Source organism: Chiloscyllium punctatum, unplaced genomic scaffold (genome assembly GCF_047496795.1).
Source record: "Chiloscyllium punctatum isolate Juve2018m unplaced genomic scaffold, sChiPun1.3 scaffold_191, whole genome shotgun sequence".
NCBI lineage: Eukaryota > Metazoa > Chordata > Chondrichthyes > Orectolobiformes > Hemiscylliidae > Chiloscyllium > Chiloscyllium punctatum.
In genome coordinates this window covers 178,252-250,340 of record NW_027309925.1, presented here as the reverse complement: position 1 = coordinate 250,340, position 72,089 = coordinate 178,252, and the positions used below count along the sequence as shown (strand labels likewise).

At 43.2% G+C, this 72,089-nt stretch overlaps 1 long non-coding RNA gene across 3 annotated transcripts; it reads right to left on the bottom strand.

Moving 5' to 3' along the window:
- Positions 1-15,040: 15,040 nt before the first annotated feature.
- LOC140471889 (uncharacterized) lies at positions 15,041-48,094 on the bottom strand. Of its 3 annotated transcripts, XR_011957245.1 has the most exons (8): positions 48,065-48,094; positions 40,063-40,169; positions 37,254-37,336; positions 34,039-34,125; positions 30,287-30,391; positions 24,756-24,819; positions 17,735-17,853; positions 15,041-17,428 (listed from the first exon to the last, which is right to left on the bottom strand). It is a non-coding gene; the product is annotated as an uncharacterized lncRNA (long non-coding RNA). The 3 variants fall into 3 exon arrangements; XR_011957243.1 differs by lacking the exon at positions 24,756-24,819 and having other exon boundaries at positions 15,042-17,428; XR_011957244.1 differs by lacking the exons at positions 24,756-24,819; positions 48,065-48,094 and adding an exon at positions 47,905-47,921 and having other exon boundaries at positions 15,042-17,428.
- Between the last annotated feature and the right edge of the window lie 23,995 nt (positions 48,095-72,089).

The window sequence follows — 72,089 nt, the reverse complement described above, 5'->3', positions numbered from 1 at the left end:
CTGAAAGTTATGAGGATTTCTGCCTCTCCAAACTTTGCATGCACTGAGTTCCTTTCAACCACTCGCCGTTTCAAAACGTTTGTCTGCGCATTCACTCAAATCTTCCCTCCTCTATTCTTAAATCTATTACCCCGTGAGTGATCTCTCCATTATAAGGAAACCTTTATTTCAGTCCACGCCATCCGTATCCCTGATTATTTTTTATATCTCAATCATGTCTTCTCTCGATTTCTTCTGCTCTCAGTCTATCCAATCTCTCTTCATAACAGGAGCTCTTCTACCCAGACAACGTCCTGGCAAATCATCCCTGCATCATTTCCAGTGCTAATGTGATTGCAGAACTGCACGGAATAGTCTACATAGAGCCGATTGAGCAAGTGAAATAAATGATGTGGAAGTCTGCAGAAAAAGGTCTTTTTGGAAAAAAAGTTTCTTTTCCTCAGAGCTGCCCTGTGTTCTTTTCCTGAGCGTGAAGTTCCAATAATATCTGATCCATGTCATTAAAAACTTACTTGACCATTGATCTCAAAACCACAGTATCGAAATGGATTGACTGGTCTGAAGGTTGTACTGGTATGATTGTGGCACGTTCATCCAGCAACAGTGAGCGCAGCAGCACAGACTGAACAGGGTTCAATGTGAAAATGATTGTAAGGGAAATAGGAGGGGGAGCTTAAAGGAGGTCAGTTTTTGTGGGAGGGAGAGAAGTCTCCAAGAATGGGTGAGTCTGAATTCTGATATTTACCTCACAGAGATGTATGAGAGAAGAGATTGATGAAAAATCATTAATGTTAGAGAAAGTTTTCATGTAAAATCAATTAATTCATTTCTGTGTTTCGTTGGCATGTACCACAAGGAGTTAAAAAGGGGAGAAGGTTACATGCCGTAACTCGGATTCTAACGAGGTTACTGCGGCCACAACGCACAACACTGAACATTATACGATCACTGGGCCATGCAGAGATGCGTGTTTGAAAAGAGCAGTAACGACAGAAACATAGGACATGTTAGGAAGAATGGAGAGACACAACAGGACTATATGGCGAGCAATAATAGACATGTGGGAACTCAGAATTGGCTGTATATTCAAATTGGATGTTTCAAGAGGCTGAGGAAGATCCATCGAGTACTGCATATTGAAGACTGAGGTTGATGGATTTTTACAAAACATCAAATTCTCAAGGGATACTGCAGGATATTGTTGAAATGTATGTTTCATCAGCAATGTGGTTTCACATTTGTTGCCTCACGAGCTTCCCCACAGAAGGAAGTACCCATTTCTGCAGTGTATCACATAATCCCAGGTCCTCCACCCAGAATCAATGGGCTGCAAAGATCAAACTGGAAATTGGCATGGAAATGAACACGTGAAGCTACTCTATCACACCAGTAATGCGATCGGTGAGCACATTGTCCTTCTATGATGGTACAGAATGGCATGAAATTCCGAGACTGGGAGTTCTCCTGGTCAAAGTCGGGGAGGAAGGGCATATTTGTCTCCGGTTATTAGATTATTAAGATACAACAACAGCATTAACCCGCATTGCAGATTGGCTCAGCGGAAGCGTGCTACAGCCTTAAGCGAGAGGTCGATGTATTGCAAGCATTCAGTGCAATTTTCCTTAACAATGCACTGTTGTGTTATTTTGACAGTAAGAACAGTTTTTTTGATCACATCATCCTCTTGCTCCCAGCAAACACTCCAGTACAGCGTACATCAGTTTCATTCCGACACAGCCACATGACATATTCTCACTCCCTCTGAGATGATTGGAATTTCCAATGTCATTCTCTGAGATGGAGCAACGTAGCATTGAGATGGTAGTGTAGTGAACAAAGAAGAACAAAGAACACATAACATTTGTAGCCCAGGAACAGGCCCTTTGGACCTCCAAGCCTGAGCTGAACCAAATCAACTGTCTAAACCTATCACCCAATTCCTCAGCATCTGTTTCCGTCTGCTCCCCACTTACTCCCGCATCTCTCAAGGCGCACCATGAATGAAACGACCGTGCCTGCCTCTACTACCTCTGCTGGCAGGCACCTATCACCCTCTGTGCAAAATATTTTCTACACCTATCCTCCTTAAACGTTTCACCTCTCAACTTGAAGGCGTGACTTCTCATTATTGAATAACTCACCTGGGGAAAAAAAGCATATCTCTATTCACCCGGTCTGTACCCTGCAAGATTTTGTAGACCTCAATCAGGACCCCTCAATCTCGTTTTTTTCTACTGAAAACAATCATAAACTTCTTAATTTCTCTTCACAGCAAGCATCTTCCATACCAGCAACATCCTCGTTAACCTTCTCTGCACCCTCTCTGAAACGTCCACTTCCTTTTGGTAACTTTACCAGAACTGTGCGCTGTATTCTAAACGTGGCCGAACCAAAATCTTGTACAATTTTAGCATTACCTGCCAGCTCTTAGACTCAAAGCCCGGCCCTATGACGACAAGCATGCCATATGCTTTCCTGACCGCTCTATCCACCTGTGCCGCCATCGTCATGGTACAAAGGACCTGAACTCCCAGATCATCAAATTTCTCCAAGGCTGTCCCGTTTACAGTGTAGTTGGTTCTAGAATTAGGCTTCCCAAAATGCCTCACTTCACATTTGCCTCGATTGAACTCCATCTGCCACTTCTCCGCTCAACTCTCCTGTCTATCTATATTCTTCATTCTTTGACTGATCCCTATGCTTTCTGCTACTCACCAATCCTCGAGTCAAATGCAAATGTAGTGGCGATATCGTGGGCGAGCAACCCTTGGAGACTGGAACATGGCAGCTGCTGGTATTTACATCGATGAATAAAATCTGGAGTATTAACCCCGATCAGAGGAACAGAGGCAAAAAAAATTGATTTCCGAAAACTCATTCATTCTTGTCCCTTTGAAAGGTGAATTTGCCGTCCTTAACGAGACGTGCCAACATATGACTCCAGACTCACAAAAGTGCGGTTCACCCATAGATTCACTCTGACTCAGTTCAAGGTGAATTAAGAATGAACAACAAATAATGTTCAGATCATGATGGCCACACTCCGTGGGAGAATAAAGAAGAATTAAAAAATGGATGACGTGGAAAATTGGGAGTCATCTCTGTTTGGACTCAAATTCAACTGATTATCCAAGCTAAATAGACACATGGATACCCACACCGCCAAGAAGTCAGCTCCATAGGGCGACATCCGGGAAGGATTCAATTACCCGCTGAAGTTTCAACCTACGTGCCCAGGCACAATGTGGATAGGTCATTCACCACTCCCATATGTGAGAAGGGATCACTCAGGAGGCCAACTGGCAGAGTCACCATCAGGTTTACAAATGACATCAGGGGTCCGATTGTGCTGTTATTGCAGGTGTTCATCACATCCAGCAATGAACCATGTTTGGACGCCTGTTTCCAGGGGAGTTCCATTGTTTCCTGATGTAGATCAACGATTCAGACTTAGTTGTAGGAGTCATGATTTAGAAGTTTGCAAAGGATGCAACAATTGGTAGTGTATTTGACTATGATGAATAATGTCAGGGCCTGCAGAGATGTATCAATCAGGTGGAAAATAAAAGCGGCGAATGGAATTGAATCCAGACCAGTAAGTGTAATGAATTTGGGGAGTTGTAACAATAAGAGTGAGGATTCTGAATGGTGAACGGAACAAACAGGAACAAAGAGATCTTGGAGTGGATATTTACAGATCACTGAAGATTTTTGATCAGGGAGCTCAGTTGGTCGAGAGTATCTTTGGATATTTTTTGTTGTTGATCTCAGACGGTGGATGATATTCGATCTTTAGCAACCACCAGTTTAGGAAACAACTAAAAGAATGAGCACAAGTCTGGTCAATGCAATCATCAACATTTTAAAAGATGTAAGATAAATGATGGAGGGCTGAAGTATACAACTTTGGCCATCAAGACCGCTTCATCCCTCAATGAATTTACCACTGATACATCTCCAAGTCATGCCGTTATGTGCCTTGGAGGGTAACTTGCAAATAGTAGCGCTTCAAGACATCTTCAGCCTTGTCCTTATAGTCGGTACAGTTTTTGAGCTTTGAATGTTCTGGAAACACAGTCTGGATGACTTACTCCACCGCATCTTGTAGGTGGTGCACTCTACTGCAATTTTGCCTTAGCGGTGAGGGTAATAAACATTCAGGTATTGAACGTGGTACAGTTAAGTGACTGCGTTGTCGTGGAGGATGTCCAGTTCCTTCAGTAGTATTGAAGCTGCACACATCCAGGCAAATGGAGAGAGTTCTGTTATACATCTAATTTGTGCCTTAAAGATGATGCAGGCTTCACGGAGACATGAGTTGTGTTAATAATCAAACGAAGTCGACTGACGGACATTTTTTTGTCGTCAACTTCTTTATATGGGCGGTCAGGTTCCATTTCTCCTAAATATTAGCTCTGAGGGCGATTGCACGGAGGACGTCAGTTACAACGAAACCATTGAATGTCATTAGACTATAATTAGATTCTCATTTGTCAAAGTTATTATTATTGTATTTGTGTGGACTAATCCGATTCCAATCGCAATTTCATTTCAAGTTCCAGTTCCCGTGCTGTAAGGGACAGCAGAGATTTACGAGAATGTTGTCAACTTTGGATAAAATGGAGCTTCGGGGAATGATTGGTCAGGCTGGGATTATTCTCCTTGAAACAAAACCGTGGGATTTTGGGTAGATACAGGCAGGTGCCGTGCACCAGAGGACATAATCTCAGAATGCGATAGCGCTCATTTAATTGAGAAATGAAGAGTAATTTCCATGCTCAGAGAATATGTGGCTTTTTTTTTGGCAACCGAAGTAGAGGCTAAGTTGTTGGTTCTTTTCAAATTGTGTCAGGTACTTAATCAGAAAGATGATGAAGTTTGTCGAGGTAAGTGAGCAGAATGGAGTTGAAGATTATCAGATCAACCATGAGTTCGTTGTATGGTGGGACAGACTCGATGGGATGAATGGCATACGTCCACTTTGTTTAACATTTGGTCTAACGCCAAATTTTATTCATAAATTGAGAATTGTGAGTGGATGCGATGAAATGATAGAAAAGGTTTATCAAACAGATCAGGAACGAAGCTCATAAGGTCATGAAGCAGAAAGGTGCAGTGACCTGGGAACAACAAATGACACTCTGCACAGCACAGGTGGCGGTTTACAGACGCTATGATTGCTGAAGAAAATTGGTCGGCCTTGTACAGTTAGCGAGTCAGTCATCACGCTGCATGTGAAAGAATGAAAGGTTCGTTTCATTGGAGCAGTTTGCTGCGGTTCCAATTCCGAGTGTCTGTTTGAAATACTGATCAAATCATTGTGTGGACTGTTAGTTTAAAATAATCATGAATAATCCCATTGGATAAACTTGTGCTCCCGATCACTTGTTAGTTATTTCTCTATCAGTCATTTAAATTAATGGAAGGACAAGATGGAATGAGGGACATAAAGAAAAAAATGTGTACCTTCTCATTACACCAATTTAATTTACAACTGATTAGAACATCTGCTCTCATTCTTTATTTCAATTTTAATGTGGTGATTATCATTCGTGAATTTTCCGTGCAGTGAAGGGCAAGAACAAAATTCTCGATCCAGTGAAAACCAGAGGTGTGAGATGCAAAATAAAAATGCAGTAGTGTTATGTGGAAAGAGCAACCAAAATGTGACTCAACCCGTGAATGTGGAGCACCGTAGTATAATAACCCATAATCTCCCGGTCTCCTCAGCACGTTTTGGAAAGGGGTGACATGTGACCTCATCAAGGTTACATGTGGTGAAATCCGTGGATGAGAAATGTCTAGAGCTAAATTGATTCCACATCATACTGTTTCTGCTTTCACCAGAATTACAATAACAGCAAAATTCAAGAAATAGCCATGCTCGTCGGAATGAACATCTGTCATTGATTCATTCTGAATCAGAACTGTGTCAGAATGAAACAGCAAACAAGAATTTCCCGTCATATTCACACCCACATTTTGCCTTGACTCATAATTTCTTCAGTGACGTTCTCTCTCACGTGAAGAAGTAGCCATGGAGAGGGATATAAAGACGAGGTTGCGGTTCAATAGCCATTCTCATATGGATTAACTGAATTGGGTTAAATCGCAAGAAACGCTGTTTTGATCGTTTCATTTTATTAATTAAACTGAAAGTCACACTGTTCATTGTAATAATTGGAAGTGAATAAGATTTATCTCATTGGAACGATTAATGATATATGCAAATTTGTTCTGATTTATTTCAGCTGAAAGAAAATACTGCTTAGAAAAAGAGACGATTAAAGTCCAAAAGAAAAACCAACAGTTCTGTTGCTCGTGCTTTAGCAGAGTTCAATGATCATTAAATGGACCAAACATCATGGTGTTCACATCTTTTAGCCACGTGATTAAAGCAGGAAGTCTATCTCCAAGTAACGGTTCACTTACCGCTCATTATGTAATATCTTTCCTTTACAATAAAAAAATCCACTGAGTTCCATTTGCAATGCTTCAGATGGCATAGTATGCCAAATCTTTCCAAATCCAGGGTATTTGAAACAAAATCTTATTCAGCTGTGCATGTTCACGTAATTTCTAGACTTTTAAAGTCAACCAACTGAGACATTGTTTCCCCGCGGCTTCCAACCGACTACACCCCACCCCTACAACTTTACCTCGCCACAGGCTATTTCTATACTTGTGAAATTTATTCCTTGTATGTCACCAAATGGGCCTTTCCAAATATTTTGAACAACAGATTCTTGGAGTGTCAGCGATTCTGCTCTCATCATTTCTTTGTCCCTCAAAGGTTTGGAAGGTTTGACATTTAAATATTTACTCACTTGAACACAAAAAACACGAGTCACAAAAATACCAGTCACAACTAAAAACAGTCACAAAAAGCATTGGCTCGTTACAATAAGACCCTTATGAAAAATGTTCTACTCAACAGTAATTCGACGACTGTGAACATCTTCATATCGTCCTTGCAAAGAACACTCTTATTATTCCTAAACTTTTATTATCCTAATTTATTTCGACATTTGTATCAGAACTAGGAAGAAAACGAGAAGCAATTCACGAGTATTTGCAGGAGTGAAAGTCAAAATAAATTAATTTTACAGTGTCACCATTCAGTATTTTCTCTGACTAAGCAGATAAAGATGTTTAAAGTGCGAGGTCAAAATGTTTTCACCTACAGTTGTACTAAGTCAAAATTAAGTTACTTTATTGTGCGACACTCCAACTGGAACCCTGATTGGAAAGCGGCTCCGTATGTTGATGTTCGAATCCTCGGTCATTTGTAATAAAGCATGGTTATTGGTTTTAGTGAAATATTTCCTGTGCAATTACTGAAGTCAGATGTAAGAAATCAAGTGCATGTATTGGGTGGAATTGTTCACCAAATATTTACTGTGGTTCTTGTTCTCAGGAACAATAAGATACTTCCTCAGGTTTTTCTCCTGAGCAGTAATTAGATGACCAGGAAGACTTTGTGTGACTGTATGCGCCGTGTCTGTGAGCATTTTTTAAAAATTACATTGAGATATTTTACTAATAACGGAAGGGATTAATAATCGTGTGTTAAAAGTCTTAACTAATGTCATATTTTCTTTATAAAATTACAAGGATTCCTTTGTGCAACAATGATTTGGAGATGCCGGAGTTGGACCGGGGTGGACAAAGTTCAAAATCACACGACACCAGGTTATAGTCCAACAGGTTTGTTTGGAATCACTAGTTTTCAAGGTGCTGCCTCTGTATCGGGTGATCTGATGCACAGACAGCGCCAGGTAAACCAATGCTTCCAAATAAACCTGCTGGACTATAACCAGGTGTTGTGTGATTTTTTTAACTTCGTGAAACAAACTGAAAAACCACATGTGATAAGTGAGATATATGCAAAATCGATTTTCAAAGCATTTCATCTTTACAATCAATTTGACTCGGCCATTGGAAAAATAAGGTAAAAACAATGACTGCAGATGCTGAAAATCAAATACTGGATTAGTGGTGCTGGAAGAGCACAGCAGTTCAGGCAGCATCCAACGAGCAGCGAAATCGACGTTTCGGGAATAAAGGCAGTGAGCCTGAAGCATGGAGAGATAAGCTAGAGGAGGGTGGGGGTGGGGAGAAAGTAGCATAGAGTACAATGGGTGAGTGGGGGAGGAGATGAAGGTGATAGGTCAAAGAGAAGAGGGTGGAGTGGATAGGTGGAAAAGAAGATAGGCAGGTCGGACAAGTCAAGGAGACAGTAAGTGAGCTGGAAATTTGAAACTAGAATGAGGTGGGGGAAGGGGAAATGAGGAAGCTGTTGAAGTCCACATTGATGCCCTGGGGCTGAAGTGTTCCGAGGCGGAAGATGAGGCGTTCCTCCTCCAGGCGTCTGGTGGTGAGGGAGCGGCGGTGAAGGAGGCCCATGACCTCCATGTCCTCGGCAGAGTGGGTGGGGGAGTTGAAATGTTGGGCCACGGGGCGGTTTGGTTGATTGGTGCGGGTGTCTCGGAGATGTTCCCTAAAGCACTCTGCTCGGAGGAAAAATAAACCGAACTCTCAGGCAGTTCATCAATTGAACATTAAGTAGAAATTAAACTTAATAAAAGACATAGCAATAATGAGATGAATTACAACATTGTATTGTATAATAAAGGTAATCTGAAGAACTGAAGGGTAATAGCAAGTGGCATTTGCTTCATTTTACTGAAGAAAAATCGAACTTTTTTTTCATCTTGCTTGGACTAGAAAATAAGGATAAGTACATGTGAGGTGTTCAAATGTACAATACTGATGTGCTAAATGCTTATTGAATCTCTTCTGCAGAATTAAGTTCACAGAATAAACAATGTTTGGGCATTCATGATCTGATTGGCATTAAAATCCTGTTGTCCACCATATGCATAATAATTGGATGTAGCAAGGTATTTTGATTTTAAAATCAAATGAATTTCATTTCTTAGATATATTAAATTTTGAAAACTACTAAGTCCTCAAACTTAAAATTTAGAGACAATGCAATATGATACATCCTTTTATTAATAACCTGCAGATAAAAGATTGCAGATTGTGAGATTATTAGAATGAATCACAGACAGAAGCAGATCCAAAACTGGATTTAAAAACAATGCAAACTCCGCTTAGTTATATTCTAATCACCATTCTAAGCTGCTCTGATGCATCTCTGTTCAAGATGAACTCACACCTCCAACAGTAATTATTGGTGAAATGGCATTAGATATCTCATAATTTATCAGGTTGTGATTACTTTGATTCTCCTAGGAGAGAGACACTAGTAGAGCTCCACAAGTTCCTTTCGTTATCTTCCCACCAAGGAAGGGTGGGATTATAATCGATTGGGATTACTCAAATGCAAACGAACCAGTGTTCATTCCGATAACTGGGCTGGTAATTAATTAGACTGTTTCTGTGTAATCGACTGAGAATGAAATGGCAATTCACAATAATGATGGAACTAATCACATATGCTCTTACTTAAAAATTAAGATTATGATAATTGAGAGAAAGATAAATAGACACATCATGCACTTATTGTAAATTCATAAAAAAATACAACTGCTGTATATGTTTAAAGTGTTTTTTTTCTTATAATAGAAAGATCATTAGAACATTTAGCAGTAGGACACAATCTGAAGAAAATGTTAATCACAGTGACTATTCAGCTGCAGAGAACTTCCCCTCCTTCCACAAACGTATAACTTCCAACAATTCCATATTCACTCTGATTGATAAAGGAAAGAGCAAACAGCTGTAAAATCCTTTTTTCTTGTTTACACAAAATGTCACAAATTTGAAATTTATTTTAGCTTTAAAATATTTAAATCTTACTGTGAACAGAAATACAATAAATCTTGGCGTTGAAGAACAATATAATCAAACCAAATTAAAATACACATTGATATTCACAATAATTGGGGGAGTGAACACTGCAATTTATTTCCACCAGTTGATGTACTGAGCCATAATACCAACTTCATACTCCATTTGGATAGGCAATGGTTAGATATTAGCAATAACAAAATTATTATTATACTGTCAGTGAACTGAATATTAATGAGAAATCTCACATTGCTATTTGAATGAGCAATGTGTCGAAATAAACAGTAATTATTGGTGAAATGCCATTAGATATCTCATAATTGATCAGGTTGTGATTACGTTTCTTGTAGAAATGAGTAGCATTCAAATATTTCCAATGAGCATTGGGTGGAAAAGCAATGCTTTTTGGTGTAGACCTGAACGGTTTTTTTTAATTGCAGTATCGGCACTAAGAAATAATGGATTAAACTGATGTGCGAATCTCACCTTACTGAATATTTCCAAGCTTTCTAACATGTTTCTAGTTCAATCTTCAGTATAAAAAGGGTAATTTTGGCTCAGCACATCTGTAACTGTAAACATTTCAATACATCACCAAAGTTATTAATCTGACAATTCAGAACAAATATAAAAAAAATACCTCTGTAAATGTCATTGACTATATCTTTTGATTATAGTTAAGTTCATTCTCTACTTACTTTATTCGTATTTCTGACACCAGTGATTAATATTGATTAGATTAAATGTCATATGAGTGAGACATTAGTTTTCTCTCAATGATCTGTGCAGCACAGGAATAGGTCATTTGGCCCATAACGTTGTGCTGAACATAATGCAAAAGACACTCACCGCTTCGGCCTACCCTTGGTCCATATCCTTCCAAATTATCTAAATGAACAGTAAAGAGCCTTAACGCATCTGCCTCTCCCACCATCGCTGGAAGTTCATTCCAGACACCTACCCCCACTCCCGTGTAAAAAAACAAATTGCCCCTTGAACTGTCTCCCCTAACCTTAAACGCAAGTCACATAGTTTTGACGTTTCAACTCTGGGAAAAACATTCAGAGTGTCAAACCTATCTATGTATCTCATGATTGCATAGACTTACATAAAGTCTTCCCCCAGCCTCTGCCACTCCACAAAAAGGTAGAATGAGTTTTTCTCGCCTCTCCAAATCCAGACAGCATCCGGGTAACTGCTCTCTGTACCTTCTCCAAAGCCTCCATACCCGTCTTGTAATGTGGCAAACAGATATGAATACAATCGTTTAAGTATGCCTTAACCAAAGTCTTATAACATGACTTTGGTTACAACATGACTTCCTGACTCTTGTAACCAGTTCCGTGACCAATAAAGACAAGCATGCCATTTGCCTTCCTTACCACCCTATCTACTTGCACGGTCATTTTCAGGGAGCCATGGTCTTGAACGCCAAGATCACTTTGAACAACAAAGCTGTTCAGGGTCCTGCCATTATGTACTTTTCCTTAGTATTAGATCTACCAAAGTGAAACACCTCACACTTATATGGATTAAACTTCACCTTTAATTTCTCTGCCCATATCTGCAATTTATCTTTTATCCTGCAGTATTCCTTGACAACCTTCTACATTATCCACAACTCCACTGAACTTTGTAATGCCTGCAAACCTATTAACTCACTCAATTCGATTTTAATCCATGTCACTTATATCCATTTTTATCACAAACAGAAAAGTTTCAGTTCAGATCCCTTTGGAAAAAAAGACAGAAAATGAAAGAAATGCAGAATTCTTGAATAAATGCGGTTTTTCAATGACAGAACAATGCTGATGAATAATCTCTGAAGGTCTATTTTTGTTTTTAAATTAACCCAATATTTTAATTCTCAGTTTTCTGATCTTAATGAATACCGAGTAAAAAAAAAAGCTTTGAAAATATTGAATCATTTTAAGTGTTGAGTTCTAACATTAATTGTTAGTTTATTGTCATTTCAATTACCACACCATAATGTATTTTAATCTTAGTAATGAGCATCAGGCGATTCACATTTCAGTTTAATCCATTATTTCTGATTGCAAGTATCATAATGAAATATTAACTTTCTTTTCAGGTCAACAGACCTGCAATCCACCAATGGTTTCTCATCCAAAATTCATAATAACTATCTCGTTTTCTTTCATTTGAATTCTCATATTAATGGAAGGAATATTAATCAGCCTTATCAATTAAGAAGTGGCTAACTATTTTTCACATAAATATTTCAGTTCTTTCCAACATATTGCACAATTACATTGCAATAAGGGTTTTCTCATCATTCTTAAATTTGCTATCAGCCATTTTAAAACTAATTATTGCAATTAACAATCCGGTAATCATTGTTGAAATCTAATATCTCCAACTTTAGATGAGGAATTACGGCTCAGTACATCAACTGATGCAAAACGTATTGCACTCTACAATCTCTTAATCTTACCAAAAATAGTTTGAAGTGTGGAAGCTTAGTTGGATTGAACTGACTGTGAGCAAAAATGCATTCTGAAGATGGGTCACTGGACCCAAAGCATTAACTCTGATTTCTCTTCACAAATGCTGCCAGATCTGCTGAACTATTTTCCAGCAATTTCTGATTTTGTTTCTGATTTCCAGTAGCCACCGTTTTTTGCATTCTTGTCCTGATTGTTTTTCATTTCAATGCCAACATTTCTGTTTTCTGATTATTACAATAAGAACTAACTGTTTTCATGCTAAATATCATTTCAATTTCATGTATTTCTTCCGTACGCAAAACAGAATTAACAAATGTTTGTTCTCGCAAGGTTTGTGACGGTTTATACCTCAGGTTGAGGTTTAGGGTGTAGGTTTGCTCGCTGAGCTGTAGGTTTGATATCCAGACGTTTCATTACCTGCCTAGGTAACATCATCAGTGGCAACCTCCAAGTGAAGCGAAGCTGTTGTCTCCTGCTTTCTATTTATATCTTTCTCCTTGGTGGGATTGCTGGGTTTTGTGGTGATGTCATTTCGTGTTCGTTTTCTGCGGGGTTGACAGATGGCATCTAGATCTCTGTGCTTGTTTATGGCGTTGTGGTTGGTGTGTCAGGCCTCTAGGAATTCTCTGGCATGTCTTTGTTTAGCCTATCCCAGGATAGATGTGTTGTCCCAGTTGAAATGTGTTTTTTTTACACGGATGAAAAAAAAACACCATTTCGACTGGATCAACACATCTATCCTGGGATAGGCTAAGCAAAGACATGCCAGAGATTTCCTAGAGGCCTGGCACTCCAACCACAACGCCATAAGCACACACATGGATCTAGATGCCATCGATCAACCACGCAGAAAACGAACAGGAAATGAAATCACCACAAACCCCAGGAACCCCATCCAGGAGAAAGATATAAATAGAAAGCAGGAGACAACAGCTTCGCTTCACTTGGAGGTCGCCACTGATGATGTTACCTAGCCAGGTAATGAAACGTCTGGATATCAAACCTAAAAATCAGCGAGCAAACCTACACCCGAAATGTTTGTTCTATTACAGTAAAACTTGAATTCTTAGAAATCACAATTTTGTGAAAATGAGGGAAGTTGTCTTTCGCTGAGTAGTCACATTGAATGACTAATTCTTTATTTCCAATTCATATGCATTACAAAGCAGTTTAATTTTAATTTCTGTATATGAATAATTGTTTCAAACATATCGAATTATTTGACTATCGTGACATTTTTATTTCATTGAGATCAATGTCGCTTCGGTCCATCAGTATTAGAAATTACTAATTATTTTAATTGGTCCATTACACACTGAACTGTCTAATACAATCCTAGTCCAATTATCACAATAAATATCTGAGCAGTTTCCCATTGAGTAACCATAGTAAGTATATGATTATAGTCCTGCCCATCCTGCATGGGAACATTATTGAGCGCTCTGGTAATGTCTGTACTAATACACCAGGAGGCATGGGTTGAATTCCCACCTTCAACAGAGATGTGTCAAAGCACCTCTGTGAGTTGGTTAGAACATATCTAGGTGTCTATTGAATTGTTTTTCAATCCAACATTTCCTCAACTTGTATCTGTTGTTCATTGCTATGACCACAATATCTGCACTTTATTGGCTTTAGGTCACTGATTAAAATATAAAGGGGATTATGCTGCTTCTAAATACCTATCAACTTTGCAGTATTAAAGATTCTACAGTGTAAATAATATTTAAATTGAGAGGGGAAAGATCGAAGAGGGATCTGACGGGCAATTTTATTCGTACAATATGTTTGGCACATATGGGATGAGCTGTGAGAGGAAGAGGCAGCGGCTGGTACAATTACAACATGTAAACGACTTTTGGACAGTTACATGGATAGAAAACATCCAGAGGGGTATGGAACAAACACAGGAAAATGGGACGAGTTTAGTTTAGGAAACCTGGCCAGCATGCCAAGTTGGGCTGAATGGGCTGTTTCTGTGCTGTGCCAATCTACCATTCTACAATTCAAAGTTGACTGTGATTGTTTTGTGTCCAGAAATAAAGTGGAATGAATTTTAATTTTGTCATGTAAAATAGTTCACTCTTATTGTGATTAAAAACACAATGAATATGAACATTGAAGTGAAATATTATTAAATCAATTCAACTATGTTTCCATGGTTAAAGCAGAAATTGATCTTTACAATGATTGTGAGATTGTACACTGCAATATCTTCACAACAGTTCTTGTACTGAGCCATTATTGCACATTTATACCCCTTACTGAACTGAACAATTATTAGAAATTAGAATTTTGAAAATCTATCTACGCACTTAGAAGAAGGAGCAATTTAATTTTGCAATGTGACTGTGCAATGTGTAGACATGAACAAGAATTATTGCAGTGAAATGTAATTGCAGTTCCCTGAATTTCTACGGCTGAGATTAATGCGATCATTCAAATCAGTAAAAGTCAGATAGTTTCAAAATATGTTGGATGCAAAATCACTGGTTCCATTGTGGGATAGTTGACCTGAAAACAACAATATTGTTACAGTGGATTAAATTAAACAATACATTAAATTAAAATGTGGATCACGTTAGAAACACAAACAAATTATTCTGCAATTATTATAAGGCTAATGAATTCAAAATAAATGCTGTAATCCGAACAAATAAATCAATTCAATATTTTAAAAACACTTTGCTCTGATGTTGATCAGACGTTCATTATGCTCAGTAAACTGAAAACTGAAATATAGTCGCGAGATTGATGGACTGGGAACAATAAATGAGCCATTCAGTTATTATTGAAAATAATTTATTTTTGATGAAAAATGCAGACAATACAATTCAAAAGTTATTGTGTTTGTTGAACTAAACAAGTGATGTAGGTAACTTCATTTCTCGCAAAAAATACAGTAATGCATTTCATTCAATTCAATTAATTGTAGAAACATGTATTTTTAATTTATGTGATTTTATCCTGATCAATGTTGAAACATTAGTACCTGAATTTGGAAGAAAATTATTGGTAAAGAAAGTGAATATCTGAGTGACCACAAGATACAGTCAATGACATTTGATAGAAAATCAATTTGCATGATTTTGTGATTATTGAACATTAATAAGTAATGTTGTAATAAACATTAAAACAAAATCAACAGTTCCAAAGCAGCTGTTTGTTGTAACAAATTGAACATAAAAACACTTCTGCAGGGCACATGATCTGAAAAAGCAAAAAATCTCTTGACGTGATATTTCAGCTAAAAGATACTTTCCTTTTTTTAAAAAAAAAGGGGTACAACTTTCAAGAATTCAAAAGTTATTGTGTTTGTTGACCTGAACAAGAGATGTAGGTAACTTCATTTCTCACAAAAGAAAGTGGAATGGGAACTTTAAAAATTTTTTTAGCAAGAAACACAATGTAGCTTTTAGTGTAATCATTTAAATTAAAATGCATGTTCGTATGGAATTGAAATATAATCAAAGCAAATGAAACAGGATTAAAATAAACATCAACACGAATTCCATTATTGAACTAAAAATCAACTAGCATTGCACTATTACAATAAAAATCAGCATTTGCTATGATTGCAAAACTGTACAGTGCAATGTGTTTACACAAGTCAATGTATGGAAACATGATACTACACTTTGGGATGAATGTACTGGATTGAACTATTATTAAATATTGGATATAAGCAACAATTAGTCTGAAAAACAGTTAATGTCAAACATTAAATTGGTGAGAAATCTGATTTTACTGTGCAACTGTGTAAAGTGTAGACATGAACAGTAATTATTAGGGTAGAATAGCAATCTGACATGACTTAAGGTTTCATATTAATTCCATGATTACTTTGTGTTTTCACATCAAGAAGAGATAACATATTTACTATGAATGCTTGGTTGTTTCATTGGTTGGTTTGTGGATGTTTTAACCTGGATAGAATGACTACATTTTTCATTGTAAGAAATAACATATTAAACTAAAATGGGAATCTCACGATGCTTGTCACAAAGATTTAACTGAATTACCGTCTGGTTAATGGAGTGACAATGAATTTACAATTAATTTTAGTACTCTGGCAAATTAAATGATTCGATATTTTAAAATTATTTTGCTCTAATGTTGATTAGACTTTTTATTGAGATCAGAGACTTGAAGATTAAATTGCTTTTTTGGTAGATTGACAAAAAACATATTAGACATTCAGTGATTATTAATTATCATTGTTTTGTCATTCATAATTCTCAGTTATTCAAGAATTTCTTGCTTTACATTTCTTCCCAAAAAGAATAATTTCATGGAATTTTTCATATCATCAATATTTACAAATTTGAGTCAGAGTTGGGAAGAGAATAAATAGATAAGGAATGTGGGTATCACAGCAAAAAATAGGCAACAGTATTTGTCGCACAATTATTTTCAAAATTTCTCTGAAAAAATGTATAATCGGTTATGCGCAAATGCTTGCAGCTACAAATACAGTGAGCCATAATTACACTTTTGCTGTGATGAATAGTCGAGAAACCTATCACAAACATTAGTAATATTCAGGAATTTCTTCATCTCAATAAATGTCAGTATTAGCTTGCTCATCTATTAATGATGAAGGGTGATTATTGGTCAGAGAAAGATGTGTGTAAATTATAAGAAGGTGCCTATTGCATATCTTTGGATGGGGTGTTATGGTGATGTTTGTTGTGGTTATTCATCCTGGGAAAAATAAGATTATTACAAAGAGATATTCAGTGAATAGTGATTAGGTGACCTTGAAGACCATCGTTTGGTTTTATGTGCAGTGATTAAGAGTAATTTGATTTCAGTAGCATTGGGCTATTTTGCATGATTTGGCAAATGATTAATAATCTTGTGACAAAATTTTGAGGATGATCATGAGCTGTATTCGATCCATCCAGTGGGTTGGTACAAACATCCTTCACTGTTTTCCTTCCCATGAGAGGCGTGCTATGCTCAGGAACTGGCTGGAAGCCAAGATGCCAGAAAATCTGGTTCAACCTCTCGAATACACAACTCTCAGGCTGGTTGTCACTGGATCCCCGGAACTTTTGTGACCTCTTTTCTGGAGCTGAATGATGCTGGCTCTGTTTGATTTCATTTGAGCAGGTTTCTTTTCGATCAGATTTCTGTGGCTGTCGGTGAATTTCAAACATTCAATTTCGGGCCACAGGTCACTTGACCTCAGTCAATAATTAAAATAGAGTTCACTTATTGTGACAGCGATGTGATAATTAACGGTGGCGTTTAACAAATGAAATGATTAAACATTTTCCAGCAGTTTACACAGACATTAATTAGATATTCATTAAGATATGTAAACTGAGAAGTATAATCTAGTTGCAGGATTACTGAATTGTAAGAAAGATTTAGTTACTGTGTTTTCTAGAAGGAATTGTTTAATCATTCAAATAGGTCAGCTCTTCCTGAATTCTACGTACCTTTATTTGTAGCGAACACTCATCTAGGACTCATTTGATTTGTCTTTTAAACTGTGTTTCAAGATTTCAACGGGACATTGACATTGATCTGAGCTGAGAAGTAGGAGATTGAGTTCAACCTGGAAAAGTGTGAAGAGATTCATTTTAGAATTTTGAATTTGAATGCAGACTATTGAATGAAATGTAGGATTTTTGGCAGTGTGGAGGAACAGAGGGATCTTGGAGTCCATGTCCATAGATCCCTCATAGAGGAGGTTTACCAGGATCCTGCCTGAAGTAGAGGGCACGTCTTCTGATGAAAGGTTGAAGGAGCTAGGGCTTTTCTCATTGGAGCAAAGAAGGATGAGAGGCAACTTGACAGACAGGCTTAGATAGAGTGATGAGAGGCTTAGATCGAGTGAACAACCAGAGACTCTTTTTCCCAGGTGGAAATGACTATCATAAGAGGGCATAATTTCAAGGTGAATGGAGGCATGCTTAGTGGAGATGTCAGAGGAAGGTTCCTATTACAGAGTGATGAGTGTGCGGAATGTACTCCTAGCAGTGGTAGTAGAGTCAGATACAGTAAGTGTATCTAAGTAACTCATGGCTACGTACATGAATGATAGCAAAATGAAGGGAATATAGGTTAGTTTGATCTTAGAAGAGGATAAAAGGTTAGCACATGGACCAAATGTCCTGTACTGTGTTGTACTGTTCGATGTTCTATGTACTGAACTGAACAGTTATTACATATTAGCAACAAATAGATTTTCAAAGCTCTATTAGCGAACATTAGAATAATGATAAATCTCACCTTGCTATTTGACTGAGCTATGTGTGGACATAAACAGGAATTATTGCAGGGAAAAGTAATTAAGGTTTTCAAAATTAATAAATTTGAAGTTACCGAGGTCATTCAAATGGCGGCCTTTGTGGGGAGCCGCAGAAAATGGGGGAGATACTAAATGAGTATTTTGCATCAGTATTTAATGTGGAAAAGGATATGGAAGGGATATAGACTGTCGGGAAATAGATGGTGATATCTTGCACAATGTCCAGATTACAGAGAAGGAAACCCTGGATGTCTTGAAATGGGTAAAGGTGGATAAATCCCCAGGACCTGATCAGGTATACCCGAGAACTCTGCGGGAAACGAGAGAAGTGATTGTTGGGCCTCTTGCTGAGATATTTGTATCATCGATAGTCACAGGTGAGGCGCCGGAAGACTGGACTTTGGCTAATGTGGTGCCAACGTTAGGGCAAGAAGGGCAGTAAGGACAAGCCAGGGAACAATAGACCAGTGAGCCTGACCTCGGTGGTGGGCAAGTTGTTGGAGCAAATCCTGAGAGACCAGACGTACATGTGTTTGGAAAGCCAAGCACTGATTATGGATAGTCATCATGGCTTTGTGCGTGGGAAATCATATCTCACAAACTTGCTTGAGTTTTTTGAGGAAGTAACAAAGAGGTTTGATTTTGGCAGAGCAGTAGATGCGATTTATATGGACTTCAGTAAGGCGTTCTTCCCATAGGAAACTAATTAGTAAGGTTAGATCTCACGGAATATGGGGAGAACTAGCCATTTGGATACAGAACTGGCTCAAAGGTAGAAGACAGAGGGTGGTGGTGGAGGGTTGTTTTTCAGACTGGATGTCTGTGACCAGTGGAGTGCCACAAGGATCGGTGATGGTTCCTCTACATTTTGACATTTATATAAATGACTTGGATGCGAGCATAAGAGGTATAGTTAGTAAGTTTGCAGATGACACCAAAATTGGAGGTGCACTGGAGAGCCAAGAGGGCTACCTCACATTACAACAGGATCTGGACCAGATGGACCAATGGGCTGAGAAGTAGCAGATGGAGTTTAATTCAGTTAAATGCGAGGTGCAGCATTTTGGGAAAACAAATCTTAGCAGGACTTATACACTTAGTGGTAAGGTCCTTGGGAGTGTTGCTGAACAAAGAGACCTTGGAGTGCAGGTTCATAGCTCCTTGAAAGTGAAGTCGCAGGTATTCCCATCATCAATGATGGAAGAGCTGAACACATCAGTGCAAAAGATAAGGCTGAAGCTTTCTGGGAGCTAAATATCCAAGAATGCACATCCAAATGAAAAGGCAGGCAGGTGGGCAGAGAGGCTGGGGTTAGTGAACAGTAAGAAATGGAATTAAGTCAAGAGCAATAAATGACATTGGCTCAGATGATGTAGAATCTGTGTGGGTTGAGATGAGGAACCGCAAAGGTTAAAAAAAACATAATGGGAGTTATCTGTAGAGCTCCAAACAATAGTCAGGATTTGGGCATAAGTTACATGAGGAGATAGGAAAAGCATGTAAGGAAGGTAAGGTTACAGTGATCGGGGGGATTTCAATATGCAGGGGGACTGGGAAAATCAGGATGATAGTGGATTGCAAGAAAATGAATTTGTGGAATCTCTGCAACATGGCTTTTTGAAGAAGGTTGCAGTGGAGCCCACTAGGGAACAGGCAATTCTGGATTTAGTGTTGTGCAATGAGGCAGACTTGATAAGGGAGGTTAACGTGAATGAACACTGAGGAGGCAGGGACCATAATATGATAGAATTTACACGGCAGTTTGAGAGGGAGAAGATGGAATCAGATGTAACTGTATTCCAGCTGAATAAAGGCAGCTACAGAGACATGAGGGAGAAGCTGGAGTGAATTGACTGAGAGAGGAGTCAAGCAGGAAAGAGAGTGGAACAGTGATGGCTAGGGATTCTGGGAGTGTCCGGGTGACACAGTAAAAATTCATCCCGAGGAAAAAGCAGCATGGATCAGGGAGGGTGAGGCAACCATGGCTGACTCGGGAAGTCAGGGAAAGCATACAAGCAACATATCACATGGCAAAGGGCAGTGGGATGTCAGTGAAATGGGAAGCCAAAAAAGAACAATGGAGAACAATGAAGAAAAAACATAAGGAGAAAGAAGATTAAGCATGAGAGAAAGCGAGTGTGTAATATTAAAAACATGATTGCCGGAGTTTCTTTAGTTACATAAAGTTCAAAAGAGAGGCGAAAATGGACATTGTGCTGCTGGAAATTGAGGCTGGAAGAATAGTAATGGGGAACAAAGAAATGGATAAGGAACTGAATAAGTACTTTGCATCAGTCTCCATGGTGGAAGACACAAATAATATCCCAAAATTTCAGGGACAGTCGGGGTGGCGGGGGTGGGGGTGGGGCGGGTGGCGGTGGAACAGAGATGAGTGTGGAATATAAATCACGAACAGATCAGGCTTGGTCTTATTGAATGGTGGAGCAGGCTCGAGGGGTCGAATGGTCACCTCCTTCTTCTTTCTCACATGATCCCAGGATTGACAGCTTTGATTAAAATTCATTCACTAGATGTAGGTGCCACTGGCTAGGGCAAAATGTATTACCCAGAGAGCATTTAAGAGTCACCAAGGAGAAAATGCTAAAAAATTGAAAAATTTGAAAATAGATCTATTACCTGGACAGATGGACCACGCCCCAGAAGGTGATAGCTGAAGGGATAGTGGAGGCTTTAATTGTGAGCTTTCCAGTATCACTGGAGTCAGGGACTGTCCCAGAGGACAGGAACATTGCTAATATAACCCCCAACCACAAGAAGGGAGTAAGGAAAAAGAAGGGAAATAACTGGGTATTAATCCTGGCCTCAGTCATTGGTAAATTGTTGGTACTATTTTGTCAGTAATATTTAACGAACTGGTTATTTCAATTATAATGCAATCTCTACAAAAAGACCAAATATTTTTTTGACGACAACAAATTTTCAAACAACTTCTCTCAATCTATCTCTCCTTCCTTTTCATTAGACAAAGTAGGGAGGCATGGAAACACGACAGTGATGTAAGCTATATGTAATACAGTGAGACAGGAAAGCTAGTATGGCTCATGTTGATTCTTGAAACCCACACAGTGAAGCAACACATTCACTGCATAATAAAGATTAGACAACATTTCAACCCCACTCATACCGGCATGACAGAAATAAAATGTGGGTTGGTTGGACAGGCTGGTTTTGTTTCAGTTGGAGTGAGGGGTGACATGACTGAAGTATATAAGATCCTGCATGGTTTGATAAGGTGGATGTGGAAAGGATATTTCCTCTTGTGGGTCATTCCTGAACTAGAGGGAACTGCTTTAAAATTGGCTTCACCCTTTCAGGACATAGATAATGAAATTTGTTTCCTCTCAGAAGGCTGTGCAACTTTGGAACTCTGCCCCAGAAGGTGGATTCACTGAGTATTTTTAAGACACCGGTTGATAGATTCGTGTTAAGGGGCATTGGGGCAAGATGGAATAAAAATCACAAACAGATCAGGCTTGGTCTTCTTGAATGGTGGAGCAGGCTCAAGGGGCATAATGGTCACCTTCTGCTTCTTTCTCACATGATCCCAGACTGAGAGCTTTGTTTAAAATTCATTCACTGGATGTAGGCGCCACTGGCTAGGGCAACATTTATTACCCAGAGAGCAGTTAAGAGTTAACAATATTGCTGTGGGTCAGGAGTCACATGTAGGCCAGACCAGGTAAGGATGGCAGATTCCTTCCCTAAAGGACATCAGTGACACAGATGGGTTTTTCCTGACAATCAATAATAGTTTCATGGTCATCAACAGACCCATAATTTTAGATGATTATTAAATTCAAGGTCCACATTTGCTGTAATGCGATTTGAATCAGGGTCCCCAGAATATTCGCTGGGTCTCTGGATTAACAGTTCAGCAATGATAACACGAGGCTGTTACCGAGCTACAAAGGGACAGTTTTACGGGTGGAAACCAAAACCTTGATCAAACTGGATTAAATAAAGGAGTGCTGATAGAATGGAGGAGAGTTGAAGGGATTGGGGGAAGAGAATTACCAAGTTTAGGTTCAAAGCAGCTGAAACTAAAGCCACCAACAGGGAGGAGATGAAAACAAGAAACTCTCATGCAGCTGGAATTGGATAAGTGCAGCTACCTCAGGGAGGTGTGGAACTACACTGGGAGGACAGGGTGAAGGCATGGGTAGGTTTAAAAGCAGTGAACCAAATTTTGAAATCATATTTCTGAACATAATGTCGATGAGGTTAAAATGGAGGGAGATGTCTTACGTGACTTGCTAGAAGGACACAGACAGTAGAATCTGAGGTGATCATGAGGATGTGGAGGTGAAGGTGGGAGACAAGCTGGGACTGTATTGGAGTAGTCACTGTGAGAGGAAACAAATGCTGGATGGAGGGTTTCAGCAGCTGATGGACTGACACTGAGGTGAGCCATCAGAAACTGAGCAAGTGACCACCATCTAATAGGACAGAGAAACTGATCCATCAGCCTGAAACTGACTGACCACGTGGCTGTCAGTGACTCCAACACAAGTGAATGGAAACATTGCTCAGAGCCTGTTTCTGTAACATTCAACACAACCAGGAAATGGAAAGTGAATAATTAGCTGAAAACAAGGCGACTGCTCTGTTAGAGTCAAAATCATTCAATGTTCAGTTATTGAATATTACTGACTCTCAGAATATTCTAACCTGCAGAATCACAGTAAAAGGGGAAAGTAAACAACATTCTTGGCAAAGACAGAATGAACCAACTACTTGTATAAAACTAGCTCAAAACAAAGGTGCTGAATCCTCCACAAACTGACAAACACAGGTATATGACAAACACACCATCAGTTTGTAGATAGACAATGAAATTCTTCAGAAAAACACTTCCCTGCTTATGGTGTGTGGTAGAAATCATTCTCAGTGAGAACTGCCACTTATTTCCTTTGAAAAGAGTCTCTGTTTCCCTTCAGAAAAGCAGGTGTGTCGCGCACTTACAGACTGACTTACAGACAAAGGAAACCTGATCTGAGACTCGCAAGTTAATTAAGCTATTAGTGACAGTCCATTGCACACAACAAGAGCTTACACCACAACAGATTCTAGGGAAACCAACAATGAAATGAAAAAGGTGAATTAGTCTTAATAATCATGCAGCCTCTCTCGATTAAATAATTCTAGTCAACTTCCAAACATTTTAAAACTATTAATACCAATGCATACATATTTATTTCCTTTCCTAAGTTTCCTCCAAAAAATATATCTGACTATTCTCTTCAAAATATATTTTAAATGGTCAATTCATAATCACAATTCATTTCCAATTATTCTTAGAGCAAAACAACTTGCAAACTAAAATAGTTTTCATGTCAATAATGACACTGGAAACTTTGTTATGTAGTTTAACCATATTTCCAAATATTGTTTTGGTTCATTATTGCAGTGAAGCTAAAATTAAAGTCTATTTATTTTCTCTGATATCCTTCCATTACTTTATTCCCTAATAACAATGCCCACGGTGTAATGGGTGACAAGCATTAAAATAAAATTGAATTTTCAATGCAAGAACTGGTACAAATAATCACATATTATTCAGTTCATTCATTGTCGTTGATTATCAGAGTTATATTCATTGTATGATCATGTTAAATTCACTTAAATAATCACAGTACAATTCTCACCTCTATAGATATGTCAAAGTGAATGTCAAATTATTAATATTCCAAGTCAAACCAAATTTACATTTTGCTCTGTTTTATTCCAGGAATGACAGGATGTGTTACATTATTATGGGAAACAGGAACAAGTGAAGGTGGTGGCTCTCAGACGTGAGGCCTTAAAGCCAAAGGGCCAGGTGGTAGTTACAGTGGGGGAGGTACCTAGTGCCCCGCTCTCCTCAGAAGGCAGTGAGGATGGTGACACTGACTGGAACGGGTTAGATGGTGAAGCAGCCACGTATGGACAGAGGGACGACAATGGGTGGGATGACCCACCGCCCTATAAGACCCAGAAGGCCCTGTCTATGGCTCCACTGTGCATCAAAGCTCAAACTTGGACAGACAGTAGGGAGCAACAAGGGGAACTGACAGAAACGAAACCTGAACCGTTTATCCAGCTGAACGACAGATGTTGGTGAATGAACACCCAGCCTGACAAAGAATTGGTAATAATGGGCCTTATTGGGACAATATGGATGAATTAGTAGAGGTACACAGTCTCACCGAAAATGATGTACGGACCCTCCCTCGGCCCAAGATGCCCTGACGTGTACAGCAGAATCTGTCCCTGCAATAAGAGGGTGAGGGTGAGAGTCGGTTCCCCCAATGCACAGCCGATCAGTGGCTCCAGGCATTTACAGATATTACAGGGACACACTGGGGACGGGACAGGCTGAATGGGCTAAAATAACTTTGGTGACTCAGAGACAAAAGGGTGATATCGAGGATCATACAGAAAGGAAGCCTGATGTATGTAAGGACCACGGGGGATTACCAAACCCCAACCTGTGATGATGAAATCGGTTTGATGTATTTAAAAGATGACATGGGACCCTATTTAACTGTAATTATAAACATGGGACTCTCAGTGGGAGATAATTCTAACCACATTCTGAATTGGGCCATGAGAGCTGAGGCAAACACAGAAACACAGGGGAATAGCTGCAGTACAGGGAGGGTAACCAGACCCACAATGTTACAAGGGAAGCAGGAAAGGGCACATAGACAAGGAATGAAGGCAGAGAGAGGGAGATAGGTGTTCATATTGTGAGTGGCCTGTGTTCACGTAGGTATATGCATAGCCCATGAATATTCATTGATGCGCTGTTAAGGGGCCAACACTTTCATGATTCTAACACCGGAGCACCTTTGCCTTTTATGCCTCACCCTACAACTCAAATCCTCCAACCCGAACAACATCCTTGTAAGTCTTTTTTGAAACCTTTCAAGTTTCACAGCACCCTTCTGATAGGAGGCAGGCCGGAATTGCACACAATATTCCAAAAGTGGCCTAACGAATGTCCTGTACAGCAACATGACCTCCCACATCCTATATTCAATGCTCAAACCAATAAAGGAAAATATACTGAACACCTTCTTCATCACCCTATCTGCCTGCAACTTGACTTGAAAGGACTATGATCCTGCAGTCCAAGCTCTCTTTGTTGCGCAAACGTCTTCAGGGCCTTGCCATTCAGTGTACAAGTCCTGCCCTGATTTGCTTTTCCAAAATGCAGCACATCACATTTACCTAAATTAAACCCCATCTGATCAATATCTTATTGTAATCTGAGGTAACCTTCTTCATTATCCACACCCCTCCAATTTTGTATGACCTGTAAACTCATTTACGATACCAAATTATTTAAATGAATGACGAAAAAAATCCAGAAATAAACATCCATTTCTCTGAGTTTGAACGTGCTCTGTGTAAATCCTGCCCAATGACTCTGTACCAGAGAAAGGCTGCACATGCGCCTGGCTGCACCTTGCCCCCTACAAAACTGGTGGCTCCACATGTGTACAGAGAATTCTTGCCCCGAATAAAGATGGCGGCGCGCACTCATGCCTGCAGCCACACTGAGGCAATTCCCCGTTTACTGTAAACACGAGACTGGGACGTTCAAATTTGTGTTTTCCGACGTGCACATTTTGTTTGTAAAATCTCACCGCTCATACAGAATCGCTCTCACCTCCTGCTGTTCCACAGACAGCCTTGATGATTTTTGTGGGTACCTATTATCTGCCTGGTTACTCGTTTGTCCTTAGTGTATTTGTACAATCACTCTGGATTCTCCTTAAGCCTATTTCCTAAAGCTATCTCATGTCCCCTTTTTGCCCTCCTGGTTTACCTCGAGTATACTCCTACTGCCCCTATTCTCCTCGAGGGATTCACACAAACACAGCTCTCTGTACCTGCCATATGCCTCCTTCATTTTCTTGACCAGGCCCACAATATCTTTCGTCAGGCAGCATTCTTTACACCTACCAGCCTTGACCTTAACAGGAACATACTGTCTGTGTACTCTCATTGTCGCAGGCCTATGGAGGCAATGGCAGATGAGGAGACAGAAGCAATCATTCTCAGTAAAGAGGAAATGTTGGGAAAGGTAACAGCCTAAAGGTAGATGGGTATCCAGGCTCTGATGGAGTGCATCCCTGGGACTAAAGGAGATGGTGGGGGAGGGGGGGGAGTAACAAATAGACCTCGTGATAATTTACTACCATTTGTTGGATTCTGGGATGGTTTTGACAGACTGGAAGCTGCAAATGTGGTGTTACTATTTTTCAAAAAGGACCCGTTAGCTTAACTTCTGTAGTGGGGAAAATGCTTGAATCTCTCAAGGAAGTAGTGGTGAGATATCTGGGTAGAAATTGTCTCATTGAGCAGACACAGCATGGATTCATGAAAGGCAGGTCACGTTTAACGCATTTAATGGAATTATTTGAGGATACGACGAGTACGTTGGACAAGGTGGACTCTGGATGTGGTGTACATGGATTTCCAGAAGGTATCCGATACGTTGCCAACAAAAGGCTGCTGAATAAGGTAAAAATGCATGGCATTGTGGGTAATGTAATATCATTGATACTGGATCGGTTAACCAACAAAAAATAAAGAATGGGAATAAACGGGTGTTTGGATTAATGTTGGCACGACAACTGTTTGCAATTTACACAAATGTTTTGGAGTTGAGGACCAAGTGTACGGTGTCAGAGTTCATATTTGATACAAAGATGAGGTAGAGCAATGTCTGCAGAGGCCTCTGTCAGTCTGCACAGGTTAAGTGAGTGGGTAAGGGTCTGGCAGATGGAGTTCAGTGTTGGGATATGTGAGGTCATCCATTTTGGTCGGACTAACAGCAAACTGATGATGAAATGGTGAAAACGTGCAGCATGCTGCTGTGCAGAGGGAGCTGGGTGTCCTTGTGCATGAATCACAGGAAGTTGGTTTGCAGGTGCAGCAGGTAATTATGGCAGTGAAGGGAATATTGTCCTTCATTGCTAGAGGGATGGTTATGATGCAGCTGTACAGGGTGCTGGAGAGGCCACACCTGGAGTACTGTGTACAGGTTTGGTCCCCTTGCATTAGCAAGGATGTACTGGCACTGGAGGGAGTACAGAGGAGGTTCACTAATTTGAGTTGGGAGTTGAGGGTTGGTGTATGTGGAGAGATTGAGAAAACTGGTTCTATAATCATTGTAATTTAGAAGAATGGGAGGTTGGAGAGGAAACAATAAAATTATGAAGGGAGTAGATAAGACAGAAGCAGGGAGGCTATTTCCACTGCGGGCGGGTCAAACTACAGAGCATTACCTCAAAATAAGGGGGAGTAGATTTAGGACTGAGTTCAGGAGGAGCTTCTTCAGCTAAAGGGTTGTGCATCTGTGGAATTCCCTGCCGAGTGCATCATTTGACGTTGTCAACTTGAATGCCTTTCAGGCAAAATATAGATTTGTGAACAGGAAAGGAATTAAGGGTTATGGTGAGAGAGCAGGAATGTGGAGCTGAGGCCATGAAAAGATCAGCCCTGACCTTATTGAATGGTAGAGCAGGCTTAAGGGGCCAGATGAAAGTTCTTGCCTTGTGCCATCAAAATTGGCCTTTGTCCAATTCAGAACCTTAACGTTTAGATCTGGTATATTATTTTCTGTAACTATTTTAAAACTAGTCGAATCATCAGAGACTCCCAACAGTGTGGAAGCAGGTCATTCAGCCCATCACATTGATCTTGACCTGGAGAGCCTCCTAACCTTCCCCTGTAACATTGCATTTCCCAGGGCCAGCCAACCTACACATCCCTGAACACTATGGACAATTCAGCCTGGATAATCCACCAAACCTGTACATCCCTGAACACTGTGGGCAATTCAACCTGGACAATCCACCCAACCTGCACATCCCTGAACACTGTAGGCAATTCAGCCCGGACAATCCACCCAACCTGCACATCTTTGGACTGTGGGAGGAAACCAGAGCACCCGGACGAAATCCTTGCAGAAAATCCCAATAAGGTGATTATCCCTTTCTTATTTCCCAGTTCCACCTAAATAACTTCACTGGGCGTACTCCCAGGAATATCTTCCCTAAGCAAAAACATAATGCCATCACAAATCAAAAATGCCACTCCCTCTCTTGTCCCCTTTCTAGTCTCCCTATAGCATCTATACCCTGGAACATTAAGCTGCCAGTCCTATCCATCCCTGAGTGGTGCCTCTGTAATTGCTATAATATCCCAGTGCCATGTTCAAAACCATACCCTGAGCTCATCTGCCTTCCCTGTCAGGACTCTTGCATTGAAGTAAATGCAGTGCAACTGCTCAGTCCGACTTCATTCAGCCCATCATATTAATACTGACCCTTGCCTGCCTTGACTATTTGACTTCTGAGCTCTACCAGCCTCAGACATACCACTTTTCTCAGCATCTTCTTGGGTTTACACCCACTCCCTCACTGTTTTAATGCCTCCCGAGTATCACCAGCAAGTCTCCCTGCCTAGATATTAGACACCTTCCAATTCAGGTACAAACCATTCTTCTTATGCAGGTCAACTCTACTCCAGAGGAGATTACAACGATCCAAAAAACGTGAATCCTTTTCCCCTGCACCAGCTCCTTAGCCACTCATTGAGCACCTCCTCCTCCTCCTCTGTAATATGAACATTTTTCAAGATGTCACCATTTATTTCCCCACATTCTATATCTCCCATGTACTTTTTCACAGTAAACACTAATGCAAAATACTTGTTTCCTATCTCGCCCATCGCCTGCAGCTCCACTCAATGGCTGCCTTGCTGATCTTTGAGGGTCTCTATTTTCTCCCTAGTTGGCCTTTTGTTCCTCATGTATTTACAAAAGCCCTTTGGATTATCCTTAACCCTATTCGCCAAAGCTATCTCACGTCCCATAAGACCATAAGACATAGGAGTGGAAGTAAGGCCATTCGGCCCATCGAGTCCACTCCGCCATTCAATCATGGCTGATGCGCATTTCAGCTCCACTTGCCAGCGTTCTCCCCGTAGCCCTTAATTCCTCTAGACAACAAGAACCTATCAATCTCGGCCTTGAAGACATTTAGCGTCCCGGCTTCCACTGCACTCCGTGGCAATGAATTCCACAGGCCCACCACTCTCTGGCTGAAGAAATGTCTCCGCATTTCCGTTCTGAAATGACCCCCTCTAATTCTAAGGCTGTGTCCACGGGTCCTAGTCTCCTCGCCTAACAGAAACAATTTTCTAGCATCCACCTTTTCAAAGCCATGTATTATTTTGTACGTCTCTATTAGATCTCCCCTTAATCTTCTAAACTCCAACGAATACAATCCCAGTATCCTCAGCCGTTCCTCATATGCTAGACCTGTCATTCCAGGGATCATCCGTGTGAATCTCCGCTGGACACGTTCCAGTGCCAGTATGTCCTTCCTGAGGTGTGGGGACCAAAACTGGACACAGTACTCCAAATGGGGCCTAACCAGAGCTTTATAAAGTCTTAGTAGTACATCTCTTAGTAGTCCCCTTTTTTGCCTCCTGATTCCCCTCTTAATTATACTCCTACTGCCTTTATACTCAAAAATTTTTTGGATTGGAATAAATGCAAAATATAACATCCTGACAAAATAATCGAGGGTAGGACTGACACTCAATAAAAGTAGGGTCTTGAGTAGTGATATGGGAACAAAGCGACCGAGGGCTTCAGGTCTTTGAAGTGTGTGTTACATGCAGACAGGCTGGTGAAGAAGGTGCTTAGCAAACTTACCTTCATTGTTCAGACCTCTGAGTCCAGGAGTTGGGACGTTATGTTGAGCATGTACAGGACATTGGGGAGGCCTCTTCTGGAATACTCTGTCCAGTTCTGGTTGTGCTGTTATAGGAAGGATATTATTAAAGTGGAGCAGGTTCAGAAGAGATTTACCAGGATGTTTCCATGAATGGAGGGATTGTGTTCGAAGGAGAGGCTGGATAGCCGGGGGTGGGGGGGGAATTCAAAACTCAGGTGCATTCATTTTGAGAAGAAATTAGAAAGATTTGGGAAAAGACATTAGGGTTTTAAAAAAAAATTATACGTGTGAAATGAACTTCCAGAGGAAGTGGTAGCTGTGAATACAATCACAATATTTAAAAGACTTTCACATAAGTACATAAATAGGAAATATTTGGATGGATGAGGACTAAGCGGAGGCAGGTACAATTAGTTCAGTTTGGAATTATGGTTGGCATGGACTGGTTGGACCACAGGGCCTGTTTCCTTGCTGGATAACATTATGACTCTAATCCTCACTAACTCTAAATTCCTCCATCCTCAACTCTCCCGATCACTGTCACTTCATCCAGCCTCACAACTCTTCCTTATTTATATAATTCCTCACCAGCCACAGAACGCTCCCTATCTCATGTCCTCCAGTTTCTCAGATCTCTGCGATATGTGCCTTTCTTTAGTTCCAGCCTTGAGGATGCCCTCATTCACTCCGATTGGTTGGAGGACAAACTGGTACAACCTGGTCCTCCAGTACTGCTCTCTGTCCCCTATTGACCTGCGCTGACATCAATCATTCGGGGCCCATTGTGAGGTGAGTGGTGGGATCCTCCCTCTCTCTGCCCTGGGATGAGCTTCAATATTCACAGTCAATGGGGCAGTATCACAGAGCACAGGGGCTGGGGCTATTCAGCCCATCTGGGATGTACCCTCTCCCTCTGGAGATGCTGCAAATCTGTCCCAATTCTCTTCCCATTTGCCCATAGACCCCCAAATCTTCCCTTAAAAAGTAAAATTCCAAATCTGTTTATGAATAACTGCTGAGTCTGTGTCCAGCTGCCATTCAGACTGTTCCAGATACTCAGAACTTACTGAATAAAAAAAGTTCACATATTCACATTATTTGCCAATTACCTGAAAATAGTTACTAAAATTGTGACATTGTTAACAATTCCCCTCTCTCTGCAGATTAGATATCCTAGAAACAAATTTGCACCTGGTCAAAATCATTGCTTAACCTTCTCAGCTCAAAGGACAATTATCTGTGCTTCTGCTAGCTCTCCACAAAAGAGGAACACATCTTATTTTCATTTATTAGTGTCATAGAGATGTACAGCACAGAAACAGACCTTTGGTCCAATTGGTCCATGACAACGAGGAATCCTCAACAAATGGAGCCCCATTTGCCAGCTATTGGTCCGTATTATTGGAAACTCTTCCTATTCATGTACCCAATCGGATGCCTTTCAAATGTTGTAATTGTATCAGCCTCCACTACTTAATCTGGCAGCTCATTCCACACATACACCACACACAGCTTGAAAACTTTGCCCCTTGGATCCGTTTTTAATCTTTGCCCACTCAACGTAAACCAATGTGATCTTGTTTTGAACCCACCTAACTGGGGGGAAAAGACCCTGGCTGTTCACCTTATCCATGCCCTTCATGATTTTATAAATCTCCATGAAGTCACCTCTCAGTCTTTGACTCTCCAGGGAAATTAACCCTGGCCTATTCAGCCTCTCCCTGTAGCCCAAATCCTCCAACCCTAGCAAAGTCTTTGTAAATCTTGTCTGATCTCTTTCAAGATTCACAACATCCTTTCCAGAACAGGGAATTTCGAACTTAAAACATAATTCCTGAAATGGCTTAATCAATGTCCTGTTCAACCACAATTTGACGTCCCAGCTTCTGTACTCAATGCATTGACCAATAAATATAAGCATACCAAAGACCACCTTCACTAGTCTGCCTACCTGCGACTCTACTTTCAAGGAACAATGAACTTGCATTCCATGGTCTCTATGTTCAGCAACATTCCCACGGACTTTACCATTAAGTGTACAAGTCCTGCTCTGATTTGTCTTTCCAAAATCCAACAGCTTACATTTGTCTAAATTGAACCCAGTCTGCCATTCCTCACTCCAATGGCCCATCTGGTCAAGATACTGTTGCATTCTGAACTAACCTTCTTCATTGTCCACTACACCTCCAATTTTGGTGTCTTCTGTAAACCCACTGACCATATCTCATATATTCACATCCAAGTCATTTATTTAAGGACCCAATATCCATTCCAGCAGGACAATGCTGCTCACAGGCCTCCAGTCCACAAAGCAACCCTCCATCACCACCCTCTGCCTCCTACCTTCAAGCCAGTTTTGTATCCAAATGGCTAGTTCTCCCAACATTTCATGTTATCTAACCTTGCTAACCAGTCTGCTTTGTGGAACATGGTTCAGTGTCAATATAGACAGCGCCCAGAGTCTGCCTTCATCAATCACCTTTGTCACATCTTCAAAATAACTCAATCAAGTTAGAGAGAGGAAGAATTTCCCACACACTAAGCCATGTTAACTAGCCCTAATCAATCCTCGTCTTTCCAAATACATGTAAATCCTGTCCCTCAGAATCCCTTCCAACAACTTACCTACCACTGACGTTAGGTTGACTGTTCTCTTGTTCCCTGGCCTTTCCTTACCACCTTTTTTAAATAATGGCACCCATCTTCCAGCACCTCACCTGTCACAAACAATGATATAAATACCTCAGGGAGGGGCACTGCCAAAACCTTCCTAGCTTTCCACAAATTTCTGGGATACACCTGATCAGGTCCCAGGGATTTATCCACCTTGCTACTGTTTAAGACATCCAGTACTTCCTCCTCTGTAACATAGACACTTTTCAAGTTATCACTACTTATTTCTCCAAACTCTGTAGAATAGAAGAGCATAGTATTTCTCCCACATCCTGTTGTTCCATAGATGGCCTTATTGATCTTTAAGGGGTCCTATTGTCTGTCTGGTTATTATTTTATGCTTAAAGTATTTGTAGAATCTCTTTGGATTCTCCTTAAACTATGTCCTAGAGATATTTCAAGTCCCCTTTTTGCTCTCCTGATTACCCTCGAGTATATTCCTGTAAAAACGTGATCTTGTACTCCCAATACCTCCGCCTCTGCCATATCTGCTCCCAGAAGAAGCAATTCCACTCCAGGACATCCCAGAAAGGTTTCCTCTTTCAAGGACCGCGTTTCTCACCCACTTGATCAACAATGCACTCCAACGCATATCCTCCACTTCCTGTACCTCTGCCTTCCCCCCACACCTCCAACCACAATAAGAATATAATCCCCCGGTCCTCACCTGCCACCCACTAATCTCCATTAACCTTTGCTATGTCTGCTACCTACAGTCAGACCCCACCACCAGGGATATATCTCCTTCCCCAGCCCTTTCTATCTTCTGCAGAGACCATGGGATCTTTGGTGCTGATGTGCTGCCCCACGGATACTTCAGTCTCTCACCCTGCCAAATGGCCGAGTGAGATTATCATTAGATGGATAATCCAGACACCCAGATAACGTTCTGAGGCCCAGGGTTTGGATCCGGTCACGGCAGACAGTGGAATGTGAGTTCAATAAAAATTTGGAATTCAGAATCTATTAAAGACCACGAATCCATTGTTGATTATTGCGAAAAAAACCCTCATCAGATTCGCTAACATCCTTCAGGGAAGGAATCTGCCATCCTTACCTGGTCTGGCCTACATGTGACTCCAGACCCACAGCAATGTAGTTGACTCTTTACTGCCCTTTGAGCCCAGCCAGTGACACCCTCATCCTGTGAATGAATAACAAAGAAGGTCAAGTCTTGTACCCAACCATACTATTCTTACAGATAAGTGATCTCTTAGTAAATTTGCTTCTCAACTCCCTGCTGAGTATTGGGGAAGTTGGGGGGCGGTCAATAGTACCATCCCAATAAGGAGATCATCCCTTTCTTATTTCTCAGTTCTGCCTGGATGTACTCCCAGGAATACCCTCTTGAAGCCCAGCTGTAATGTTATCCCTTATCAAAAATACCTCTCCCCCTGCTCTGTTGCCCCCTTTCTATCTTTGCTATAGCATCTATACAGTGGAACATTAAGCTGCTGGCCCTATCCGTCATTAAGTTATGCCTCTGTAATTGCTATAATATTCCAGTGCGATGTTCAAAACCATACCCTGAGCTCCTCTGCCCCCTGCATTGAAACATATGCAGTATAACTGCTCATTCTGTGCCTTGCCCTTGTCTGCCTTGACTGTTTGACGTCTGAACTGTACCAGCGTCAGACTGAGCTCTTCCCTCACTCTCTCTCTGAGTTTACCCACAATCCTTCACTGGTTTAATGCCTCCTGAATAGCACTAGCAACTGTTCCCTTCCAGTGCCAGTACAATCCATCCTTCTGATGGAGGGCAATTCTACCCCACAAGAGATTCCAATGATCCAATAATGTGAACTCTTCTATTCCTATGTCATTGATACCAATAAACAACAGCCTCCCCTCAAAATGGTTATTCTCCCCTTTAAGAATATTCTGCTCCCTCTCTGAGACATCCTTATACAAAAATTACACATTCGAATTATAAACCTTACACTCATCAGGTCATCATAAAAGGATTACATGACACATTGAAGGTTTGGGGAGACCTTTTGAGAGAATGTGATGATTCAAAGGAGAATTTTTAAGCAGCAAATGGGATTGATCTGGAACACAATACTCACACACACAATGTGAATATCCAGATCCTGATATACTGAGTAATTCAATCAGAGTTTAGCAGAATATTTACTGAGATTACCAACTGAATGTCCACCTGTAATATCCCGTAATACAAGTTTATAAAATCTGTCACTATCAGTTTAAGTTAGAAACTCACAGCATCCCCTCCTTGTGGCCCAGGATTACTGTACATATTACCCTAGAGGACATCAGCAGTCAACTCAGAGGGAAATCTGTGGGTTTCTAGGAGATTCCAACTTGAGATCTCATGTAATTGAACACAGCAGTTCTTTGACACATTGGAGAAAATGATCCAAGGGTCAGTGAGATATGGGGAACAAGAATTCCTTTCTTTTCTTTCATTCCGTGCTGCCGCTCTGCCTCATCAATAAGACATGGGTGTGAAAGGCTAATGCCTAACGATGGGCAAGTTGTCTCCATCCTGACCAATGGGTAGGAAGATCCTCTCAATCACTCCAAAGCGTATCCCTAAAAAGATAGCAACTCTACCTGCTTCCCACTGCCCAGTGCTCCCAGTAAATGTTTGGAAGAATGGGAAGGGGGGATATCTCCTAGAAAAGGCATAACTGTAAAGGTCTAGGAGGATTATGAAAAGAGAGAGATGCACAGGAGAAGGGGGCAACAAGTTGCCAGATGGGGTGTAACTTGGGAAAAATGGGAAGTTGCTCATTTTGGAGGAGATAATAAAAGAACAAAGTACTATTTAAATGGTGGAAACTGTAGAAAGCTGCACCACAAAGGGACCTGTGGTAATTGTTCAGGAAACACAGAAAGCTACCACACAGTTACACCAGGAAATCAGGAAGGGGAATCGAATGTTCTGTTTCAAAAGTTTTCAGTATTAGAGTTTGGAGTCTCTACCTGAGAGTAACGTGTGGAAGTGCTGGTGAGACCACCATATCTGCAGTAATGAGAGCAGTTTTGGTCCCTTTAGATAAGGAAATGTGTCACTTTATTGGAGGCATTTCAGGGAAGATTCAATGAGATGATCCCTGGTTTGGAGGGATTATCTTTTAAATAATGGTTGAAAAGGTTGGGTCTCTACTCACTGGATTTTGGAGAAAGAGAGGTGATCACATTGAGACAGATGGGATTCTTTAGGGGTTTGACAGGATAAACACTGAGAGGATGTGTCTGAGGGTAAACACTGAGAGGGGAGTCTGAAACCAGATTATGAGTCACGGAATCAAGGGTTCGGTTTTGGATTCAAGTTTAAGGTGACACAGACGCGGGTAAGGGGTTTCAGTAGCAATGGAGCTGGGGTGAGGTGGAAAAAAGTAACGTTTAAGAGATTGGAATTCCTGGTGTTTGTGATTGTGTGGATGTCTGATCAGAAGGTCACCTTGGGGTCAGATATAACAGCAATATTGTGAAGAGTGTCATTCTGCTTCAGAGAGTTCCCAGTGAGAGGGAGGGGCTCAGCAGAAAGGTAAATGTAAGGCAATGGGTTTAACCATGACAATGTTTCATTGGAGGAAACTGCAGCTAATCGAGTAGTAGGAGTGTGGTAAGCAGTTTGATAACTGAGTAACAGTGGAGTAATGGAGAGGGATGATGGGGAGGGAGAGCTGGGCATCGTCCGTGTACATGTCAAACCTAACACAGTGTGTTTGGATGATATCACCTCCTGGCATGATGTACGTGAGATACAGGAGAGACCAAGGATAGATCGTTGAGGGACACCAAATGCAAGGAATTCAGAAAGGAAAAGGAGAGTGAAGATGGAGCAGGATTTTCCAACAACAGTGAGGTCAAGTATTAGTTTTTCACAGAATGGGAGAGAAGGACATAACCAAAAAAAAAGACCAACAGACAGAACAAGGAACAATATCTATGAATTGACGAGGGGGAGTGATGAGGCGGCAGCAGAGGAAAGAGAGTTGGAAAGTGAGTTTAGTGAGATTAGGGTAAAGTGTCAAAGTGAGCTCTGATAAGACTTGACAAGACACTGGAGATAGATGTAGGTTCAGGACAAAACCAGGAACACCACGTGAGGCAGTTTGGCTCAGTGGGCTAGCGGGAGGAGAGAAGCAGCAGATCGGATTATCTCAGTCTTAGTGACAGAGAAACTCCATGTGCTCCTCACTCGTTGGTGGAGGGGAGGATGGAGGAGATAGGATGATGGGCAGTGTTTTACAAAGAAACAAAACCAGGGTTAGTGATATTTAAAATGAATGAACAAACCTGATGTATTTAGGTTTTATCCAGAATATTAAAACAAATGACTGAAGTCCAGGTTCGAATCCCATCTTGGCAAATGGTGGCATCTGAATTCAAGAAAAAAAAACAACGTATTAGGAATCTCCTGATCTCCATGAAACCATTATCATTGGCGAAAAAAATCCTGCCAACCTGACAGCAGCCCAGCCAGCTACTCACTGAAATAATCACTGCAAAGTCTCAACACAGGAATGAAACTGGATGGACCAGTTGGCAACTAACACAGCACCAGAAATTACAACCACAGAATCAGCCCCCTCGATAGTGCAATGTCCTCCTCACTAACATATGGTTTTTGGGGCCAAAATGTGGAGAGCTGTCTCACAGACTAGTCAAGGAACAGCCTGACATAGTCATACCCACGGAATCATCCCTTACAAACAATGACCAGACACCACCATCACCATCCCAAGATATCGAGAGTGTGGTGCTGGAAAAGCACAACAGTCAGGTAGCATCCGAGGAGCAGGAGAATCGACGTTTCTAGCCTAAGCCCTTCATCAGCCTGACCTGCTTTGCTTTTCCAGCACCAGACCCTTGACTCTGATCTCCAGCATCTGCAGTCTTCACTTTCTCCTAAAATCTCTGGATATGTCCTGCCCCACCAGCAGGACAGACCAGGCAGAGGTGGTGGCACAGTGGTGTACAGATGGGGAGGATTGGCCCTCGGAGTACACAGCATTGGCTCCGGAGACCAGGAAGTCTCATGGCTCCTGCTGATTACCACGTCCCGTCCTCCCTTGGCTGATGAATCACTCCTCCTTCATGTTGAATAACATTTGGAGGAAGCACTGAGGCAATAAAATGGTGTCAAATGTACTCTGGGTACAGGATTTCAATGTCCACAATCGAGACTAGCTCTGCAACAGAATTACTGACTGAGCTGGCCAGGTCCTAAAGGGTATAGCTGCTCAACTGAGTCTGCAGAGGGTGGTGAGGGAACCAACAAGAGGGAAAAACATACTTGATCTCATTGTTCTGAATTGACCAGCGGCAGATCCATCTGTCCATGACAGTATCAGTAAGACCAACCATCACACATTCCTTTTGGAGACAAAGTCTTGCCTTAAAGTTGAGAAAAACCTCCATCGTGTTGAGTGACACTATCACCGTTCTAAATGGGATAGACTTTGAAGAGATGTAGGATCTCAAACTGGGTATCTCTGAGGCACTGTGGGACATCAACAGCAGCAGAACTGTACTCCAGCACAATCTGTAATCTCATGGGTTTGTACATCCCGCACTCACCCATCACAATGGACAGTAAAGGAGGGCATGCCATGAGAAGCACCAGGCAGACTTAAAAATGAAGTGCCAACTGGGTGAAGTGACCAAACAGGACTATCTGCATATCAAACAGCAGCAGCAGCAAACAACAGAGCTAAGTGATCCGACATCCAATGGAACAGATCGGAGCTCTGCAGTTCTGCCACACCCAGTTGTGAACGGTGATGGACAATTAAACAACTCACTGCAGGAAGCATCACAGATATCCCCACCCTTACTGATGGAGGGGCCTCACACATCCATGCACCAGATAAGATGACAGCATTTGCAGCAATCTGCAGCCAGAAGTGCAAAGTGGGATGATCCATCTCAGCCTTCTCCAGTGGTTTCCAACATCACAGATGTGAGTTTTAAAGCAGTTCAGTTGAGTTTGAATAACATCAAGAAACTGTTAAGTCGTGCAAAGGCTACGGGCCCTGCCAATATTCTGGCAATAATACTGATGGTTTGTGCTCCAGAACTTGCCACCCACCAAGCCAAGTACCACTCCAGCACTGGCACCTATCTACAATGTGGAACATTGCCCAGGGATGTTCAACACAAAAACACGGGGCAATCCAACCCAGCCAATTTCCCTCTATCAGTCCACACTCGATTAGCAGTAAAGTGATGGAAGATGTCATCGACAGGGCTACCAAGCAGCAGCTGCTCAGCAACAGTCAGATCAGCGACCCTCATTTTAGGCTCCACCAGGGCCACTCAGCTCCCGATTGTGTTACTGCCCTGATTCACAATCTGGCAACCAGCTTAATCCCAGAGGGGAGGTGAGGTGTGTGAGATAACTCAGCCCCACTCCAAGACCACTATTTCTAGCTGATTCCACCCTTGTCTCATCTCCAGACTTCATTTTCCAAACACACTCAGGTCCAGCTTGCCACATTCAACCTCCCTGTAATCTCAAGAAAGTCTAAATCTCTGCTTGTTGATTCATCAAAAGGCTCCTAATTATAATCAACATACAGCCATAGAGATGTACAGCAAGGAAACAGACCCTTCGGTCCAACCCGTCCATGCTGACTAGATAACCCAACCCAATCTAGTCTCACCTGCCAGCACCTGGCCAATATCCCTCAATTTAAAATTCTCACACTTGATTTAATTCCTGGCTGTGATAATCCCTAGCTCCCTGCACCACACACACTGAGACCTCGACAACCCACTTTCTTAGAGACTCCCAACCATTTGTTAATTCATTACTTCACCTGTGTGGCTTTTTCGACAGTTGCTGCAGCAGCTTGGTCTGAACTTCGCAACCAAAACCTCACAGGTCTGCTTTCCACCTTTAAGACATCCCTCAAAACCTGCTTTTTGGCAATGCTTTTGGTCACCTGACCTAATATCTCCATCTCTGGCCTTATGTCTAAAGTTCTCAATAGTATTTTTGAGAAATTATAAGCATGATAATAAAAATACAAACTGTTGTTGATTTGGACATTATTTTCAAATCATCACTGTTGCTGAATGAATAATCTATAATGCCACTTACCCAACCACATTGTAGGAGCACCTCCACCACACAAACTGCAGCTGTACAAGAAAGTCAAACATCACCCTCTCCACAAGCAACAGGGCTTTGGCATTAATCACTGGTATCTGTGGAAGGAGAAATACAGTTGATGTTTCAGGGAGTGCAAAATGGATTACAGGGAATGAAAATGGTGCAGAATTTGATCGTCAGAAATGGAAGGAAAATACACTTGCTTGTTGGAAAAAAGGATTCTTGTCTGTCAAAAATATTCAAGAAAAAAGTAATCTGATAATAGAGCAGTCCATGGTCAGGGGCTGGGCCGCAGTGAAAAACTCATTTACAAAGGGTCTATAAAAGTAATAATACAGTAGTAAACGGACCAAAAATACACCCATGGTTCGAGACTGAGTGTGAGAGGTAATTTCGGTTTAAACTTTAAGATGTGCCTGGACCACAGACTGATCTATAATAAAAGACAAAACTTTTGTTTCTTTTCTAAAACATTTTGTATACTCAAAAGTAGAATAATTTAAATTGTGCAGAATGCTGACAATTTGTGAGCAGAGTAAAAACAAACAGGCCCTTGATTGATGAAACCATTAACACAGGCAGGGAAGGATGAGTCCTTGACTGATAATACTGCAGGGTGAGAGAAACAACTTTGGAGATTCTGAAGACTTTGTGATAAGGGTGCAAATCAAAGAATAATGATGTTTTTAAGAATGTGAACCTCATGGCTCGTTAGAGCCAGGGAGGGGAGGGTCTGGAGGCATTTGTTGCAGACTTTGTGATAAGGGTGTAAATCGAAGAATAATGATGTTTTTAAGAATGTGAACCTCATGGCTTGTTAGAGCCAAGGAGGGGAGGGATTTGTACTGTATATAATGAGAAACTTTGTAAGCCTCAGCGCGCCTTTTACTCAGAAGGGTGCCCGACTCTGCAGACTTGCTAATAAAACTTTGTTTTCCTGAATTTGTCTAGAGCGATTATTAAGAAGCGATTTTCGTTTCTAACAACTTGGGGGCTCGTTGTCCGGGATCAACACTCCGGCCGCGGGGGGAGCTGAGGAAGGACATCGGAGAAGGTGCACCCTGCTGATTTCAGCAGTCCCTGATTCCTTGCTTGTCGCCCCGCGCGGCTTGAGCGAGTGATATCCGGGAGGCTCAGGAAAACAAAGGAGGGGTGTAGCCGAGGCAGTGGGGACGGTTAACGATCGAGTAATTTCGGTGCACCGAACCCAGGTAAGAAAAACTTGCGGGGACCGTGTTTCTGGACGCCTGGGGACCTACGGGGTGCCTGTGGATTTTTCTACAGAGACGTAGGACTCAGGTATCTAGAGACCGGGGCTTGCCTGTGAGGGATTTTGCAGAGACCGTGTTTGAGGAGGAACGTGTACCTACGGGGTGCCTGTGATCTGTGTCACAGAGACGTAGGACACAGGAATCCAAAGACCGGGGGTGCCTGCAAAGGAACCTGGGCGATCACGGGACTGAAGGTCCGGGAATTGGCTAAATTGTGATAGATTATCACGGGAAAATTACGAAGTCCTCGGCAATGGGAAATAAGGGATCCAAGGCGAGTAAGGGAAAGGTAGGCTTGAACAGAGACAATGACAAATACCCCGGGGTACCTGACAATAGTCCGTTAGGAAGAATGTTAAATAATTGGGATCAGGGTGGGAGAAAAGGAAAATCTAAAAGGAAGATGGTAAAATACTGTCAAAAGTGGTCCCAGAAACCTATTCAGGGCGACTCAGTGTGGTGGCCTAGATTCGGTACTGACGAAGACTGGGTCCGGCAAGCTCTCATTTTATATGTCAATTCAAAACCTGATGTTAATCTGGAAGAAAGGGATTATGCCCTTTGTTGGCTACCGGTTACGATATCTTGCCAAATGCAAGTAACTAATGAAGACTCGAAAGGGCAGAAAGAATGGGATCCTTTAGATCACTTACCGCCGCCCTACGTGACCCCATCTGCCCCACAAAATGTTCCTCCGGGTGACGACGAGTCAGGGGAAGGGGAAGAAAATGGGGAGGAATCACAGGCTACCTCAGGGGTATAGACCAGATCTCAAGCTGGAAGGGGTCACAGACAAAACCCTGTCTCGATTGCAAGAATGAATCCACTCCGGGAAGTGCCCATGGGGGGCGAGGAAGGAAGGACGGGATATGTAGACGTTCCCTTAACGAGTACTGAAGTACGGAATTTCAGGAGGGAGATGAAGGGTCTACTAGAGGACCCCATGGGACTTGCTGAACAATTGGATCAGTTCTTGGGTCCGAATACTTACACGTGGGAAGAGATGTATTCCATCATGAAAACATTGTTCTCTAGCCAGGAGCGTCAGATGATACGACAAGCTGCGCTGTTGGTCTGGGAGAAAGAGGGGGGAGAAGGAGGGGAGCAGAAGTTTCCCCTCACCGACCCCGAGTGGAATAAGAACACGGAGGAAGGACGGCGAAACATGAGGGACATGCGGGAATATTGGATAAAAGGAATAAGACAGGCAGCCCCGAAGGGGCACAATTTTACCAAGGCCTTTGGTAATCATCAAAACCCGGAGGAAACCCCTACGGACTTCCTAGACAGGATCAGGAAGAACTTGCAGCAGTTCGCTGGGGTGGACCCTGAGACGGACGTGGGACAACAACTCATACGGGTAGAGTTTGTATCAAAAGCCTGGCCGGACATACGCAAGAAGTTAGAGAAAATGGATGATTGGGATAGTAAATCTCTAAGTGAACTACTACGGGAGGCGCAAAAGGTGTTTGTGAGAAGGGACGATGAGAAGCAAAAGAAGGCGACAAAGATAATGATGCAAGCGGTGCAACAAATGACAGCTGGAAGAAGGGAAAAGGGGAAGCCGTGGCAGAAACAGGAGAGGGGAGAGTCGTGGCAAGAGCAGAGGAAAAGAGAACCATGGCCGGAACAAAGGAAGAGTGGAGGAACGCGAGACCGCGACAGGGAAACGAAGAGGATACTCAGATGTTACTACTGTAATGAAGAGGGACATTTTAAACGGGAGTGCCCCCGCTACAAGCGGGAGGTGCGGTCGTACGCACTGATGGAGGAAGATTAGGGAGGTCGGGGGTTCCTACCCTTGGGGCAAAAGGACTATCGACAGGAACCCCTGGTAAACTTGAAAGTAGGGCCCCAAGGATCGGAGATCACATTTATGGTGGACTTGGGAGCCGAAAGATCAAGAATAATCCAAATACCCCCCGGCACCCGAGCAGGAGGAACAGTTATGGGGGTATCTGGAATTGGAGGACAGAAATTACAAGTCCCAGTGGTGGAGGATGTGGAAATTGGATATGAAAACAGAACTACTAAACGAGACCTCCTTCTATTGCCATCGGCGGGGTTTAATTTGTTAGGAAGAGACTTGCAGGTCAAACTAGGGATCGGAACGGTACCAAGTAACGGGGAAATAGTGGTAAGGTTGTTCGCCCTCACCGAAGAAGATGATCAACAAATAGACCCGGAAGTATGGTACCGAGAGGGGAACAGAGGGGGCCTAAACATCAAACCTCTCCAAATCACCATGTTACCAGGAAAAGGCCCGGTAAGAAGGAAACAGTACCCGATTGCTATGGAAGGACAGGAACTGTACATCGACGGGTCCTCCCGGTGCATCAGCGGCGTACGGTACAGTGGCTATGCTGTCGTAGATGGCGCAACGAAACAGACGATCGAGTCCGGACGACTGCCCGGGAAGTGGTCAGCCCAATCCTGTGAGTTGTACGCCCTCCAGAGGGCCATGAAGTTGTTGGAGGGGAAGGTGGGAACCATATATACTGACTCAAAGTATGCATACGGGATCGTTCATACTTTCGGGAAAATCTGGAAAGAGCGAGGATTGATAACTTCCCGGGGAAAAGAATTAGCTCACGAACAAATGATCAGCCTAACGTTGGAAGCCCTGGCGTTACCTACAGAACTCGCAGTAGTCCATGTACCCGGCCACCAGAAGGGGTCGACACCGGAAGCGGTGGGAAACCGGCTGGCAGATGAGGAAGCCAAGCGGGCAGCGGTCGAAAAATCCGTCCAATTGTTAACGTTAATACCGTTGAGGGAAGGGCTCGCTAAACAACCCGTCTTCACCCAGGGGGAGATTGATAAAATGGATCAATTGGGTCCCCGGCTAGATACTAACGGGAAGTGGACAGTTCCTGACGGGAGACAAGTACTGAACAAACAGATCACCCGGGGCATTCTGCACCGATTACACCATCAAACCCACTGGGGGGTGCAAGCCATGTGTGATACGATCCTGAGAGACTATGTATGCAGGGGGATATACACATTAGCCCAACAGGAGGTAGTCGGATGCCCCACTTGCCGGCGTATTAACAAGAAAGCCATGCGTTCTATGCCAGCTGGTGGTCAGCCCCTCGCAATTAGGCCATTCCAGAGGATCCAAGTTGACTTTACAGAATTGCCCCCAGTACAGCGATGGAAATATCTGCTAGTAATAGTAGACCATTTCACTCACTGGGTAGAGGCTTTCCCAACTGCCAAAGCCGATGCACCAACCGTGGCCCGACTGTTGTTAGAGAACATAATCCCGAGATATGGCATAATGGAATCTATCGACTCCGACTGCGGGACGCATTTTATTTCTAAGCTACACCATTTGATCTGTACTGCCCTGGGTATCCAATGGAAATTCCATGCACCCTGGCATCCTCAGAGTTCGGGTCGGGTTGAGAGAATGAATGGCACACTCAAGACCCAATTGACTAAGCTGGTGTTCGAAACTAAGTTACCTTGGCCAGAGTGCCTGCCCATTGCCCTATTGAGGATCCGTACGGCACCTCGCCGGGATGTCGGGTTTTCCCCCTATGAAATGATGTTCGGATTAACATATTGGAGTAAGGTTGATGGATGTCCCACTCTACAAGGGGGAGATGTATTTGTCAGAAACTATTTACTGGCCTTATCCCGTTCTTTTGCAGAACTCCGGAGGAAAGGTCTCCTGGCTCAGACTCCGCCGCTCGACTTCCTCTTGCATAAGGTGGAGCCCGGAGATTGGGTACTTGTTAAGACCTGGAAGGCCGAAAAGCTCCAGCCGCGGTGGGAAGGACCGTTCCTGGTTCTGTTAACAACTGAAGCAGCTGTTTGGACGAAAGAGAAAGGGTGGGTCCACGCATCGAGGATAAAGGGGCCTGTTCCGTCTGAAGGAGAAAGTACTTGGACATGCGAGCAAGGGGACAAGCCGTTGGTGGTAAAACTGAAAAGACAGCAATAATGAACTCTACTTGGACTGTATTGGTGGGAATATTGATCAATTTATTCCTGTATGTGGAAGAGGGTGAGGGAAGATGTGACAAATGTCGACCTACAGTAAGACTTGGGATTCGAATCTACTCGGGAACATTGTGTCCCATTCCTATGTGGACGATTGGTGTTACGATGTGAGTGCACGCCATGAATGTTGGGAGGGTGGAAGACCCTATTATCAGGTATATAATAAAGGATACGGTGGCAAAATCCGTGGATGCCCTATAAATGACCGCTGGGTGTGTATTAGCAAAACTGGGAGGTGGGACCTATCCTCCGTGTTGCGCAGGGAACAGGTTGACAGAGTCAAGGAGACCAAGATACAGATCACTGATCGGGGGTTGGGGAAAGAGCAAGACAGTCAGGGAACGGTCGTGCTCTCTAAAGTGCCATCGGTATACGAAGAGGTAGAAGGAAAGATTGAACTCCCTGATGTTACACAAAACCTGTTTATTGATCTCACCTCTAGAATAGCCACTGTTTTAAATGTTAGCAATTGCTGGGTTTGTGGGGGGCCGCATATGTCGGAACAATGGCCGTGGACTGGTCAAAGCTTAGACATAGGGGAGTTGCTACAAACCACTTGGACCTGTGTCAACGATAGAAAAAGCCAGGGGTGGAGACTGACAAACAGCCCTGAGGGCCGGTTCTGTATTGAAGGCAAGGGGACAGTGGAGGTAGGGATTAGTCCCTGTCAGAATATATTGGATGCAACCACGCGAGTATGGTGGCCTGAGGATATTACTTGGTACATTGCAAACCGGGATCATGGAAATTGCGTTCCATTACGTACTGATTCCTCCTCTGACGAGCTGGGGACTGATTACTGGAATTGCAGTGGTCCTAGTCCTTATGAGGGCGTCCCTGGGGTAAAGGAACTGTGGGATGATGTTGTGAGGCAGGGAGGGCCTGCTCCAGATGGCCTATTTTGGATATGCGGTAATCAGGCATACTCCAAACTACCCATGGGATGGGCTGGGGTATGCTTCCTGGGTCTAATACGACCTGCGTTCTTCCTATTACCCCGGAAGGAAGGCAACGATTTGGGAATTAAACTATTTGACTCTCTCCGTAGGTCGCCAAGGGATATCCAAGTCGGTGATTGGGGGGATGAGTGGCCACCGGCCCGGATTATTGCATACTACGGGCCAGCTACATGGGCACAGGACGGATCATGGGGATACCGTACTCCTATCTATATGTTGAATCGAATTATCAGGCTCCAAGCAGTCGTAGAGGTTATTACTAACCGGACTGCCCTGGCCCTGGAGCTGCTGGCTAAGCAGCAGGATCAGATGAGGGCTGCTATATATCAAAACCGACTTGCCTTGGATTATCTGTTGGCCTCGGAGGGGGGTGTGTACGGGAAGTTTAACCTGACTAACTGCTGTCTAGAAATTGACGATAATGGTAAAGCGGTTTTGAAAATTTCCGATGAAATTCGGAAATTGGCCCATGTGCCAGTACAATCTTGGCGTCCTCTTAGTGGCATCGGATGGTGGGATGGTCTCCTAGGTGGTAGCTGGTGGCGCACGGCGTTGCTGGTGGTTGGGGGGGGCATGATTCTTCTTCTCGTATTACCCTGCCTAACTCCCTGTATTCAGTTTTTAATTCAGAAAAATATTTCCCGACTCCAGGCAGTGGTGGTTCCACAACATGGGACGTGTGAACTTAAAGTGATGTTGCTGCGAAAGACAAGGATTTCCCGGGCCCTTGAGGAGGGGGGGCTATCTTGGTCAGGCACATCTTAAAGAAAGAAAAGGGTGGAATTGTGAGAGGTAATTTCGGTTTAAACTTTAAGATGTGCCTGGACCACAGACTGATCTATAATAAAAGACAAAACTTTTGTTTCTTTTCTAAAACATTTTGTATACTCAAAAGTAGAATAGTTTAAATTGTGCAGAATGCTGACAATTTGTGAGCAGAGTAAAAATAAACAGGCCCTTGATTGATGAAACCATTAACACAGGCAGGGAAGGATGAGTCCTTGACTGATAATACTGCAGGGTGAGAGAAACAACTTTGGAGATTCTGAAGACTTTGTGATAAGGGTGCAAATCAAAGAATAATGATGTTTTTAAGAATGTGAACCTCATGGCTCGTTAGAGCCAGGGAGGGGAGGGTCTGGAGGCATTTGTTGCAGACTTTGTGATAAGGGTGTAAATCGAAGAATAATGATGTTTTTAAGAATGTGAACCTCATGGCTTGTTAGAGCCAAGGAGGGGAGGGATTTGTACTGTATATAATGAGAAACTTTGTAAGCCTCAGCGCGCCTTTTACTCAGGAGGGTGCCCGACTCTGCAGACTTGCTAATAAAACTTTGTTTTCCTGAATTTGTCTAGAGCGATTATTAAGAAGCGATTTTCGTTTCTAACACTGAGGAAGCTAGATATTGACAAAGTGGTCATGAGGGAGCCCAGAGGTGAATCAGAGCAGTATTGGCTGCTGTGATCATAATGACTCTATAATAGAGAAAGGCTGCACATGCGCCTGGCTGCACCTTGCCCCCTACAAAGATGGCGGCCGCGCACGTGTCCAGTGAATCGTTGTCCCGAATAAAGATGGCGGCGCTTACTCAGGTCTGCAGCCGCGCTGAGGCAATTCTCCATTTACTGCAAACACGGGACTGGAACGTTCAAATTTATGTTTTCCGACGTGCACAATTTGTTTGTATAACCTCTCCGCTCATAGCAACACAGTTTTTCTCCCGTTTCCCTGTTTATTTCTTTCCTTACCGTATCCTTTCTCTCCATAACTTCCCGAACGTTCATTACGGCGACTCGGCGCCGCGCGCGAGGGTGATCACATGGTTTAGTTTAGCTCCGCCCTTTATTTACTTTGATTGGTTGGAGGACCAACATCCCGCTCGGTCCTCCAGGTCCGCCCACCGTCCTTTCATTGATCCGGTGCTGACATCAATCACCCGCGGGTCACTTTGTTGGCTAGAGCATGCGCGGTGCGACCTGCTTTTGCTGATATGTTGGGTCATGTGATGGGAGAGTTTACTGAGGGGAGGAATTCCCTTTGTGTGAGCTCTGCAGTAGATTTCCTTTATTCATGGAGGGAATTCCCTTCCCACTCATGACTGTATAGCTGTTGTTAGAAACGAAAATTGCTTCTTAATAATCGCTCTAGACAAATTCAGGAAAACAAAGCTTTATTAGCAAGTCTGCAGAGATGGGCAGGCTTCTGAGTAAAAGGCGCGCTGAGGCTTACAAAGTTTCTCATTATATACAGTACAAGTCCCTCCCCTCCTTGGTTCTAACGAGCCATGAGGTTCACATTCTTAAAAACATCATTATTCTCCAACTTGCATCCTTATCACAAAGTCTGCAACAAATGCCTCCAGACCCTAGAGGTGTTATTTTTTTCTCCCCCTGTAGTCTTATCAATCAAAGACTTATTCTTCTCTGTCTGTGCTGTAGCAGATGTCTCTGTATCAATCTGTAGCAGATGTCTCTCGAGTCGTTTCCCTGTCCTGCAGTCTTTATCAGTCAAGGACTCATCCTTCCCTGCCTGTGTTTATGGTTTCATCAATCAAGGGCCTGTTTGTTTTACTCTGCTCACAAACTGCACTATTTTAAACTATTCTACTTTTGAGTATACAAAATGTTTTAAGAAAGCAAAAGTCTAATGTTTTAGAAAAGAAGCAAAAGTTTTATCTTTTATTATAGATCAGTCTGTGGTCTAGGCACATCTTAAAATTGCAAACCGAAATTACCTCTCACAATTCCACCCTTTTCTCTTTTTAAGATGTGCCTGATCAAGATAAGACCCCCCCCTTCCTTAAGGGCCTGGGAAATCTTTGGACTTTCGCAGCAACATCACCTTAAGTTCCCGTGTCCCATGTTGTGGAAACACCACTGCCTGGAGTCGGGAAATATTTTTCTGAATTAGAAGCTGAATACAGGGGATTAGGCAGGGTAATACGAGAAGAAGAATCACAACCCCCCAACCATCAGTAGCGCCGTGCGCCACCAACTACCACCTAGGAGACCACCCCACCATCCGATACCACTAAGAGGACGCCAAGATTGTACTGGCACATGGGCCAATTTCCGAATTTCATCGGAAATTTCCAAAACCGCTTTACCATTATCGTCAATTTCTAGACAGCAGTTAGTCAGGTTAAACTTCCCGCACACGCCCCCCTCCGAGGCCAACAGATAATCCAAGGCAAGTCGGTTTTGATACATAGCAGCCCTCATCTGATTCTGCTGCTTAGCCAGCAGCTCCAGGGCCAGGGCAGTCCGGTTAGTAATAACCTCTACGACTGCTTGGAGCCTGATAATTTGATTTAACATATAGATAGGAGTACGGTATCCCCATGATCCGTCCTGTGCCCATGTAGCTGGCCCGTAGTATGCAATAACCCGGGCCGGTGGCCACTCATCCCCCCAATCACCGACTTGGATATCCCTTGGCGACCTACGGAGAGAGTCAAAGAGTTTAATTCCCAAATCATCGCCTTCCTCCCGGGGTAATAGGAAGAACGCAGGTCGTATTAGACCCAGGAAGCATACCCCAGCCCATCCCATGGGCAGTTTGGGGTATGCCTGATTACCGCATATCCAAAATAGGCCATCTGGAGCAGGCCCTCCCTGCCTCACAACGTCATCCCACAGCTCCTTCACCCCAGGGACGCCCTCATAAGGACCAGGACAACTGCAATTCCAGTAATCAGCCCCCAGCTCGTCAGAGGAGGAATCAATACGTAATGGAACGCACGAGCCATGATCTCGGTTTGCAATGTACCAAGTAATATCCTCAGGCCACCATACTCGCGTGGTCGCATCCAATACATTCTGACAGGGACTAATCCCTACCTCCACTGTCCCCTTGCCTTCAATACAGAACTGGCCCTCAGGGCTGTTTGTCAGTCTCCAACCCTGGCTTTTCTTTTCGTTGACATGAGTCCAAGTGGTTTGCAGTAATTCCCCTATGTCTAAGCTTTGGCCAGTCCACGGCCATTGTTCTGACATATGCGGCCCTCCACAAACCCAGCAATTGCTAACATTTAAAACAGTGGCTATTCTAGAGGTGAGATCAATAAACAGGTTTTGTGTAATATCAGGGAGTTCAATCTTTTCTTCTACCTGTTCGTATACAGATGGCACTTTAGAGAGCACGACCGTTCCCTGACGGTCTTGCTCTTTTCCCAACCCCCGATCAGTGTTCTGTATCTTGGTCTCCTTGACTCTGTCAACCTGCTCCCTGAGCAACACGGAAGATGGGTCCCACCTTCCAGTTTTGCTAATACATACCCAGCGCTCATTTATAGGGCATCCATGGATTTTGCCACAGTATCCCTTATTATACACCTGATAATAGGGTCTTCCGCCCTCCCAACATTCATGGCGTGCACTCACATCATAACACCAATCGTCCACATAGGAATGGGACACAAATGATCCCGTGTAGATTCGAATCCCAAGTCTTACTATAGTTCGACATTTGTCACATCTCCCCTCACCCTCCCCCACATACAGGAGTAAACTGATCAATATCCCCACCAATACAGTCCACGTAGAGTTCATTATCGCTGTCTTTTCAGTTTTACCACCAACGGCTTGTCCCCTTGCTCGCATGTCCAAGTGCTTTCTCCTTCAGGCGGAACAGGCCCCTTTATCCTTGATGCGTGGGTCCACCCTTTTTCTTTCGTCCGAACAGCTGCTTCAGTTGTTAACAGAACCAGGAACGGTCCTTCCCACCACGGCTGGAGCTTTTCGGCCTTCCAGGTCTTAACAAGTACCCAATCTCCGGGCTCCACCTTATGCAGGAGGAAGTCGAGCGGTGGAGTCTGAGCCAGGAGACCTTTCCTCCGGAGTTCTGCAAAAGAACGGGATAAGGCCAGTAAATAGTTTCTGATAAATACATCTCCCCCTTGTAGAGTGGGACATCCATCAACCCTACTCCAATATGGTAATCCGAACAGCATTTCATAGGGGGAAAGCCCGACATCCCGGCGAGGTGCCGAACGTATCCTCAATAGGGCAATGGGAAGGCACTTCGGCCAAGGTAACTTAGTTTCTAACACCAGCTTAGTCAATTGGGTTTTGAGTGTGCCATTCATTCTCTCAACCCGACCCGAACTCTGAGGATGCCAGGGTGCATGGAATTTCCATTGGATACCCAGGGCAGTACAGATCAAATGGTGTAGTTTAGAAATAAAATGCGTCCCGCAGTCTGAGTCGATAGATTCCATTATGCCATATCTCGGGATTATGTTCTCTAACAACAGTCGGGCCACGGTTGGTGCATCGACTTTGGCAGTTGGGAAAGCCTCTACCCAGTGAGTGAAATGGTCTACTATTACTAGCAGATATTTCCATCGCTGCACTGGGGGTAATTCTGTAAAGTCGACCTGGATCCTCTGAAATGGCCTAATTGCGAGGGGCTGACCACCGGCTGGCATAGAACGCATGGCTTTCTGATTAATCCGCCGGCTAGTGGGGCATCCGACTACCTCTTGTTGGGCTAATGTGTGTATCCCCCTGCATACATAGTCTCTCAGGATCGTGTCGCACATGGCTTGCACTCCCCAGTGGGTCTGATGGTGTAACCGGTGCAGAATACCCCGGGTGATCTGTTTGTTCAGTACTTGTCTCCCATCAGGAACCGTCCACTTCCCGTTAGTATCTAGCCGGGCACCCAATTGATCCATTTTATCAATCTCCCCCTGGGTGAAGACGGGTTGTTTAGTGAGCCCTTCCCTCAACGGTATTAACGTTAACAATTGGACGGATTTTTCGACCGCTGCCCGCTTGGCTTCCTCATCTGCCAGCCGGTTTCCCACCACTTCCGGTGTCGACCCCTTCTGGTGACCGGGTACATGGACTACTGCAAGTTCCGTAGGTAACGCCAGGGCTTCCAACGTTAGGCTGATCATTTGTTCGTGAGCTAATTCTTTTCCCCGGGAAGTTATCAATCCTCGCTCTTTCCAGATTTTCCAAAAAGTATGAACGATCCCGTATGCATACTTTGAGTCAGTATATATGGTTCCCACCTTCCCTTCCAACAACTTCAGGGCCCTCTGGAGGGCGTACAACTCACAGGATTGGGCTGTCCACTTCCCGGGCAGTCGTCCGGACTCGATCGTCTGCTTCGCTGCACCATCTATGATAGCATAGCCACTGTACCGTACCCCACTGATGCACCGGGAGGACCCGTCGATGTACAGTTCCTGTCCTTCACCCAGCGGGGCTTCTTGCAGGTCCTCTCGGCTCTTGGTCTGCAAGTCTACAAATTCCACACAATCATGCTCCTGTTCTCCATCTACAGGACGTCCGAATAGAAACTGGGCTGGGTTGCAACTGAGATCTTTTGCAAAATTGAGATCGTCCCCGGTCATCAAAATCGTCTCATACTTCAGGATGCGAGAGTCTGTTAACCAGCGGTGAGCCTTCTGAGCCAGTATGGCACTAACCGAATGTGGGGAATATACTGTGATCCTTCCTCCAAAGGTAAGTTTTCGGGCCTCTTCCACTAACATTGCCGTAGCTGCCACTGCCTGTATACAGGTCGGCCATCCACATGACACAGGGTCTAACATTTTTGACAAAAATGCAACCGGCTGACGTTTCCCTGCCCGCAGCTGGGTAAGCACGCCCTTGGCAATTCCGCCGGCGCTATTGACATATAACTGGAATGGTTCCTTCAGGGTGGGTAAAGCCAATACCGGAGCTCGGATCAGTTTACTTTTAATAATATTAAATCGCTGCTCCTCCTCATCTGACCAGTCCACCTTTTGTCCTTCTTGTCCCAGTTTGTCGTACAAGAATTTTACTAAAGTGGTGTAACTTTCAATCCATATCCGGCAATATCCTACTAGCCCCAGGAATTGTCTGATTTCCTTCTTCGTCCTGGGTATTGGCATACCCGTAATCCCTGATATTCGTTCTGGCGTGATACGGCGATGCCCCTTACTGACTTGATGGCCCAGATATCTTACTTCTTGCTCCACAAACTGGAGTTTTGTCCTGGAGACGTGTAGGCCCTGTTTCCCCAGGAAGTTCAGCAGGGCAACGGTGTCTGCCCGTACCTCCTCTTCTCTTGGTCCTGAGAGTAAGAGATCATCGACATATTGGAGCAATTGATTTTCCGCGTTACACCGAAATCCTCCTAAGATCTGCTCCAGTATTTGTCCAAACAAGTTGGGTGACTCCGTGAATCCCTGCGGCAAGACCGTCCATCTTAACTGTCGCTTTCGTCCTGTGAAGGGATTCTCCCATTCAAAGGCAAAAAGGTTCCGACTTTCTTCGTCAAGGGGGCAACTCCTGAAGGCATCCTTCAGATCTATTACGCTGAACCATTCGTGTTCGGGTGAAATTTTACTCATTAACGTGTAGGGATTGGGTACCACCGGGTATCTAGCCTGGACTACTTCATTCAACCCCCGCAAGTCTTGCACCAGCCTATATGTCCCATCCGGCTTCCTCACAGGGAGTATTGGAGTATTGAAAGGGGACATACATTCCTCCAGTAGTCCATCTGTGATTAATCTTTCTATCACAGGTTGTAACCCCTCGCGTCCTTCCATAGCAATCGGGTACTGTTTCCTTCTCACGGGGCCTCTTCCTGGTAACATGGTGATTTGGAGAGGTTTGATGTTTAAACCCCCTCTGTTCCCTTCTCGGTACCATACTTCCGGGTCTATTTGTTGATCATCTTCTTCGGTGAGGGCGAACAACCTTACCACCATTTCCCCGTTACTTGGTACCGTTCCGATCCCTAGTTTGACCTGCAAGTCTCTTCCTAACAAATTAAACCCCGCCGATGGCAGTAGGAGGAGGTCTCGTTTAGTAGTTCTGTCTTCATACCCAATTTCCACATCCTCCACCATTGGGACTTGTAATTTCTGTCCTCCAATTCCAGATACCCCCATAACTTTTCCTCCTGTTCGGGTGCCGGGGGGTATTTGGATTATACTTGATCTTTCGGCTCCCAAGTCCACCATAAATGTGATCTCCGATCCTTGGGGTCCTACTTTCAAGTTTACCAGGGGTTCCTGTCGATAGTCCTTTTGCCCCAAGGGTAGGAACCCCCGACCTCCCTAATCTTCCTCCATCAGGGCGTACGACCGCACCTCCCGCTTGTAGCGGGGGCACTCCCGTTTAAAATGTCCCTCTTCATTACAGTAGTAACATCTGAGTATCCTCTTCGTTTCCCTGTCGCGGTCTCGCATTCCTCCACTCTTCCTTTGTTCCGGCCATGGTTCTCTTTTCCTCTGCTCTTGCCACGACTCTCCCCTCTCCTGTTTCTGCCACGGCTCCCCCTTTTCCCTTCTTCCAGCTGTCATTTTTTGCACCGCTTGCATCATTATCTTTGTCGCCTTCTTTTGCTTCTCATCGTCCCTTCTCACGAACACCTTTTGCGCCTCCCGTAGTAGTTCACTTAGAGATTTACTATCCCAATCATCCATTTTCTCTAACTTCTTTCGTATGTCCGGCCAGGCTTTTGATACAAACTCTACCCGTATGAGTTGTTGCCCCACGTCTGTCTCAGGGTCCACCCCAGCGAACTGCTGCAAGTTCTTCCTAATCCTGTCTAGGAAGTCCGTAGGGGTTTCCTCCGGGTATTGATGATTACCAAAGGCCTTGGTAAAATTGTGCCCCTTCGGGGCTGCCTGCCTTATTCCTTTTATCCAATATTCCCGCATGTCTCTCATGTTGCGCCGTCCTTCCTCCGTGTTCTTATCCCACTCGGGGTCGGTGAGGGGAAACTTCTGCTCCCCTCCTTCTCCCCCCTCTTTCTCCCAGACCAACAGCGCAGCTTGTCGTATCATCTGTCGTTCCTGGCTAGAGAACAATGTTTTCATGATGGAACACATCTCTTCCCACGTGTAAGTATTCGGACCCAGGAACTGATCTAATTGTTCAGCCAGGCCCATGGGGTCCTCTAGTAGACCCTTCATCTCCCTCCTGAAATTCCGTACTTCAGTACTCGTCAAGGGAACGTTCACATAGCCCGTCCCTCCTTCCTCGCCCCCCATGGGCACTTCCCGGAGTGGATTCATTAATTCAACTGAGGTAGGGTTTTGTCCGTGACCCCTTCCAGCTCGAGATCTGGTCTGCACCCCTGAGGTAGCCTGTGATTCCTCCCCTTTTTCTTTTCCTTCCCCTGATTCGTCGTCACCCGGAGGAACATTTTGTGGGGCAGACGGGGTCACGTAGGGCGGCGGTAAGTGATCTAAAGGTTCCCATTCTTTCTGTCTTCTCGAGTCTTCATTAGTTGCCTGCATTTGGCAAGATATCGCAACCGGTAGCCAACAAAAGGCATAATCACTTTCTTCTAGATTATCACCCGGTTTTGAATTGACATATAAAATGAGAGCTTGCCGGACCCAGTCTTCGTCAGTACCGAATCTAGGCCACCACACTGAGTCGCCCTGAATAGGTTTCTGGGACCACTTTTCACAGTATTATACCATCTTCCTTTTAGATTTTCCTTTTCTGCCGCCCTGATCCCAATTATTTAACATTCTTCCTAACGGACTATCGTCAGGTACCCCGGGGTATTTGTCATTGTCTCTGTTCAAGCCAACCTTTCCCTGACTCGCCTTGGATCCCTTATTTCCCATTGCCGAGGACTTCGTAATTTTCCCGTGATAATCTATCACAATTTAGCCAATTCCCGGACCTTCAGTTCCGTGATCGCCCAGGTTCCTTTGCAGGCACTCCCGGTCTTTGGATTCCTGTGTCCTACGTCTCTGTGACACAGATCACAGGCACCCCGTAGGTACACGTTCCTCCTCAAACACGGTCTCTGCAAAATCCCTCACAGGCAAGCCCCGGTCTCTAGATAGCTGAGTCCCACGTCTCTGTAGAAAAATCCACAGGCACCCCGTAGGTCCCCAGGCCTCCGGAAACACGGTCCCCGCAAGTTTTTTCTTACCTGGGTTCGGTGCACCGAAATTACTCGATCGTTAACCGTCCCCACTGCCTCGGCTACACCCCTCCTTTGTTTTCCTGAGCCTCCCGGGTATCACTCGCTCAAGCCGCGCGGGGCGACAAGCAAGGAATCAGGGACTGCCGAAATCGGCAGGGTGCACCTTCTCCGATGTCCTTCCTCAGCTCCCCTTGCGGCCGGAGTGTTGACCGGATGAGCCCCCAAGTTGTTAGAAACGAAAATTGCTTCTTAATAATCGCTCTAGACAAATTCAGGAAAACAAAGCTTTATTAGCAAGTCTGCAGAGATGGGCAGCCTTCTGAGTAAAAGGCGCGCTGAGGCTTACAAAGTTTCTCATTATATACAGCACAAGTCCCTCCCCTCCTTGGTTCTAACGAGCCATGAGGTTCACATTCTTAAAAACATCATTATTCTCCAACTTGCATCCTTATCACAAAGTCTGCAACAAATGTCTCCAGACCCTCCCCTTCCTGGCTCTTAACGAGCCATGAGGTTCACATTCTTAAAAACATCATTATTCTCTAACTTGCATCCTTATCACAAAGTCTGCAACAAATGTCTTCAGACCCTCCCCTTCATGCCTCCAGACCCTAGAGGTGTTATTTTTCTCTCCCTGTAGTCTTATCAGTCAAAGACTTATTCTTCTCTGTCTGTGCTGTAGCAGATGTCTCTGTATCAATCTGTAGCAGATGTCTCTCGAGTCGTTTCCCTGTCCTGCAGTCTTTATCAGTCAAGGACTCATCCTTCCCTGCCTGTGTTTATGGTTTCATCAATCAAGGGCCTGCTTGTTTTACTCTGCTCACAAACTGCATGCACTATTTTAAACTATTCTACTTTTGAGTATACAAAATGTTTTAAGAAAGCAAAAGTCTAATGTTTTAGAAAAGAAGCAAAAGTTTTATCTTTTATTATAGATCAGTCTGTGGTCTAGGCACATCTTAAAGTTGCAAACCGAAATTACCTCTCACATGTAACATATCTAGCCTTGCTTTCATATCACTGTAAAGTCTCCAGTCTTGCATTCCTATCTCTGCAACATCTCCAGACTTACGTTCCTCTCTCTCTGGAACATTTCCGACCTTGCATTTCCTCTCTCTGTAACATCTCCAGCCTTGCTTTTGTATCTCTTTAACATCTCCAGCATTGCTTTCCATTTTCTGTAACATCTCAATCATTGCTTTTCTATCTCTGCAACCTATCCAGTCATGCTTTCCTATCTCTGCAACATCTCCAGCCTTGACTTCCATTTTCCGTAAAGTCTCTAGCCTTGCTTTCCAATTACAGTAACGTCTCCAGCCTTGCTTTCCTATCTCTCTGCAACATCTCCAGTCTTGTTTTTGTATCTCTGTAACATCCCTAGCCTTGCTTTCCTCTCTCTGTAACATCCCTAGCCTTGCTTTCCTATCTCTGTAAAATCTCCAGCCTTGCTTTCTTATCTCTGTATCGTCTCCAGACTTGCTTTCCTCTCTCTGTAACATCTCCTGCACTGCTTTCCTTTTTCTGTAAAATCTCTAACCTTGCTTTACGATCACTGTACCATCTCCAGACTTGCTTTCCTATCTCTCCACAACATCTCCAGCCTTGCATTTATATCTCTATAACATCTCTAGCCTTGCTTTCGTATCTCTATAAAATCTCCTGCCTTCCTTTCCTTTCTTTGTACCATCTCCGGCCTTGCTTTCCTCTCTCTATAACATCACTAGCTTTGCTTTCCTATCTCGGTAACATCTCCAGCCTTGCTTTCCTGTCTCGGTAACATCTCCAGCCTTACTTTCCAATCTCTCTGCAACATCTCCAGCCTTGCCTTCCTATCTCTGTATCATCTCCAGACTTTCCTCTCTCTCTGTAACATCTCCAGCTTTGCTTTCACATCTCTGTAACATCTCCGGATTAGCTTTCCTCTCTATGTAACATCTCCAGCCTTGCTGTCCTCTCTCTCCGCAACGTCTCCAGCCTTACTTTTGTATCTCTGTTATACCTCTAGCCTTGCTTTCTGATCTCTGTAAAATCTGCTGCCTTCCTTTCCTTTCTCAGTAACATCTCTAGCCTTCCTTTCCTCTCTCTGTAATATCTCTAGCCTTGCTTTCCTCTCTCTGTAGAATCTCCTGCCTTACCTTCCTTACTCTGTAACATCTCCGGCCCTGCTTTCCTTTTCCGGTAACATCTGCAGACTTGATTTCCTCTCTCTGTAACATCTCCAGCCTTGCTTTCCTATCTCTGTATCATCTCCAGCCTTGCATTCGTTTCTCTGTACCATATCCAGTCATGCTTTCCTATCACTGCAACATCTCCAGCCTTGCTTTCCTATCTCTGTAAAATCTCCTGCCTTACCTTCCTTACTCTGTAACATCTCCGGCCCTGCTTTCCTTTTCCGGTAACATCTGCAGACTTGATTTCCTCTCTCTGTAATATCTCTAGCCTTGCTTTCCTATCTCTGTAAAATCTCCTGCCTTCCCTTCCTTACTCTGTAAAATCTCCGGCCCTGCTTTCCTTTCTCGTTAACATCTCCAGCCTTGCTTTCCTTTTTCTGTAACGTCTCTAGACTTGCTTTCCTATCTCTGTATCGTCTCCAGAATGCTTTCCTATCTCTGTCACATTTCCAGCCTTGTTTTCACAACTCTGTAACAGCCCCAGACTTGTATTCCCAACGCTGTGACATCTCCAGCCTTACTTTCACAACTCTTTAACCACTCCAGACTTGCATTCCCAATTCTGTAACATCTCTAGCCTTGTGTTTGTATCTCTGTACCATCTCCAGCCTTGCTTTCCTTTCTCTCCTCAACAGCTCCAACCTTGCTTTTGTATCTCTGTAACATCTCGAGCCTTGCTTTCCTATCTCTGTAAAATCTCCTGCCTTTCCTTCTCTACACTGTAACATCTCCAGCCTGGCTTTCCAATCTCTGCAACATTATCCAGCCTTGCTTTCACATCTCTGTAACAGCCCCAGACTTGCTTTCCCAACGCTGTGACATCTCCAGCCTTGTTTTCACATCTCTGTCACCGCTCCAGACTTGCGTTCCCAACTCTGTAACATCTCTAGCCTTGTGTTTGTATCTCTGTATCATCTCCGGCCTTGCATTCATATCTCTGTAACATCTCCAGCATTGCTTTCCATTTTCTGTAACATCTCAAGCATTGCTTTTCTATCTCTGCAAAATATCCAGCCTTGCTTTCCTACCTCTGTAACATCTCCGGCCTTGCTTTCCTCTCTATGTAACATGTCTAGCCTTGCTTTCCTATCTCTGTAAAATCTCCTGCATTCATATCCTTTCTCTGTAACATCTCCAGCCTTGCTTTACTCTCTCTTTAACATCTCTAGCCTAGCTTTCCACTCTCTGTAATATCTCTAGCCTTGCTTTCCTATCACTGTAAAATCTCCTGCCTTCCCTTCCTTACTCTCTAAAATCTCCAGCCTTGCTTTCCTTTTTCTGTAACATCTCTAGCCTTGCTTTTGTATCTCTCTAACATCTCCAGCCTTGCTTTCCTGTCTGTGTAGCATCTCTAGCCTTGCTTTCTTATCTATTTCTTTTCTCTGTAACATCGCCAGCTTTGCTTTCCTCTCTCTGTAATATCTCTAGCCTTGCTTTCCTATCACTGTAACATCTGCAGGCTTGCTTTCCTATCACTGTATCGTATCCAGACTTGCTTTCCTCTCACTGTAACATCTCCACCCTTGATTTCCTATCACTTCAACATCTCTAGCCTTGCTTTCCTATCTCTGTATCATCTCTGGTCTTGCTTTCCTCTCTCTGTAACATATCTAGCCTTGCTTTCCGATCACTATAACATCTCCAGCCTTGCTTTCCTATCTCAGTAACTTCTCCAGCATTGCTTTCTTGTCTCTGTAAAATCTTCAGACTTGCTTTCGCAGCTCTGTACGATCTCCAGCCTTGCTTTCGTATCTATGTAACATCTCCAGCCTTGTTTTCACATCTCTGTAACCGCTCCAGACTTGCTTTCCCAACTCTGTAACATCTCTAGCCTTGTGTTTGTATCTCTGTATCATCTCTGGCCTTGCTTTCATATCTCTGTAACATCTCAAGCATTGCTTTCCTTTTTCTGTAAAATTTCTAGCCTTGCTTTCCTATCACTGTAACATCGCCAGCCTTGCTTTTGTATCTCCGTAACATCTGTCGCCTTGATTTCCTATCTCTGTAACATCGCTAGCCTTGCTTTCCTATCTCTGTAAAATGTTCTGCCTTTCTTTCCTTTCCCTGTAACATCTCCAGCCTTTCTTTCCTCTCTCCGTATCATCTCCAGCAATGCTTTCCTATCTCTGTACCATCTCCAGCCTTGCTTTCCTTTTTCTGTAAAATCTCTAGTCTTGCTTTCCTCTCTCTCCACAACATCTCCATCCTTGCTTTTGTATCTCTGTAACATCTCCAGCCTTGCTTTCCTCTCTCTGTAGAATCTCCTGCCTTACCTTCCTTACTCTGTAACATCTCCAGCCTTGCTTTCCTCTCTCTGTAGAATCTCCTGCCTTACCTTCCTTACTCTGTAACATCTCCAGCCTTGCTTTCCTCTCTCTGTAGAATCTCCTGCCTTACCTTCCTTACTCTGTAACATCTCCAGCCTTGCTTTCCTTTTTCTGTAACATCTCTAGCCTTGCTTTCCTATCTCTGTAACATCACCAGCCTTGCTTTCCTATCACTGTATCATCTCCAGCCTGGCTTTTCTATCACTGTATCGTATCCAGACCTGCTTTCCTCTCTCTGTAACATCTCCAGCCTTGAATTCCTTTCTCTGGAACATATCCAATCATGCTTTCCTATCTCTGCAACATCTCCAGCCTTGCTTTCTTATCTCTGTATCGTCTCCAGAATGCTTTCCTCTCTCTGTAACATCTCCAGCCTTGTTTTCACATCTCTGTAACAGCCCCAGACTTGCTTTCCCAATGCTGTGACATCTCCAGCCTTGTTTTCACATCTCTGTAACCGCTCCAGACTTCCTTTCCCAACTCTGAAACATCTCTAGCCGTGTGTTTGTATCTCTGTATCATCTCTGGCCTTGCTTTCCTATCTCTGCAACATCTCTAGCCTTGCTTTCATATCACTGTAACATCTCCATCCTTGCTTTCCTCAGTCTGTCCGCAACATCTCCAACCTTGCTTTTGTATCTCTGTAACATCTCTAGTCTTGATTTCCTTTCTCTCCGCAATATCTCCAGCCATGCTTTTGTATCTCTGTAACATCTCCAGCCTTGCTTTTCTATCTCTGTAACATCTCCAGCCTTGTTTTCATATCTCTGAGACCGCTCCAGACTTGCTTTCCCAACTCTGTAACATCTCTATCCTTGTGTTTGTATCTCTGTATCATCTCCGGCCTTGTTTTCATATCTCTGTAACATCTCCAGCATTGCTTTCCATTTTCTGTAACATCTCAAGCATTGCTTTTCTATCTCTGCAACACATCCAGCCTTGCTTTCCTATCACTGTAACATCTCCGGCCTTGCTTTCCTATCTCTCCGCTACATCTCCAAACTTGCTTTTGTATCTCTGTAACATCTCTATTCCTGCTTTCCACTCTCTCCACAACATCTCTAGCCTTGCTTTCCTATCGCTGTAAAATCTCCTGCCTTCATTTCCTTTCTCTGTAACATCTCCAGCCTTGCTTTCCTCTCTCTCTAACATCTCTAGCGTTGCTTTCCACTCTCTGTAATATCTCTAGCCTTGCATTCCTATCTCTGTAAAATGTCCTGCCTTCCTTTCCTACCTCTGCAACATCTCTAGCCTTGCTTTCCTATCTCTGTATCATCTCTGGCGTTGCTTTCCTTTTTCTGTAACATATCTAGCCTTGCTTTCCTACCACTGTACCATCTCCAGCCTTACCTTCCTGCCTCGGTATTGTCTCCAGACTTGCTTTCCTATTTTTGTAACATCGCCAGCCTTGCAATCCTATCTTTCCAACATCTCCAGCCTTGCTTTCCTCTCACTGTAACATCTCTAGCCTTGTTTTCACATCTTTGTAACAGCTCCAGACTTGCTTTCCCAACGCTGTGACATCTCCAGCCTTGCTTTCACCTCTCTGTAACCGCTGCAGACTTGCTTTCCCAACTCTGTAACATCTCCAGCCTTGCTTTCCTGTCTTTGTAAAATCTCAAGCATTGCTTTCCTATCTCTGTAACATCTCCAGACTTGGGTTCCCATCTCTGTACCATGTCCAGCATTGCTTTCCTATCTCTGCAATATCTCCAGCCTTGCTTTCCTATCTCTGTATCATTTCCGGCCTTGCTTTCCTATCTCTATATTGTCGTCAGATTTGCTTTCCTATCTCTATAACATCTCCAGCCTTGCTTTCCCAACTATGTGACATCTCCAGACTTGCATTCCTATCTCTGTCACATCTCCAGCTTTGATTTCCAATATCTGTAACATCTCCAGCCTGGCTTTCCTGTCCCTGTAACTTCTCCAACTTGTCTTTCCTATCTCTGTAACATCTCCAGCCTTGCTTTCCTATCTCTGTAACATCTCTAGCTTTGCTTTTCTCTGTAACATCTCCAGCCTTGCTTTCCTATCACTGTAACATCTCCAGCCTTGCTTTCCTATCACTGTAACATCTCCAGCCTTGCCTTCCTCTCTGTGTAACATCTCCAGACTTGCGTTCCTACCTCTGTGACATCTCCAGACTTGCATTCACATCTCTTTAGCATCTTCAACCTTTTCTATGTAGTTCTCAGTATCTCAGATGATCCGGAGTGCATCCAGCTCCACCTCCCGAACGTGTCTCCCAGCACCTGGAGCTGGGTGCACTTCCCACACACGTGTATTCATCACGAAGTTGAAGTCTCCCTGAACTGCCACATCCTGCAGGAGGAACATGCGACTGCCCTGACTGCCATCTCGACTGCTGTAAACCTAGAGTTCAAAGGAGTTTACCTGAGCTTATCTGCACCTTTTGTTGAGCTGCTGCTCACTGAAACCAATCAAATCAAAGCACGACTATCTACTCTGCTACTGGCAGCATGTCGATGGACAAATCCACATTTAGTTTTGGCGAGGGAAGGAGGGAGACACTTCAGGGAAAAAGTGTTAGGGCCTGAAGCACTCCTTGACATCAGGCACATAGTGACCTTTTCGTCATTGCAGGTCACCGCTTGACCTTGGAAGGTGTCTTACTGAGGTCTTCCTTCTGGTAGTGGTGACTGCGCTGATGCAAGTATTACACCGACATCCAAACCGCGTTTTCGCATTCCTCTGGTCTTTTCTGACTATTAGTACTGCATTTCTGAATACCTTAAATCTATTGATTGCATTCCAAACTGCGTCTCACTCCCTAGGGAAAGAGGTTGAAATTTCACTGAATACAGGCTATTGGGAAAATAAGTTTACCATTGGACATATGAGCGACAGTATGCCGATCCGCTCGCTGTCTGTTTTTTCCTTTCAATTTGCATATATTTATTCTGACAACCCTCCATTCCACTTCCCTACATTTTCCCCATAACACTTGTTTAAAAATCTGTCCATCTCTGCCTTGAAGATATTTAGTGATCGAGCCTCATCAGCCTTCACAATTTTCTACAGTTGTTTTCCTCCCACTGATGTGAGACTTGGTGGTCTTTAAACTCATTGCCTTTTTTTTCTCACACTGTGTGGAAATTGAAACTACATTAAATGCTGTCCTATTCAATCACACCAACTCTGTGGCCAGATCCCAAATAAAAAAAAAAACACAAAGTTTTTCGGTGCCTGCAAACTCTTCCCTCATCTTCCACATCAGCCTAGGGTACAGTTCATCCGGATCTAGGGATTTGCCACTTTTTATCCTGCATAAACGTCCAATTCTTCCTCAGCTTGTGTGTCACTTTGCTTAAAGCACTCTATTAGGGGACTGAGTGAATCCAGGAACTGCTTCTCCAAAGTGAAGCACGTGTTTAACATATTATCAGGCTGCATCCTCGGGCCCTAATACTCCCTAATCTTTCGCTTGTCGGAGTCTGAGGGGTGTCCTTATGCAGGTTTACAAAATTATGAGGGGGATGGATAGAATAAATAGACAAAGTCTTTTCCCTGGGGTCGGGAGTGCAGAACTAGATTGCATAGGTTTAGGGTGAGAGAGGAAAGATATAAAAGAGACCTAAGGGGCAACGTTTTCACGCAGAGGGTGGAACGAAGATGGAATGAGCTGCCAGAGGATGTGGTGGAGGCTGGTACAATTGCAACATTTAAGAGGCATTTGGATGGGTATATGAATAGGAAGGGTTTGGAGGGATATGGGCCGGTTGCTGACAGGAGGGACTAGATTGGGTTAGGATATCTGGTCGGCATGGACAGGGTGGACTGAACGGTCTGCTTCCATGCTGTACATCTCTATGATTTTATAAAAGAGTCTTCACTGCTCCCTAAGGATGAGGACACCACAGGAAGCACAACACTAAAGTGAAAGGGACGTCCTTATTTCTTTGTGGGACCTGTTATTTTAAAACTGAACATCAAATCACCACCTCTTTTCAGAAATAAGGAAAGAATAATTAGAAATAAACATAAACTATTCCGGACTCCAAACCTGTCCCACATTGCCACTGACCCTTTCAAATGGAATATGTATCAAACCCAGCCTCTTCTGCTGTCTCAGGAAGAGAGCACCTGATAGCATAATACCACATGAGCATGAATAATGTAGCAGAATGAGGCCATTCGGCCCATCGTTTGTAATATGCCATTCAATCATTTCTTATATGTTCCTCAACGTCATTCTCCTGCCTTCCCCAGAGAATCTTTGATCCCCTTACAAATCAAAAGCTTATCTATTTGTGTCTTAATGACACTCGTGTCAGTGAGAGTGTGTTTGTGTCCACATCTTCTTGTCATCTGTGTATTTGTGCGTCTACGTCTGTCTTTCTGTGTATCAGCCTGTGTGTTGTATCTGTGCTTGTGTCTATTTGTGTGTCACTCTATATGTCTGTGTGTGTTTCTACGTGTTGAATCTGCCTATCCCCTTGTATGTGTTGTGTCTGTTCGTACGTTGGGGTGTTTACCAATAATTCTGTGTATTTCAGTGTCTGCATCTGTATTTTTGGGGGGGAAGTGAAAGGCCTGTTGTTGGAACTGCCAGTGGGTTGAATGTAAGAATTATCTTTCACTGAGCACTGTTCCTTAATCAGTCAGTGGGATATGGATGTTTCAGAACCTTCATGCGTGGCATCCCAGTACACTCCATCTTGTACTAGTGTCCTCCCCACATGATTGGGTTAGAGGGGTGAGGGAATGGATAATGGCAATTCCACCACCCGGCTTGGCCATTTCTGCCCTATTCCAGGCTGTTTCTCTTGGAATGGGAGAAAGGGAGAGAGGGATTGAGGGCAGGAGTGGGTGGCCCTGCTATTAGTGCTGGTGTAGGTGGGGCTGGGGGGAATTGTGAGGTGTCCGGAATGAGTCAGTTGACAGTTTTGAATCCATATAGCGTTATTGTGTGGGGGGATATTGCGTGGGTGACAGAGAAAGTGTGGGAAGGAAGTTGCTGAATTCAATAGTGAGATTAGTAGTGCGTGAGCCTTATTTGGAAATAGACCATGAGGATTGTCTGTGCGTAGGTGCTATAACAGTTACACAGTGAGTGTGAGGGAGCAGAGAGAATACGGTGAGCTTTATCCTTTCAGAGCGGGGAGGATATTGATGCTTGTCCTGTATTGATGGGCATTTCTTCAGATCATCTCAGTGTCGAGGTGAGCATTCCCGAATGTCTTGTCCAAGTCTATCATTAATAATGGCACAGAACTGTCCCTCAGATTCCACAGAATCAGTTTAGGTAGAGTTTACAAATCGCAAGGAGAAGCAAATATTGGTGTGTTATATATCGAAACCAAAACGGTTGCAGAAAATCTGAGCATCATATACTCTCGAAATTCGATAGACAAGTATTGTGGATACTGCAGCTTTACTGGTAAGTCTCAAGTTGCATCTAAACTGCATTAACTAAGTGACTGCTCACATTGTGAAAAATAAATTCTGTAAGTGTATTTGAGGTGGGTTTAAGAGTATGTTGTGAAGCAAACTAGAGAGCAGGTTATTTTGGATTTGGTGTTGTGTGATCAGAAGGATGAATTGATAACCTTGCTCTGAAACAGCTTTTAAGGAATAGTGACATTAATAAGGTGCATTTTACATGGTATCTGCATATAATATAGAATGCTTGAACATTCTGGTCAAACATCATGGTATCCTGGAGGGTCAAGTTCGCTCCAGTGAATTGGGAAAGTACAATATAACATTCAGTGGGACACAAGCAATGGTTGTTAGAGTCAGAGAGTCCGACAACATGGAGACAGGCCCTTCCATTCCGATCAAAATGTCCATACACGCAAACCCCATTTCCCTGCCATTGCCCTGTATCTTTCTAACCCTTTCCCGTCCGTGTATTTGTCCAAATGCCTTTTAAATTTTGCGAATGTTCCCGCCTCAACCACTTCAGCTGGCACATCATTCCATATGCGTACCACACTCTGTGTATAAAACAGTCGCTCCTCCAGTTCTCTTTTATTGTTTCCCCTCTGACCTTAAACTGATGCCCTCTAGTCCGTGATTGCACAACCCCTGGGCAAAAAAAAGTGTGTTCACTCTGTCCATCCCTCCCATGATCTTATACACTTCTATCAGATTCCCCCTCAGCCTCATACATCTTCAGTAAAAGGTCCTAACTTGTCCAACCTTCCCAATAACTCAGACCATTGAGTCCTTCGCTATATCTATGTAAATTTCTTCTGCACTCTTTCCAGTTTAATGACATCCTTCCTATAGCAAAGTGAACAAACCTGAACATAACGCTACCAATATGGCTTCACCAGCATCCTGTATAACTGCAACGTAACTCGTTAATGTCAATACTCCATGATATACCCTGATGAAGAACAGTGTGCCAAACGCTTTCTTCACTGCCCTGTCTACTTCTGAGTCAACTTTCAGAGAACCATTCACCTGAATCCCAAGGTCCCTCTGTTCCACTACACTCCTTAGGACCCAACCATTCACCAGGAAACTCCAACCTTGATTTGACTTTCTAAAATGCAGGAACTTACACTGATCTATATTAAAATCCATTTGCCATTTCTCAGCCACTTCTCCAGCTGATCAAGATACTGCTGCATTTTCTGAAATTTCTGATAACCTTCTTCACTCTCGATGATGCTAATTTTCTTGTCATCTTCAAACTTACAAATCATGCCTGTACATTCTCATCTAAATCATAGATATATGTAATATGTAGTGGTCACAGCACTAAACCGTGAGGCATTCCACTAGTCACAGGCCTCCAGGCTGACAAGCATCCTTCCGCTATTACCCCTGCTTCCTACCTTCAAGACAATTTTGTATCTAATTTGGCAGCTCCACCTCAATTTCAGGTGATCTAACCTTCAAGAACAGCGTACCATATGGAACCTTTTTGAAGGCCTTACTGGAATCCATATAGACGATGTTTACCACCCGGACCTCCTCAACGTTGCTGCTCACATCATCAAATAATTCAAACAAATTTGTGAGCCATGATCTCCCATGCACAAAGCTGTGCTGAGTTTGATGATGGGCTTTTGCCTGAAACATTGATTTTCCTGTTCCTCGGATGCTGCTTGACCTGCTGTGATTTTCTAGCACTACTCTAATCTTACTCCTAATCACACCCTGTCTTTCCAAATGAATGTATATCTTATCTCTCAGAACCTTTTCCAGTAAGTTACCTACTACAGATTTTAGATTTCCTGATCTATAGTTCCCAGGTTTTTCGTCGTAGCCCTTCTTGAGTAAGGACACAGCATTCGCTACCCTCCAGTCCTCCGGGACCTCACCTGTTGGCCAAGTATGATGCAAAAATATCAGCCAGGGACCCCGCAATTCCTTCCCTGTCCTCCTGCAGTGTTCCTGAATATATCTGGTCAGGACCAAGAGATTTATAGAAATAAAAAGACTGAAAAATACATCTATTTATTTCAGGTACAAACACCACAGAAAGGGAAAGTGACAAAATGATTTTTAACATAACAAATTCGAAAATGTATTAATCATAGGAAGTGGCTTCAGAAGAATTTCAGTCATTGTGGGAACTTGAGAATTTTCAGAAATTCACGATCCAGAAACAAGGGCAACGAAACTGATAAGGAAATCAGAAAGAGAACTTGAATGCTAACAAACAGGAACAAAAAACACTGCAAAAATCTACAATCTGTATTTCAAAGGAAACAAAATAAAAGCAAGGTCAAATATGGAAATTTGTAATCAGGAGAGGAGTGTTTATTGTGAAGAACAGGGAAATCGTCAAGAAAATAATCAGTTACTATGCATCTGTCTTCATGGATTAAGATCCACAAAATCACCCAGTAATACCAAGTGATCATGTAGGGCTTGTGCAACGAGAGACAGAAAGTCAATTTATATCAGTAAAAAGGTAGTATTTGAAAAAGTGACTGGATTGAGCATGGCTAAGTCTGACAATCCTGGTGTACTTCATATTAAAATGTCAGACATAAGTCAGTAATAGAAGTATTAATTGCACTGTTGATGACTGACTGTTTTATTTTCCTGTGGTTTCTGAAGAGGCCGGAAGCCATTGCAGATAAATACAAGTTAGTGAACGTGGTCCAAGCACGATAGATTAATGGAAGGGAGCTTAGCATCTATAAAAGTGAAGAAGACATAGTTTGGAGACCTGCTGATCAAATAACTTGACATCTGCAGGGAAACCGTTGGAATCTATTATACAGCGTGTGATATTGGATACTTAGAAATTAACAGCAACAATGGAGAGGATCCGTATGTATTTCTGACAGACGTCTAACTAGACGCGCTATTAATTGTTAGACCCCAACTACTACCCCCTGAGAAAAATAACAGGAAGTGACTTCACCACAGGAAATAATATCACCACAGGAAATGACATCAACGTCCCAAAGAAACCCAAACATACGAACAGAAAGCATGAATTTTCAACATTGCTTCGCATGAGGTCCTCTGAAGATGTTACCTCGTCAGGTAATGAAGTGTCTGGAAATGAACCTTCCAGCTCAGAGTGAAAACCTGCATCCATTGGTGAAAATGTGTTGCTGGAAAAGCTCACGCCCGAAGCGTCGATTCTCCTGCTCCTTGGATGCTGCCTGACCTGCTGCGCTTTTCCAGCAACACATTTTCAACTCTGATCTCCAGCATCTGTATTCCTCACTTTCTCCTGCATCCATTGTGTACAGTTTTAGTGACACAATCGAAGAAAGAATATAACGACCACAAAAAAAAGTGCAATGGACATTCTGCAGATTAGTCCCACAGATGGCGAGGTTGCCTGATGAGGAAACTCAGTACATGTACTCCAGAGTTTCAAAGCGAGATGTGTCACAGTGAAATTTAGAAAATTCACAAAACATATGACAGTTTGGAAATTAACAGAACACTTCCCTGACTGTCTAATCCACATTCAGGGCAAATAATGGCAAGATAAGGGATTGGCCACGTAATACGGTAATAATGAGGAAATTCATCACTTGGTGAGAACTGCCTAAAACAGGGGCATACAAACCTGCTGGTAGGGTAAGATGAGGGAGGATCTCCAGATATTCTGCAAGTATGTCAAGCAGAAAAGAATAACAAGGGAACAGGTGACTTGTCATTAGTGACTTCCCAAGTTGCATCCAAATTAACTTAGTGTTAGGAGACAAAGGATAGTTGTTGAAGGCTGAAGACCGGTGTGTCTGGAGACCGGTGTCCAATGGTGTATCATAGGGATCAGTGCTGTATCCCTAATTATTTGTGATTCAGAGGTGCTGGTGTTATACTGGGGTGGACAAACCTAAAAATCACATAACACCAGGTTATAGTCCAGCTGGTGTATTCAGAGTCACATGCTTTCAAAGTGCACAACACCTGGTGAAGAAGCAGCGCTTCGAAGCTAGTGCCTCCGAATAAACCTGCTGGATTGTAACCTGGTGTTGTGTGAACTATAACCTTATTATTTGTGGTACTCATAAATGAGGCAGCTGTAAATACAGACGGGGGTGGCGGGAATGTGACAACTATGTTTGTGTTTGATACAAAGGTTGGCCGGGTGGTTCGCAGTGAGGAGGAAGGTCTTATGTTACAGGAAGATACTGATGGAATGGTCAGATGGGTGGATCAATGGCAGATGGAATATAACCCTGATAAATATGAAGTGATGCAATTTGGAAAAAGGAACCAGACAGGGGAGGACTCAATGAATGGCAGCAGACTCGAGAGCTCAGAGGGTGCTTCTCCACACATCCCTGAATGTGACTAAACAGGTTAATACACAATTTGAGAAAACATCGGGGATGTAAACATAATCCTTATTCATCAAGGCATAGATTATAAGAGCTATGCAGAACTTTGGTTTGGCCAAGTTGGAATACTGTGTGTAGTTCTTGGAACCACATTACGGGAAGGATCTGATTGTAGTGGAGGGGTCTCAGAGGAGATTCACCAGGATGTTCCCTCGGATGGACCATATCAGCTATGGAGATAGGCTGGATAAGCTCGGGTTGTTTACTTTGGAGCAGAGAAGGCTAAGAGGGATGTGATTCAGAAAGATAAGATTCCGAGGGACATGGACAGGGTGGATAGACAGCAGCTGGTCCTTTTAGTCAAAGGGCCAAGAACAATGGAGCGCATTTTAAAGTGAAGGATTTGAGATTTGGAGGGAATTGAGCTTTGTTTGTCACCCAGAGGGTGTTGGGGTCAGGAATGCCCTTCCTGAGGGAGCAGTTGTCATGGTACTTCACAACCTTTGGAAAATATATGGCTGTGAACTTGAAATGCCATAAGATTCATGGCTACAATCGTTGTGTCGGAAAGTGGGACTAATGTAGACCGTGCTGTATTTCTGATGGTACAAAGTCTGTGCTTCTGTGTTTGTATGGCTGTGGAAGGTCAATCATTGTGTAGCTTAGGATAGGAATTGATTGGTTTCTGAAGAGTATATTAACAAGGGTTTTAAGATTGAACTTGTAATATCTTCTTAAAATATGTCAATGGCAAGATTAAGTGGAAAAAGGTGCAGCTTTCTTACAGTCTGATACCAGAAAATTGAGGGCAGGGAAAAGGCAGAACTTTGGAGCAAATATTTTAGTTATGTCTTCACAGAAGAAAACAAAACAGAAAAGATAACTTCCCAACAATACTAATGAACATTAGTCTGCTCAGAAAAAGGGAATAGAATAAAATTAGCAACCAAACAATTTTAGGGGAAGTATTGGAACTAAAAGTATTGAGCACAGACAAAGTCAACAGAGATTTATCAAATGGGAAACATATTTGAGAAAGTGATGTTTAGCATAATTATGGAGAAGCAATCAATGAAATATGATTGCATTTTCAGAAAGATTTTTGATAAAGCCCCAAGCCTATTATGCAAATTCAAATCCTCTGGGAATGGGACTAATATGGTTTTAGAATGGGAGAGCGGGCTGGAAGCAGTGAGTAGGAATAAAATAATGTTCTTTTTTTGAATGGAAGGCTTGGAGGCTATAGCAAGGATCAGGGTTTGGGCTCGAGCTATTCCCAATACACATCATGTATTTGGTTGAGTGGATAAAATACAATATTTTCAAGTTATGACACTAAACAATATTGGATTGTGAGTGGGTGAGCAGGATGTCAAAATGCTCCAAGGTGATTGCGACAAGTGGAGTGTCTGGGCAAATACAAGGCAGATGGAGAGCAATGGGGGCGGGTATATGGTCTATGGGGGATACGGATGACCTTTGATGGGAAAAACAGAACGGGAGCCGATCATTTGAAAAGGGATTGTTTGAAAAATGTTGATCTATCCAGGAACTTAAGCTGCATTTTTGTTTCCTTCTGTGCAACCCACCGAAGTCAGTATAGGGCAATGAGATCTGAATCCAGAAGTCAATATTGGG